The sequence below is a fragment of the Aptenodytes patagonicus genome, chromosome 6, assembly GCF_965638725.1.
Source record: "Aptenodytes patagonicus chromosome 6, bAptPat1.pri.cur, whole genome shotgun sequence".
In the NCBI taxonomy this organism is placed as follows: Eukaryota; Metazoa; Chordata; class Aves; order Sphenisciformes; family Spheniscidae; genus Aptenodytes; species Aptenodytes patagonicus.
Window position 1 is genome coordinate 2,732,175 of NC_134954.1, and position 72,089 is coordinate 2,804,263.

Sequence of the window (72,089 nt, forward strand, 5' to 3'; positions counted from 1 at the left end):
AGGAAATAAGTCAAAAGCTTCGGAAGCTTCCAAGTATGAAAGCTGAGCTTCTATCTGTTAAGCAGAGCACAGGTGAAACTGTTTCATGGAATCTGAAAGGAGAATGTTAAAATGCAATGTTAGGTCAGCCATTACCTGACTACAGAAAGGAGGGGTTTCAGGTTAAGATGTAATAAACGCACATCTTTGTACATTCAAGTATTTCTACAGTAGTAAAAAGTCATATAACAACTAGTTGGGAAATAAAGAATGTTCACTAAGCATAAAATTAAAAAAGAGAAAAATGAGAAAATGGAGAAGTTATTTTTGGTAAATATATCCACCAGAGAGAAAGTATACCAGTGGCAAGATTCCCATTTAATATGTGCTGGTCATCTAGTGACATGCATAGATATTGTATACTAAGAGACATTGATCACATATTTATGTCACAAATCACATGAATTTCCGCCCATGCACTCCGAATAGCTTTCCCGAGAGCAGCCTCCTGAAGAGCTGGCTAGCTGTTTTGTTTGAACTCTGACTGGTAAAGTAAAAAATTATAGCTGATTATTGATTTGTTTCTCTGAATTAAAGGTGTACTGGAATTAGAAATTGTCTGCAAAGAGTAAAACATTACTGTCCTGTAAATACTCATGCCTCTGTTGCAGAAAGGAAATAAACTATTTTCTGAACACCTTATTGCCTGTGAGATTTTTTATTCAAAGTGCAGTCATACTGTTCCCTATTTCCTCCATATTCATAATTGTAGTTCCTAATTATTTGGGGTCGTTATGTGTCTTCCATCTTCCAAAGGTCAAAGATACTAATTCTCTCCATGAATAATTTATTCAACAATTGATTGGGTAATGAGTGAAATAGCTGAATACGTTTTTCACTGGAAAGTATTAGACTATATAGGAATATAGTCATGAAATAAAAATATATGGAAGAACAAATGTTTGAAAAAAGTAGTTACAGCAAATAATTCAGTTAGCCATAAGACTGGGTATTTTCTTTTTCTACATGAAGTTCATCCTCAGAGTATACTTTAAATTCCTAAACTGTAATGCTATGTACATATTTCTGTAGTCAAATGGTAAGAAATTAGGTTTTATCTTTATTTGCATATGTAGTTCTTGGGTAAATGAACAGTTTGGAGAAATTCCTATCCCTTTTATATTTTCTCTTTGTTATTGAAGGTTTATTTATATCAGAAAGCCTCCTAACTCTGCCAAAGACTGTCACCTTGTTGTGCCAGACACCATATACATATCTGATGAAAGTCAGCTCTTGTCTAGATGATCTCAGTTTAAATAAGCAATATAAATAATGAACAGCAGAGGCGTAGGGAACTGCGATTACCTGCCTGAGTGACAGATTCTATAGTAGAAACCAGGAATCCTATTTTCTTCTTTACCACTTTACTCCAATGGACTATGCAGTGCTAATTGCCTAAACATTTACAGAAAATTAGGGTTAACATGGCTTGATTAGATGTTTTTTAAAAATCTAAAATTTTTAAAATAAGGAATCTCAAACTTTCAGTAAGATTTATTCAAAGGAATCTAGATTTCTGTTTAATTCCCATTGACGCACCAAACTCTTTAGATAAAGTCCTTAATTTCCAATAAATCCCGGTAACTGTTCCTTAACAATTTGTTTGCAAACACAGTGAAGAAAACCAATGCATACATTCCGTCCATCTTGAGTTTCAAATATAAAATATCAAGGGAGCAAAGAGTAAAGTAGATTCGAAAATAAAAAGTACATAGAGTTTGATAATTTTGAAAATCTTTTGGGTTTTGAAGGCTGTGTAGGGATGCTCAGGGAACTGAAAAAAGTAGAAGCGTTTGACAGTGATTTGATATCTGAATCATTTGTTTAGCACTGCAAAATATAGTCATGCTCCTTTGCACTTGCTTCATTTCTCTCATAGGAAGGAGCAGAGCCTGGAACAATGAGGATCTGCCAAACATATTATGACACTACAGATTGTTATTCTCCTTCCAGACCTAAAGGCAAATCTTTTACAGGAACAATCTGTGCCCGATGCCTGCTGTTACTGAATGCAGGCAAAAGGGCTGGTACAGAACAATTGCAGTCTCCTGGGGCTGATCATATCCAGAGGAAGAAACAATCTCTGGATAATTTGACTGAGGAGTTCTTTGGCTAACCTAAAAAAGGGGAAATCGACAGTGAACTTTGAGGGTTAAACTTAGGTTTGAAAGTCCATTAGCTGAACCTTGACAAATTAGAATCCCTTATATTTTCCCTGCAATTTCATGCTAATCTGTGCTTTTACAGTTTGCTGCTGGAATGTCATGGGTATATGTGCAACTACAAATATTTTTGTTTTTAAATTGAGTATAAATCTGAAAGATTTTTTTTAAATTGAAATGTGATTTTGGGGTTGGTTTTTTTTTTGCTTTAAGAATATAAAAACCATTCCTTTTGTTTCCCAAACAAAGCAGTTCCATTTCTTTTAGTTCTTTATTTGCCCAGTGAATAAAGTATTTGACTCAAATGTTCATGTATCTCTCATTCTGCTTAGGCACAGTTCTCTACCAATGCTCTAGTTTTCTGCTGTTTCAAAATTCCTACAGATACTATTATTTAATGCTCGTTTGTCCTTCCTTGTATCATGGCCATAATACTTTTAAATATGTGTTTATGTGATTTTATTTATGTACCTAGTTGAATCTTATTGAAATTATCCTCACACTCCATAGTTTTGTAGTATACTAGTTTAACACTGCAAATACCCTGCAGCTGTAGCAAACATCTTGCTCCTGTCTTCCAGCCATCCGTTAGCTAGTGTTGGGCAACTTATGTTCACAGTTTGAATTTCTTTTCTAGTTGTAAAAGATGAATAAATTTATTTTCCTTGTGCCACAGAGCATTTGAGAGTCTACTGAAGAAAGATAATAGACCTTGATAGGAAAAAAAACTCTCCACACATCCCTCTTCCCTGAAAAGTACGTGACATATTTATTTTCATCCCAAAACAGAGTTAAAAATAAAAACTGGAATTTCCATAGGAAAAAAAAATACTCTGAAAAGCATTAATGTAAAGCCATTATCAAATCCATATCAGTGGTCTGTTTCAACAACTGACCAAAAAAAGGTTAAATAGGTAACATTAAATAGAATCTAAACCAATAATTTTCTTGTTTGGAAAAAAAATAAATGAAAGGTTGTGGAGAAAACAACTTCTAATAAAGGTTATGTGTTTGATAATTTTTCCACTAATTATTATTATTATTTACTGGTTTTAATTGTAAGTTTCATTATAATTCAGTTAAGTGACTGTGAAAATATCAGGGGTTTTTTATCTTATTTTTTCTGGTTTCTTGAGATCATAATTCCAGAAGAAACTGCCAAAACACGACTAAGTGTGCCCCTATGACCACCAGTCCAGACTCTGGGGGGGTTTGTTTGTTTTTTTTAACATTTGGGCTACCCTATACTTGGCAATGCAGTTTAAAAAAAAAAATCACAAATATTTCTGCAGAGGTGAAATTGTTTGACCTGAGATATATGTGAGCCTTGTTGCCACCATCCTTTGTAATAATAATAATACTTAGCACAGCATATTTGCTGCGCATTGAGATTGCGCTATAAATAACATTTTTGACTCAGTAATGAAACACAGGTATAAAAATAAATTGCTCAATGAAAGGGTTAAAATAAAGACCTGGTAGGGTGTTTGGGAGAAGAGGAAGGTTTAAGAAATTCTTTCCCAAATACATGCGATAGTTAAATAGGCTGGTAAATCCATATGCTGTTGAGATAGTTTCCGGTTTAATTTACTAGTGGCACAGGAATGAATTCAGGCAATTTGTTGTAAGACTGAATCAAATTCAGTGCCTTAGCAGTTAGAGACATTTTAACATAAAAATTAACTACAATAATTCTTCTTTTCCTTACCTTTAACTGGAGGATATATGGAAATTTTCTAGAAGCCGTCTAGCAAAGTATAAATAATATCACTGAACACAGTAAGAATATGGAGTGTCTGTTTATTAGACCTATGCCTGTAATGTTTAGGTTTTATGCTTCTTGAAACATTTTTAAAATGCTGAGGTCACACTGTATTTAGAAAAAATACTACAAGCATTTTCTTGTCTCTGTTCTCTGGAAAACTTTTTGCCATTCCGCAGAAACAATCAGGCTGAAAGCAAACAGAAAACTGACTTTTACTTGGAGACCGTGCATGGAACAGCTTTATGCCATAATCAGGAGTATTAATGTTAAAGTTTAAGCCACAGGTTGCAGTACGAGTGGAGTATGGGGCTTAGCGTCGTGATCTTATCTCCATTAGCCAAATTTGTCTCTAATGTACATTAGTAAAAAACAAGTGGAAGAAAAGTTTTCTCATCCAGAGACTGAAAGGGGAAGTTCTCTGAAAATGATAGAAAAATGTAGGAGAACTAAGGCGGGGGGGGGATAACTTTGCTTATGAATAGAATGAATGGAGATAACTTTTTCTACGTATCATTTCTAGGAGAGGTGGCTGATGCCCGATGTTTTCCTAAGCCTGATCAGCCAGGGATCTGGCAGGTTCTGTTGGAAAAACAGGACATATTTTTAAGCATGGTCAGCATCTCATTTGGGACGCAGTCTTTCTTAAGCCTGCAGTTTGTATTGTGCTTGGCACCCAAGCTATTTCACAGGAAAATACAACAAACTTCTCATGTTTCAGCCAGATTATGTTTTGATTTGGGGGAGAAAAAAGTATTTAATAAAAAAACATGACCCAGGACTGTGAGCAGGTTTGGATAAAGTTGAAGTTGCTGGGATAAAACTGAACAAATATGTAAATTCTGTGCAACAGAAATATCTATCTGTGAAATATGTTAGTATATACTGTGAAAAGGTAGATCACATCAAGGCTATTAACAACATTCTTTTCCCAACTCCTACGAGATGTCTTGAAATGATGATCAGCCTAGGAAAAATTGTACCTCATTTTAATTACAGACTAGCAATTGAGGAGATGTCTTCTGCATACATGCACAATGGACATTGAATGCAAATCTTAATAATTGACTGTGAACAGGAGGAGGCAGCTGAAGCACTATGACAGTAAGTACAAATAGAAGCTGTCCGCATCTAAGGAGGCTGTTGGTCTTTTTGCAACACCAAAGTCAACAGCAGAGACTGGTGTCTTTTGTGTTATTGGCACTATCAAAACCAGAATGTCCCTGTCCTTAGGTAGGGAAGGAAGTCTGTCTTGTGCTCATAGTCTAAGGACAGAGTCCTTTCTATGAGAAACTTCTGTTAAGAAGGCAGACTGTGACTGACTTTTTTAACCAAAGGAAAATAACACCTATTTGCCTAAGAATATACTGATTTTTTTTTTTTTAATTAAAATAAGACTTCAGAAAAAGTTAAGAGAAAAATTCACAGGTATTAGTATCAGTGTTAGTGCCTGCCTGCTGTTTTTCTGTCCTTTTTCTCATTTATGGCAAAGTGCTGCAAAACTGAAATTCCAGATTCCATGCTGCAATATATTTTTCTGGTTTTGTCATTGGTTGTCAATATTTAGTAGTTCCAGCAGAGTCACTTAGACATTCAAAGAAAGTAATTGGAAGTCAACTCTGAACTAAACAATTAACTTGTAAATGACGACTGTGATTGTCAGGTCTGCTATAGGCAGAACAGAGTTAAGCCTCAACTTAAGGATTGTGGGCACAGGAAAATAGCCATCCTCCGTTACCAGTTTAAGGGTTACAATGTAAAGGAAGATGTCTCAGTACTAGTTAATATTTTGTTAAAAGGCCCCAAGATGACCGTTTGTATTGTGCATAAAATGGCTTTAAAAGGTATGGTGGATCATGTGGGGCTGCTTAAACAAAGAGAAACATCAGAGAAGTTGGATACTTTTAATTTAATGTGTTCACCTGGTTTCTGTCAAAAGTAGGGGTAATTAGTTAACAGGAAAATTTAGAAAAAAGTAAAACTACAGTTTCTTTTAACTTCAGTGTTCCATGAGATGTATTGGTTGCCTACCTCTTTCTCCACTGAATTTAAGGCTCATGTAAATCTACAGACTGTACATGAGTGGTGTCTAAGCTACCTCGAACATCATCCAGTGATTCCAAAATAGCTAGAAGTTACAGGGACTGGCTGAAGTTCTTTTCTGCACATGAGAGTTGTACAGCATTTTCAGAAAGCAGAAAAATTTCAGCTGCTTTACAGTCCACCTTCTAAAGCAAATGGCATTTTTGTACTTCCAGGATGCACAATGTGGTTAATGGAGAGACCAGGAGGAGAAGAAAAAGAATAGTGAGACAAATACCATTGGAAGAGATCTGGGCATAGGCAGTGGAAGACAGGAAATGGTAAGAACAATTCTAGAATCCACTCGGTGTTGTCTTTGATGCAAAAGTCAAATGGGGACTGACTTTTCATTCTGTACTTACGTAGTACATATCAACAAGATGGCCTGGTCCATGATAAGTACCTGTATCATAATATAACTAAGTAATATAACAATTAAATTGAAGGCACAGCTAAGTAAAGTAAGAATTACATACGGAAATGATGATTTATATAATTCTTCATCAATAGACCACTATGTACATAGTTAAATATCACTAACTCTATAGTAGGAGGTGCTGTGATGTGCTGAATGTGATCCAAACATTTAGTAGCAGAGTCTAAGGTATTCTATATTCATAGTGTGCTCTCCAACAGATTATCTTGAACTCCTAATAAAGAAGCGAAGAAATTCCATTCTCAAACTTGGGTTTAAATGTATTCTTGTTTTACTGTAGGTTTAATATGTAAGTTTTAATACAGACTCATTGAATTCACAAGAAAAAAATAACATAACAGTTAAAGCTTAAGTTCAATATTTGGAGAGCAAATCCTGTCCACCAACCTGTGTATCCCAGTGTCTATGATACATCTTACGACAAATACCATTGTGTGGTAGGTGAGCAAGGCTGGCGCTCAAAAGATTCTCAGATTTAGGAGGCTGTTTCATGTGACTAAATGCAGGAGGCTGAAGGCCACTGCTTCCTTCAAGAGAATAATATATTTTCTAGGTCTGAAATCTTCTCTCCAGTCTGAACTATATTTGTTTCTAGTCACTTCCATTAGTCACTTGTTCTGATACACAGGCTATAGAATTTGGGTTAATGCTTTACAAAGTGTGTATCATTCTCAGGTTAAATATCAATAAACAACAGCCCATTCCTATGCTAAAAAAACTTCTGCCAAGTTCTCAGCCATGGCAAATCCAATTTTTTTTGGTAACCTAATAGCTACTTGTTATGAAAGGTTATTTCACCTATAAACATCTGCTTTTAATCTGCCTTTGCACTATAATTGTTTAAAAGATACCATCGTATTTTGACTTACTGTATCTACTAGAGCTGTTCAGATTTTATCAAAATTGTTAATATTGCACTTTCTTTTTGCTACTAAGAAAAACAGTAATTTAGAGCAGTGATATAGAACACAATGAAATAACTTAAATCTCTATTTTATTGCCTCATTTTTGCGACTTGTTTTAGTTTACCTGTAAAATAATCAATGGCACCAAGTAATATAGGGAAGTCCAGGATGTGTTTGTTTGTTATTCTTTAAATTCTATCACTCACTAAACTGAAGGCTACATTATAGCCAAAAGCTCAGTTTTACTAAGAGTTGGTTGATATTGTATATCCAAATGATATGCTTTAATGGGTATCTCTTCCCCTAAATAGCTAGTAAAACGCTGCATTTGAAAGCTGGTATTTTTACTGGGAACATTATGTGATACAAAACTCTGTGTGCTACTTTCCACTGAGAGGGTTTTGCAGATTGTAACTGCTATTGCAAGGAATACGTATATGCTTACTATTATGCAAAGATTTGTGTCATTCTCAAGACAGTGTATTCCCAGAAATAATGATGTCGTTGTTGTTGGTTTTCTATTAATCTGAAGACAACAACCCCATTTGTAAGTGTGATGTAGAATATACATATGAATAGGTGATGGCAGTTAGAGATGACCTTTCTGATATGTGAGTTTCTGAATATGGATTAAGAAGGTCAGTCATTAATGCCATTCAGCTAACAAGTGAGCGATTTTATGGAATTCATTTTAGTCCCAGAGCACCAACAGCTGCATATATTAGTTTCAATTAGTTTCAATATGCAAAATCTATTATTGTTCATCATTTCCAGTCAGCTGCTGGGAAAAGAATTCTCCTACTATTCAATCATTCAATTCATGAAGAGCTTCTGCCTTCGTAGACTCTGGAATTTGTTAGACTAGTGGCTTGTGGAACCCTGCATACACAGGTTTGCCAGCCTCCTGTTTTTCACAGCTGCAAACACTCTTACTGTAAAGTTTGCATACTGAAGGCAAAATAACAAATTTAATTTGCTAATCTCCTTATGTTCCTTCTGTAAACAATGGAGAGAGAGAAAGAGAAAGGCTCCTTCAGAGAGCAGATCAGAACAGAAATTTATACAAATAAGTACCTTGGAGTAGATCACTCCTTTCCCTGTTAAAAGGGGGCCTAGACAGGCCAACTGGTCAACTTCATCACCTAAATTAGAGGGACAAGAAGATGACAAGATGAAGTGCTGAGGACAAGGCAAGTTACAAGGCCTCAGCTCTTCCAGACAGAATTTAAAGCTATAAAACCCCATACAGAGGTGACTGTGATGATTAAGACCTTACTTAAATACAAGTCAATGCAACAGCTAGATGCAATACAGTGACTGAAGCTTGGATTAAATCTTTTCCACTATCTTCTTGAGAGCAGATATATAGTCCCACCTTAAAGACTTTAACCTAAAGAAAATATGATGGTTCCAACACCATCTTCTTTTGCACCAGGTCCAATTTCAATCTAGTTTTCTGAGAATGCCTGGTGAGGCTGTGGATATGATCAAGGCTTCTCTCTATTTCCTTTTCTGCTGCAGTGTATGGGATTCAACCTGTTATGTCAGCCCTGCAGTCGAAGATATACCTATGAGGCTTACTCTAGAGAAGTGAAGGCAATTGATTTTTCATCTGTGAATTATGTACTTAAAGTTTTAGGAGAAGTCTAGTGTAGTTTTTAAGTTGTTGGGGTTTTTTTAAGAAAAAAAGCCCCTAAACGAACACTGCCTTTACTTGTCATGTCCTTTGCCTATAGGATGCAATCCTCGCACAGCTGAGTCCCTGCACAAAGGGGTCAGGTGAGTTCTTCTATTCCACTGAAGAGCAAAGACAGATGGATTAGTCCCCCGCTGATAAGGCTTAAGGAACTAAATTATGCTGAATAAACTTCATTCAGCTCTCAGTTTCTGTATCTTACAACCTAGTTTATTAATGATTACAGTTTAGATTGATGCATAACTGTAAATGGTTGTGACTCTCTACACAACATTGAAATACAGGAAATTCTATTTAAACATAAGAAAAACTTTTTTTACTGGAAGGGAGATTGAACACTAGAGAGGTTGTGGAGTCTCCATCCTTGGAGATACTCAAAACCCAACTGGACAAGGTGCTGAGCAACCTGGTCTAGGTGACCTTGCTTGAGCAGGGGGTTTGGATCAGATGACCTCCAGAGGTCCCTTCCAGCCTCAGCAATTCTGTGATTCGGTGAGATGTTTTCAGCTTCATAGAATCATAGAATAGTTTGGGTTGGAAGGGACCTTTAAAGGTCATCTAGTCCAACCCCCCTGCCATGGGCAGGGACATCGTCAACTAGATCAGGTTGCTCAGAGCCCCGTCCAACCTGACCTGGAATGTTTCCAGGGATGGGGCATCCACCACCTCTCTGGGCAACCTGGGCCAGTGTTTCACCACCCTCGGCATAAAAAATTTCTTCCTTACATCTAGTCTAAATCTACCCTCTTTAGTTGAAAGCCATTCCCCCTTGTCCTGTCGCAACAGGCCCTGATAAAAAGTTTGCTGCCATCTTTTCTATAAGCCCCCTTTAAGTACCGATGGGCTGCAATAAGGTCTCCCCGAAGCCTTCTCTTCTCTAGGCTGACCAACCCCAACTCTCTCAGCCTTTCTTCATAGCAGAGGTGTTCCATCCCCCTGATCATTTTCCTGGCCCTCCTCTGGACCCGCTCCAACAGGTCTGTGTCTTTCTTATGCTGAGGGCTCCAGAGCTGGACGCAGTGCTCCAGGTGGGGTCTCAGCAGAGCAGAGTAGAGGGGCAGAATCACCTCCCTCGACCTGCTGGCCACGCTTCCAAAAGAGGGACAGCATAGCATCATGATTCCTTCAGCTAAGTATGCCTCAAATGTGAATCAGATCCCTCATGTAAGGCTGCCTTTGCACTAAAAGAGGTTAAACATGTTCTCATTATCTGTGTGTAATTTTAGCCATGAGGGAAATGCACTCTTTCAGTTTTAAGTCATACTAGTGAATACCTGGGATAGGGGGAATGGCAGGTGTTTCCAAGGCAAATGTGCAATCATTCTTTTAGTCACCACTGAAAAGTTTAATTGAATACATATAAACAAAGCTATAAATACACAAAATCCTTCATTTTCTTTATGGCATAACATTTGTAAATATCACTGAAAAGATTGCATGTGTCCAACGACATTTGTAATTGAATTAAAAACTCAAGAAAATGAGATTGCTAAGGGAGAGGTGAGTGAGAAATTTACGTCTCTGGTTTAACACAGTGGTACCAGTTACAGATGAGTAAGGAATGTCTTATGAATACAGCAGGGATAACAAAAGCAGTAGCAAGTTGTTGCTAGAAAAAACACATATAGAAAAGTGTGTGACCAAAGATCAAGCAACAAAGGAGAGTGAAACTGAAAGATCAGCGTGACCTGGGGCTGCTGAACTCCCTGTTTTCAAACACAAAGCACATCCAAGCCCTGTTTGCTGTAAAGAACCCATGCCCACTTTCTACAGGAGGTTGTCTAATACTTAGCAAGAAGTGACCTTTAAACTACCTTGGCAGATAGCAGCTGACTAGAAAATTACAGTCATTAACAGGATATCTAGAGAGCATACTATTGTAAAAAATGATACTAAAAGGCAGATGTTAACAGTTTGCAACCCCAAAAGGCAGCTACAATAAAACCCTATATTTCTAGTGTTCTGAAAAATTGTTATTGAGATTCAGCATACACAAAAATAAATGGTGCATATATTTTTTCCCATCTCAAGAGCCAGGCTTTATGTGGACAAAGTGTAGAAAATATTCTGATTGATCAAACAAAAATTTGTTATAAAAATGCAGTTACTTGTGTTCACTAAAAATGAAGGTTCTAAATGAAATCAGTTTAGTCTTGTCCAGTCCAGGTATTTCTGTTAGTTGAAAAACCTATTAAGATTAGATATTTAATATCATCAATTCAAAACCGATGAAAAAAAAATCTAGAAACAATGCCTTTAGAATTTCTCTCTTTCTAGATGGTAGTTGACCCAAAGAACAAAACCAATTCATTTAAGCCTTTCTTTCTGAATTTCCATAGCAATACAAACATAATTTTCTTTATTAGTGAACACAGCCGAGGCTAAACTGTGGAGGCTTTTGCACTGTGCATCAACTCAGGGGAATTGTATCAGAATATATTTATATCAGTCCATTTATTGTCCAGAAAAGAAATCACGTGGGATCATTCAGTGGGGTTTTTAATATTAATTAATGTCACTTGATGGAGCACCTGGAAATACAAATCTAAGCAATACTGAAACATGTAATAATCTTGTTGGTCATTGCAAGCTCATGTCAAAATTATATCAAGTGACAAAGAGGTACATTTCAAATGGAATAGAAAATTTCAGAGGGCCAGTGAATTTCTCAGGGATCCATGGTCAGCAAGAATCACAGCATGGGATAGCACCATGTAGCTTCCTTTGCATGCCACCATACCTGGACTAATTCACGCTGTTTTGGCACTTTCCTGCCAAAAAGATAATAAAAATTTGGATGGAATTCAGAGGAGCACCAAGAAAGAGGAAATAAGAGTGACACATGGGAAGGAAACCTGATGGAAAGCAATAATGGAAAATTATAAGTATGCTAGGAAAAAATCACAAAACATAGCTATAGAATGTAGAGTATGGAATAATATTTCCCAAAAAAAGTAACAGAAGTCCTAAATTCTAAATTTAGCTTAGACAAGTGTATTTCAGTGAAAAAGAAAATCTGCATGCGCGGAGAATGAAATTTAGTGAACTAACTAGGTTTTTCCTGTTCTTAGATATGACTATTCAGTCATTTTGTTTCACAAGTTACTAAAAATACATATTAAAAGTCATAACTCCTCCTCAAATGTAGAACTTTATCAACACAGTTTGTGTTATGATTCTTGATATGAAGGACTTTGTTCAAGTCACAAAATTTGCTTTGTTAAAAAGTTTATTTTCATATAAATCAAAGCCATATTTTTTCTTTCTTTCTCATTTGAGGCATCCCATTGTCTGCAAATATCCTTGAGCAGAGGCCTCTCCTCTTCTCCAGATGTTTCAGGAATGTAGTCATTCTTTCTCTTTTTTTTTTTAATCACTAATTGCTCTATCTTTTAAGGTGGATTGTTAAAAGTTAAGTGTATGGGAGAATGTGACTGTAAGGCCATGTTAAAATAAGACCAGCAAGGGCGTAAGCGGGGACAATAACTCATGTATGTTTCTGATCACTGACCCCGAACTTGCCTTACAGTCTTTCACATAAATTATGACAGACTGAAAAGAATCACAATGAAATATTGTTTCAGGGAGTGGCAGCCTTCCCCTCCTGTCTTAACAGAGACCCTTGGAAGCAGTGTGTGTTGCCTTTGGATCCTCTCATTCTTCAAATACAAAGTTTGAAGCATTTTAATTTTGGGCTTCAGTCCCACTCGTCTCCTCATTCTTCTTAAGAGTTTCCTGAAGTTTCCTCTCCTCTCTATTACTGGATCAAGCAAACTGCAATTTACTGATTAGCTTATTACTTTGTCCCTGTCTTTTATAAAGCACGTGTTGACGAGATACTTGTCAAGATTTCATTTGCTTGGTTGGTGGACTTGAGGTTTCTTTAACCACGGCATCTTAGAGTTTTTCTCCAAAAGATCAGGTGACACCTTTGGTGGGGAACAATGGAAGGTTCTCCCTGACCCTGCTGCCACAGAAGCTTTGTTTATAATGATGTGTTTACATAAAGTTAAGCTATATGTCGTACTCCTAATAATGTCTGCAAACTACTGGATCAGTATATCAAGTATCAGTACTGACCAAGTGGAAAACAACAATAGACAGAAAACCTAAATGCAGTAATTTCTTCTTAGAGACTAAAGAGAAAACTTAGTGAAGGGATATAAAGACTAAAAGAGAGAATCTGTTGGTTTCACGCTAATTTACACTCTATTTCTGATCACTGCATGGACTGAGTGTTGGTATGAACTTCTTGGGCTGAAATAATTTGCTGTCAATTCCTGTTTTCACTGCCACTAGTCAGCCTTTTCTAATGAAGATGAAATTTTGCCAACTTTATTTCAGGCAACTTCCTGCCTTTCAATCAAAAGCAGGCTTACAGTCCTACATGAGCAAAAAGGGGAAAATATTGTACCTCCTTATTATCCACTGAGACCTATTAGGAGGCAATAATTGACGCAGACTTCTCCTGCCTTTGTTTAAAGTTGGGGAAAAGAATCTTGGTGGTTTTGTGAGTAACAGGCAGGCAAGAGAATGAGAACGGATTGAAGCAACCAGTTCTTTTTTTGAGGAGTGAAGTGTAGTTTTGAAGTGTTTCAATTGTCTTTTCTATTTTTAACATTATTTTTAACACTATTTTATCATGCCTCATAAACACTTTTGAATAGCAATTCATTCTGAGCCCTACATATACTTTTGACATTAAAAAAATTCAATGGTTCTTTTCAGTCTTTTCTATTTCTTGTTTCTTTTTTTTCTTTCTTTTTTCTTTCTTTCCCAAAATATTTTACACTGGAGACTCACTGAAACTGGCCTGGTAACAGGTTCTGTTTAAGAAATAATTATTTTTTGAAAAAAATTGCTTTCTACCCTGCAAGCAACGTTTTTATCAATTTTGTGTTCTTTTGATTCACTGTTGAATTGCTGCTATATTTTAAAAAAAACAGTAGACAAACAGAATATGACATTATATTCATAATGAATAAACATAGTTCAAAAACATAGAATCTGTGTAACCTAAGCATAAGATTCCTCATTCTTCAAAAATGACAAGGTCCTTTTTCTCATCCCATCCAAGGTGTATGAATAAGAGCCTTTAGGGAATATGAGATCTGCTTGAAACCGGTGGTTCTCCAGGTATTGGCTCATATGTATGTCAGCAATTCTCAGCCTGCAGGCCTGTCAATTTGCTTTTCATGTTTAAAAGTGTAAATGACAATCTGTAACTAAACAGGAAAACAGGTAGTAGGTTCCAACTGATTTTGGTCACTTGTGCAATTTTGTTGGGTGGGGTGGGTTTTTTTGCTTTTCATCTTTTCTTGGGCATGATCTAAGTGTGATTGAAGGTCAGAACAAAAAATGTTTAGGTGACTTAGAGCATGACTTGCATTTGAAAGCTAAAGGGACCTGTGCTCTTAAATCAGTTACATGTGTCTGGGAATCCCACTGAAGTCTATAAACAGTCCTCTAACTTCACTACGAATTAAATGTGACCTTAGTTCCAAAGATAAATTTCATGGTGTGAATTAATTCTACGGTCTTGTTTTGTCTTTAGCTGGGCTGACAGACTGGTAGAATGGCATTGGGACGTGTGAGTGTACTTTTTTGTATAGATTTATACCATTTCTATTCCCATAGCAACAGTGTAGCCCTCATTCATATTAATCAGCTCTTAATTTAGAAGCTTTGTGGCAATTTGAATGATAAAACATAAAACGCAATTAATTTGTTATTGTCTTTATCCATTATTTGTGAATTTCTCTAAAGGGATGTTTAAGTTTTGATTTGACCTGTCACGGAGGTAAAGAAGCTTTATATGAACATAAATTTACAATACTGTTATTGAGGAGTTTTTTTGTCTCAAGAGTACTTTTTGGGGAAATTGTCAGAGAAAAACTGGTATGAAAGTGTGGGGGGGACGGGGGCAGTTTCTCTTACCCTCCTATTTGTTTTTTCTAATAACCTGTTTTCAATTGCTACACCAACTTTACCAGACTCGGTAATTGTCTGAATGAGATATAGGGGCAGATTCTAAGAAAGCACACACAAAAAGAAACAAGGCTGAGGATATTCGATGCTGTGGTGAAACTGTGCGGACAACAAGTAATAGAGCATCTACCAAATCCTTCCATTTGATTCCTACATATAGAAAAGTCAAAAGGCAAATTTTTCCGCTGGAATGTGTTGAATCAGTTAACATTTATGATGGCAACCAGGCAGGCAGGCCACTCGGTTACCTTCCAGGCATACACAGTGGGCAACCTGCCCAGGCCAGCTAGCCACGCACTGAGAGCTTTGATCCTGGATTGGAAGACTCTACAGGTTTCCCATCCTGAATGCCTCAACTTCCAGGCTTGTGCCTGTGTTTTATTCCAGTCTGATAATTGATATTCTTACTGGTCACTTGGAATGGGCTGAATAATGGATAAAGTCTATTATTGTAAAACTCTACATAAGTATATAAAGTTTTATTTTATGAAATCCCTGTAGAAATATATGTAATGGAAACAGGAAGCTTTTTGTTACGTACAGCGTGTGTATATCTAGACATTATGCTAAATATATAATTTTATGTATATAAATGTTATGTTTATGTTTACATACATAAAACATCTATATTTAATCGATAAATTACCAAAACTAGACATTCCAATTACCAGGCAGGTCACCTAATCGACTGTTTCATGATACATACAAAACCAAATTGAATGCCAGTTGTTATGTTAACAGTGAGCAATAAGAATACAATTTACTCATTAGAATATGAATTTCAGAAACATTCAGCAAATAATGAATAAAACAAAATAAAAATATGAAAAGACTGAAAATATAAATCTACATTATAATTATAAAATTGAAAACCAAATCATATCGTGTAATTAAAACATTAAAGTCCAAGTTGATAAAGTTAAAAGGAAACAATTTAACCATGCTAGAATGACACAGTTAAACTGATTGTGCCTGAAAAATGATATTTCCAGGTTCTGAAAAGTCCAACAATAGATCAGCACATGGCATACAGGTCTATCAATGCACAGCTCCTCTACAAAAATGCTTTGCAAAATGGCTATATTTAAATTTATTTGTATGTGTTTTAATATCTGTTCTGCCTTCTGTACGTACCCTATCAAGAAATGAAATCTAATTATGCCTTTACAAAACATACAGGGTTTTTCAATATAGTGAGAATTTTCAGTGTTATTATGCATACAATTGATTGGATTTAAAGAAATATGCAGTTCCACACAAATTACTCAGACACAAAAGGGTATTATTTTGAAGGAAATAAAGTATAACTTGTTGCAAGGACTTAAAGCTGAATTCCACATCCCTACCAGAGTGGGAAGATATGAAAGCACTGAAGATTTATGACATGGCTCTCAGTGCTATGCAGTGGTAAATTTATTGTAGACTTACATGTTTGAATGCTTGTTGATCCATAAATATCTTCCATTTGGATTTTGGTCATAAATGGAGGGTTTTAAAAATCGGGGGTCTGTGAGAAAGACAGAAAATGATAGAGCCAGAGCCCTAAACAATGTCTAGGGAAACTTGGAATGTCAGACCTGTCTAATTCCATGGGCTATGCTAAAACCGCAGAAGATACACAAATTGCAAATTTAACAGCATCTATTGCAACAGTGAAAGTGCATTCTTGTCTTAAATTCATAGTTAGTCTAGCAAGTTGGCCTATGTGCTAACTTCCTCAGCGCCTAGGCTTTTAGGCTTTTTTTATTATTTCCTTTTGAAATGTGAGAAAATATAACAAGCTTTAAAATGAATAAATTGTATTGCTCATGCTAATTGCAGCAACAGAATTACTGTCTCTGGGTGAGCAAGGGCTAATCTCTATTGCCTACCTAGTATTGTTTCTACTTAACATTCAAAGGAAGGGGAGACCCATAATGCCCACAGATGTGTGTGGGAAAAGCAAAAACTCCTACCAGAACCATGAGTCCATCCCCGCCTGTACCCCAAATTAAACAGGTTTTTTTCCTGAAGATTGGCAGTGGTGAACTTTTTTCCAGGTTACTAGCTGCTGTTCACCATCCAGGCAAGGCACTTACGCCACTTTAAATAAATCATCTGACCTGTCTGCACTTCAATTCATTGAAACTAATAAAATACTTTATTTCTCACTGCATCTTTGTGCCAAAGATCAGGGGTCTTAATTCAGGTTTGTAGGCTGCCTGCAAAAGAAGTATGATATAGATAGCCAATAACGGTGCATTTGATTATGGTTAGAAATTAACTTTGCTGAACAACCTTACTTAAAAAGGACAGAAAAAGACTGGTTTTTGAATTAAGTGAAACAAATCTGTTCTTAACGCATAAACTGCTCAAAGTTGCCTATATTCCTACGTACTCAATCGGGATGCTCAAGAGAACCAGGAAATGTCACTGTTTTCCTTACTGAATATTCCAGAAGTTTCCATAGTATACTAAAGTAAGTTATCTCTCTCTCTCTTAGCTCACCGTTTCCTCCTCCTCCTCGTCCTGACATGAAGCCACATATCAGTTCACTGCCATGGCACAATAGAGTTGGGGGAGCCTTCTTTCACCCTCTCCTAGATAGTTTTATTTTCCTATGTAGTGCTGTTTACCTTGTGTTTTTACAACTTGATGGTGTTCAGCTTTTACGGAAATTAATCTTTAACTAAATGAGGCATGAAAATAAATATTTAAAAGAAAATAAATATTATCTACTTAATTAGAATTCTGGTTAAATGCAACTACCTCAGAGAAAATCTGTCTGTACAAAGGCCCTGTCCAAAAAAGAAACAATTTTAAAAATCCTTGACATGATAAAATCTCTGAGGGTAATTCCGTTTAATTGAGTATTAAACCTTTTCTAATCTGAAGATTAGAACAAGAAGCAGTGAAACTTAAAATGCTGTACTGGGCTAGGAGTCAGGAGACTTAAGGTAAATTTTTGCTGTTCAGAACCTTTCTAGGAATTTCTGAGCATTTTCTAGGAGTTCCTCGATCTAGAACCTTCTAGTTATTGGTGATTTCCAAGAATTTCTCTCTGTTTTCTGGGAATTCTATCTAGTATTTGTCTAGGTATTTCCCAGTCCTTTTCAGGAATTTCTCATTCCACAACATTTCTAGGAAATGCGCCTTGCTTTCTTTGAATTTCCAGGTACTTTTGAGTAAGTTTTCTGTCCATAACCTTTCTAGAAATTTCCCACTGCTTTCTAGCAATTCCAAATTGTAGAACATTTCTAAAAAACTTTGAATGGTTTCGAGGAAGTTCACTGTGCTTTCTGAAATTTCACTAATCTAGAAATTTTACAGGACATTCAATGAGCATTCTAGGAATTTCAGTGCACTTTTGAGGAATTTCCCATTGCATTTGAGGATTTTAAAACTGCTTTCTAGGACTTTTTCTGTACAGAACCATTCTAAGAGTTCCCTAGTGCTTTCTAAGGTTTGGGTTTTTTTTCCATGTTCTCCAAGAATCCCTTGATCTAGGGCCTTTCTAGGAAAATTCCGATGATTTCTAGGTATTTGCCCATCATGTTCCTTTCCGGGAATTCTTCTGTTTAGAATCTTCCTAGGGATTTTGCAGTCTAGAACCATTCTAGGATTTTTCAGTGTAAAGGCAGAAGGAACTGAAAAATGGTCTGCACAGTTATATTTACAAAATAATGTGTGGCTGGGTAGAAAGAACCAAGCTTAAAAAAAAAAAAAGCTGGAATTACAGTGGCTTACAGTAGCAATTTAGGTCATGGAACTTTCACCTGCACTAGTTATAAAATGTACCTGCCAAATACATACTGCTTGGAGCCAAGTTTCGGTATCAGACTGATTAAATTAACACCTCAGCACAACAGGGCCATATGATGCCAGACTTTGTAACAGTGCAAGATGATTTATGGTTGACTCAATTTTAATGATCAGACTCAGGATCGCTGTTCTTGAATAAGTTTCATGTCTGCCACGGCAGAGAGACCTACAGCCATTTAATTCTCCTGCTGGCTGTAAATTAATTAAATAGGCTGTATATAAATAAAATAACATTAATTTATTTCCTGGCTATTTTTTATCTTGCTCATAGCCTATAATTACCATATCATGGTCCTGTCAGATATATTTTAGGACATATTTAGGAAGAAGTGATTTCACCATCTTTCATCATCCTTTATCTTGTGCCCATAGAGAGTTTCTGGATTTATAGACAGAGGCATAAACTTTGTCAAGTAATAGTCTACCTCCTTAAGCCAAATACCATTCCTTTCAAAATTTAGCAGAAATAATTCCTTGTTGCAAAGACTACTTTGCATTTCCAGAGAATTCGTTACCTGCAGAATCCGCAAGCGCTTTATAAATGATGGCTTTGAAAATCCAAAGTACTGAACATCTCTGGGATATCACCCCACGCTTCCTCCTTCAGTGAGTAGTTTTTTATGTAGCTGTGTAAACACAAGCAACCACGCACATGAATGCGCTCATGTAGGATCCAACGCCGATTCCTATCAAGGCTCTTGTAGCAGAGATTCAGCACCTCCGAGGACTGAGTATGCTCAGTGTCGTATCTCTTGTGAAAAGGGTTAGAAACATTCTCTTGTGCCTCGAGGGACAAATACCTAGGCATTAAGGAAGTGCTAGTAAATCTGAAAAGGTCATGTAAAAAGCAGAGTACAACTGAAGGAGAAATGTCCTAGATCTTAGTTTCATTGCTTTGTAAATAAACAGGCATTTAGAAAGGCAGAAGACTGATTTCCCCAATTATTTCAGCAAAACTTTATGTAGGGGCTACAGAAGAAGGTAATAAGTATTCCTCATAGAGAACTCTCAGTAAAGAGTTTGCTATAAGGGACTTCAGCCATGAAGTGAGCCTTGAATCTGCTGACTTAGTTGTGTACATAGAGATTCGTGAAACAGTTGAGAGGTGATTCTACCTATCTGTACAGCCTCTTGGATCGGTTCATTCCCAGTCCAATTGCTGAGTGTTTGGCAGAAAATATTACCTAACAGCACAAACCACCACTATTTTTTGTGTGTAGCATATTGATTTGTCTCCATTTGAACAGGTCAGAGCAACAGTCAAGGTCTTTCAATGTTAGCAGCTTTGTCCCAGTCAACTAGAAACAATCACCATCATATATTCCTCTGAAATATCTTTTTAGAAATCAAATAAAATAATGATATTACTTGAAACTAAAATGGCTTTAAAGTAGCAGTCCTTTAAAACACAATAGTTCAAACTCGTCTAAAATTTCATGGGTTCTGTAATGATGCAGCTGTTTTCCTCAGGGTGTTCTCACAAATTCATAAAAAAATGTATTTGTTATGAGCATTCTGAAAATCAAGGAAAGCAGCTGTGTTTTTGACAAACTGGGCCACATTTTCAACACCTCTAGCAAAAGAGACATTTATAGAGGAATTCTATGCCTTATATATCCATGAGCAACATATTTTTTTAACAGTAACAACATATAGTGCTCTTAGCAGAAGTTTAAGCAGCAAAGCAGCCAAACCGAACATTGAGTTGAGCCACAATATGAAATTAAAAACCTGACCTCCAGCAGAAGATTTGCCCTAAACTTAAAATATGCCACCCAGAGTGAACTTAAAGACCACTAGGGAAATCACTGAATGATACAGACATGTTAGACATGAACTTTTCAGAGGTTTTTTTAATCCCTTTCCTTTTTTCTTTGCTTTTAATGCATTCCTGAAACTATAAAAATGTAAAGACTGAGTGACGTTACTAGGGGATCTTGGTGAACACGCTTACTAGACTATTAATGAAATATAAAGTCTGGACAAGATAGGAACTTTCTTGATTCCTGTATAACCCGTTCCTGCAAGGGATTATTTTCTTATTTTTATCTGTCAGACCAAAAGTGATTATAGACCCAAATTGTATCCTTTTTGCTGCTTTCAATTTTGCACAAGTTTCACAGATGTTTTAGTCTGTACATATTTTTATACCATATCATTTTTTTCTGCATCTGCTCAACCATATTCAGTCCTTCCTGTTTTGTGAAACTTTTCATTTCTTTCCTTTAGTATGACATGCTTTACAGACCCATTCTTTATGCATTAAAACCATCTTTCTTGAGTATTTTTCAACAGTATATGTTTTATGATGAGTTTCCCTATCATTTTTTAAAGTTTAATTTTTCAGTTTTGAAATTAAGTTTCCCACTCAGACAACTCAGCTGAAGTGTCTTTAATTCACTGACTTCCTCAGTCTACTGTTCCACTCCATATTTTAATATTAGCATGGAAGTTACTCAGATAAACATATTGTCATTTCCTCTTGAAATATCTTTACCTCTAGATGTCACTAAATTTTCCAGCTGAGCTGTGGGTAATCCATTTCCTTTTAATGTCATCCTTTTAATGCCTCATTCTTTGATCCTAGTCCCTCAAGATATGTTTCTCCTTGTCCTTTTCTTTGATCTTTATCTCTTTATTTCTTTTATTGTTCTCAGCTTTCTGAGTTACATCTGAGTTACATCTCCTTTTTGCTCTCCTTCACCTCGCACTTGCCACTCCATTGTAGGGCTTCATCCATCAACTATATGCATCAGCTACCTTTTTTTTTTTGGCCTTTCAGGACAACACTTATCTGGTGGGTCTTTTGATCCCAGTTTATAGGCTGTTTAATTTCATTTCATAGTTCATTCTTCTTTTCTCAGAGATGTCTTAGTTTTCCATGCAACTTAATTGTATTCTTCCCTGATATCTAGCTCTTCTGTTTTCATTTTTTTGTTTCCTCTCAGCCTCAGTCATCTTGGTGTCAGCACAAGCTTAGGTTCTGTCCTCACACTCCTGATTGAAATGAATTAAATGAACCACAATCTGATTTTTCTCATCAGATGATAAATAAGTCCAATTCCTTTACATTTGCTCAAAAGGCATGATCATTATCACTAAATCATTCCCTAAGCAGGAATCTGTTTTTTGCCCATTTTCATTTTCACTGTAAGAACAGTGTTTCCAAATATTTTAATGCTCATAGAATTAAAATTTAGTTTCTATTCCTGTTTATTAAGCTCCCTGATTCCTGAATTTAGAATATATGTATGAAAATTAAAAATTAAGACTTTTTGTAACTTAATGAAAGAATATGAACAATAGATGGGTGGTCTGCTGAGAGTGAGATTCTTACTAGCTGTGTATCAGCGAGCAGAATGCTAGAAGGCGGCACAAGGAGCCTGCCGCTTCCAGTTCTAAGCACAGGTCAGAAGTCTGTAACTGTTAACTGCATGTAAATTGACATTTTTAGAGGTATTTTGTCTATGTCAGGTGAATGCCAGGAAGTATTGCCATTGTTCTGTCTTCATCCTTCCACGTGATAAATATTAGAAGACATTATGGACCAGTTATCAGAAAGAGCATCTTCTGAGAAGTTAGAAAAATCTGAAACATGCACACATTTTGGAACACCATTCTTTCATTTTTTTTATTGACAGATGCATGGAAGTCAACGGCCAGACTGATGAGAGAGACCTTAACTGGTCTAAACTGGTGCGTCTCTGTTGAAGTCAATAAATTTACAGTAACATAAAATATCCTAAAATTTGGTCCAGTAAACATAGTCCTGTTTTTTGAATCAATTCTACTGAAGAACAATTAAAATGATGTTTTCTCTTAATCAGCCTCCATTGATTCAGCAGGAATTAAATTTAAAGAATGAGAAGAGAATGTATTTCTTAAATTTACATTTGTAAATACAGTCAAATGCTCTTAAATGGCAGACCCTTGTGTAAATAAAAATATGGAAATTAAGTGAACATCCTAATTACAGGTTTAAAGCATAAGTTTCACCAGTTTACGTCTAGTTTTATGTCATCAAGTTCTTTAAAAGGAGAAGAGTAGGAATATTAAAACTTTAGGGTCAGATACAGTAAATTAGTGAGCTGTGTGAATGGCTTAATGCAAAGCCTGATAATAGTGGAGAGACTCCCATTAACTTCGGTAGGGTTTGGATCAGGCTTGAAGTGTGCTAAAGACTACACAGCAGAAAATGTTTGCAAGTAAAATCAATGTAGTCTTGTTAAGTATTGTGAACGTGCTTGCAGTTTACTCCTGTTAGTCTTGCCAGTAGTCTTCAAAATCAGTTTCTCTAATTCACTTAATGTTGTACAATACGGGTTTACAACTTCTCAGCTACAACTAATGTCATTTTGGTATTTTAATATTTGTCTAGGCCAGGAATCTCTCCACGAGGTAAAGATAGTAGTAAATGGTAAGATAGTAAATGAAAAGTAAGACTGGAAAAAAACAAGTGTTTATGGAAAGCTACACCCTTTTTTTTATTTTTGGGAGTGTCTTTTTCCTGTCGCCCCCCCACCCCTATTGTAAGAAATGGGCAGGAGACATAATCTGGAGAGAGAAATAAAAGTGACTTCCTGACAGAACCCACTCACACTTTCATCCTTATTTGTAGATTAAGATTATTCACATTAAGAAGGAAGTGTAGCTCTGTCAGGGGAACTAGTATGCCGGTGGGGGACTATATAGTAGAGGAAATCTAGGGGCATTTCCAAGATATGGCTTGGCAGCATTCGGTCCCTTCCTCACTTCTCTAAAGGAATTACTACAGAGAAGAAACCCTCTCAGGATTTCTTCTAAAAGGTGAAAAAAAGAAAGAAAGAAAAAAAAAAAAAGGGAGGGAGGGGGGAAGCATTATTAACGATGAGTAGTCTTTGCTTCCTGAAAGTGAACTGTGTTCCTGAAGGTCTTTTCTTTTCCTTTTTGTTAAATTTTGTGATTGCAAAGCCAACCATGTTGTTCAACAAGATTTAGAATGCCTGCAGTCCTCTTCCATCCACCTCCAGCTGTTTTAGTGTCAAACAGGAAACAGCCTATTCTTTAGGAAGCAGTGTAGACTTAAATACTGTAGTATTTAACTCCAAAGAGCCACCAATAAGATTCCCCTAAACTGTGTCAACTGTCACATTTACACTGTCCAAGGAGCTCTTCCATAGACCATCTCAATAATTTAAAATATCCCTCCATTAAAAACTATTTTGTTTTTAATGGGAAACACTTAAACAGTGTTTTAGTGGGTAGTGAAAAGTAAGTGCAATCTTTATTTGCTTGTCAGAGTGCTACATTCCACTTAAAATGCATGTAATATCATGCTCTGATGCTTACAGTTATATAGATATATGTTTTATTACATCATTCAGTAGATTTTACAATACTAAAAATTGGTGCAAGAAAACTGGAAGATGACCTACAGTGGATGTCTCTTATAAATGAAATATCAGACAATTAAATAGTGAGGATGAGAGGAGGAGGAAAAGAAATTAGTGTTCACATTATCTGTTGAATATTGAGTCTATTCTGTGAATTGACTTAAGTAGTGCAAGAAAAGACAGGAGGTGATCATGAAATCCAAGAATATTTCATATTGTGTCTGTAGAGGAAGACAGTATTCACTTTCCTAACTTTTACTGACTCATTTTGTATCCTTAATAAGGATTTTCTAACACGTTAAAGTGTCAGGGATTTTACAGAGTTACTGGCATTACTGTTTGCAATCACGTTATGATGCCAGGCATCATAGATATTTCATACTTATATTATCTCTGTGGAGAGTGTGATCTTTTGAGGCAAACGTATCAAAGTGGAAAGCACTTTATGACCCCCGCAAATTCTTACTCACTAGGAAATTAATCAGGAAAAGCTTGCAAGACTCGGGATTTTGTTGGTGGAAATCAGGGTTTTGCAGGTCGTATCTGCACTTGGATATCAAGAAAGAAAAGAGGGAGGTGATCTGTCACACAGCTGAGCCCCTGGTCAGCCTGTGACAGGGCTGTGCGCCTGCGATGCCCGCCCTGTGGGGACGAGAGCGGTGTGTGCTCAGGTCTTTTCCCCAGGTTGAGTTCAGCTGGAGCGTCTGTGGAGCTGTATGCATCAACCCGGACACTGGCAAACCGTCCCACTTTCTGTAACACTAAGGGAGTTGCAACGAACCAAAGCAGGCTGCAAAGGACAGCATGACTGCCAGGTTCCCAGTAGTTTTGGTCGGGAAGTCAGGTCATGGATCAGGCTTAAGTGACTGCCCATACGTACACTGGCCCTGTGACTACACAACAAACAAACTCATAACGAGTCATGGCTTTCCCAAAATTTAACCTTCCAGACAGGAATGGGCACACAGGACACGCAGGCATATTAAATGGGAAATCTCCTGCCCTCAGTAGGCACGGTATTAATAATTAGCTGTGCTGATGGGATTCAGTGGATTTTCTGCACAGTGCCTGTTGAGTCAGGATGGGCTTGCTGAGGTGGTTGACTTCCCCACGTGCTTCTTCCACGTCTTGTGTCTTCTGCTGCTTTTGAAGGAGCTATGCTAGTGCGGCAAGTTGACCCTGATATATGTAAGTGTATATACATAGCATGATACTGGTGAGGTGTCACTGGGTGTCACCGTATGTCAGGAAAAAGCTGCTCTTTTGTTCACACAGGCCAAAGCCTTTTAATCTTGACACTTAGAGATATGTAAGTCATATGCAGTCCTATGCACCTTCAGCGTCATCCTTTCTCTTGGAGTTACTGCCTTATTAAAAACAGGGCACATTTGGTAAAAAACTGAGGAATCCACTGTGCATGGACATGTGTCAAAGCTTGGAACAAATGCCAAAAAGAAAACAATAATAACAATAATAAAAATCTCCTTGTTTTGCAGCACGTGCTCCAGCAGTGTGAGTGAGCGTATGGACAGGATGTTTCCTAAACCATTCAGTTACTAGTAAAGGATGGTAGTTGTCTCTGATTTAACACATAATTTTTAGAAAAGTTATTCAGAGAAAGGTAGCTGATATCTTGTCTTTCTGAGCTGCTTAATTCCTTTCCTAATGAACGTATTGTTTCACAGTACAACTGAAAAGTGCAGTCCTTTTGTGTTAGAACAGCCTTCATAGTATGATGGTTGTATTTTTTTAGGAACATATGTAGAGAATGTGTATCAACGTGTGCATGCATATTTTTATGACAGATGACTGGGGAATAGCTAATTTGATTTTAGTAGTATTTTTCCAAAACTGTAAAATTACCTTGAAAGGACAGTCGTTTTTGTGTTCCTCTTTGAAACCCATAATACGGATGTTTCAAGGACAGTGTAAATAATTCAAAACAAATTCCAGCACTCAGATTTAGGATTATACTCATGCTTTTCACAATAATTAAACATGCAAACTTATCATGTTTTGTTTATGGAATAAATTTTTAATTTACATTAAATACAATCTGTTTCATCTCCGTAAATATATACCGTTTTAAAACATTAATTTCCACTTTGTTTATACCAATACCTTTCATTATTTAATAGACCATTTTTGTCTGCAAAAGAATTGAAGTCAAACAGCAAGCAATTTCCATTTCAGATTTACAGCACTGGACGATATGGGGCAGCACCTTTCTTTTCATACTTCAAAGAGTAAAAAGTTTTCTTGATTTACATATTGATCAGTTAAATGGAGTTTGATAGAATAAATTCTGTAACATTCTCCAGGAGAAACTATTAAGTTAAAAACCTGTAGTCAACGAAGTTGTGCTTTACCAGCTATGAATTAAATAATGAGCTTTTTCCATTTAAACATTCATTTTAATTAAACAATTGTTTCCTCCTTCAAATAAATCAGTTACCCAGTCCAGCAATATTATTAAGACTAGTTTATAAATATTCATGCATACGGAATCATAGATTGTATTTCAACACCAGAAAACCATTTCATTTGCATTCTGCAATTTTGGCAGAAACCTCACACTAAAGCTGTAACTTTGTGACTCCCAGTTCCAGTCGTATCTTGTAAACCTTTGACCAGCTCTATAGATATGCCCATCCGTACCAAAGTATACCAAAAGGTACTGGGAAAATTGCATGGCGTAGAGATTGAACCATATCCCATTCTGGTTTAGAACTGGAAGAAATGGGCTCTGTTTTCCATCATCGTTTTAGGACATCCACTGTGGTAGAGTCCAGAAGGCAGCATCTGGTAATTAATGAACTGGTGACTTTCAAATTACTTACAACGAGCAGTGGCTGCGTGTGACGTCATCATACTTCCGACAATATAAGACACAAGGTTAGTTACTGAATGAGTGTGGTGATTAAACTACTTTTTCTGTCCTACAAGTAGTTTCTCCTCAAATGTGGGTGACCTTTAAAATGCCTCTAAGTTGTACTGGGTCATTTAGTAGCATTCATATCAACAGCTTTGGCATATGTCACTAGTCCTAAATACGTTGCTCTTCTCTTCAAGTGACTGGAGTGAACTACTCAAAATGGGCTTTAGATGCTTTAACTTGTGATGTGTCCTTTTTAATATTATATCCATCTGATAGTTTCGTAGGAATTGCATGGGACATATCATTTGCAATTCCAGATGAACAGTAAACACAGGGTTTTTTCCTTTTCCAGGAAACAATGCTTAAATCATTTAGGTTCGTATCAGGTTATTTGATCCCTTCAGTTATATATTAAAATGACTACTGGCTGAATTATTTTCTTCTTTTCTTAAGATGTCTTCTATGCTCACTTAAAAAGATCTCCAATAGAACAGTTTTTCACAGAACTTTTAAAAAACTGGAAAGGCTTTCCAAAGGGGGCTATGAGCAAAAGTAGGGTGTGGAAACTGGACAAGTTAAAAAGAAAACCAGAGTGGCTTCTGCAGATGGAAAAGCTTCTGTTGAGCTCCAGGAAGTCTAACAGTTTCATAACACTTTTTTCTGTAATTCGCTATCTGACCAGTTACTGCATCATAATCTTTACCAACTTATCTGATACTTAAATCAGATTTTCTAGGAAGTATCATGAATCTTTCATTCATTTAAAGGTCAGAAAGAAGATTATAAAGATCATGGGTTTCAGAGCAGTTACTGATAGCAAAAAGGTGCAGTGCTACCAATATGTGTCATAATGTAGAAGAAGAAGGAGAAAAATGGACAGACTTCTATTTATAATAAGACATTCACTTTCCTAAGTCTAAACCTGGAAATACTAAATAATTTTAAAAATGCAAAATCTGAAAGAGATGACCATCTCTTACTATTCAGACCTGGATATTTTGTTAGTCTTCCATGTAGTATTTTTATAATAATCAGGACTATTTTGTTAGATTTGCTTGTCTTATAAGAACAATAGATATATTAAAACAATAACTTTGTGCTTATGTGGGCATGTATATATTCCTACATCAGTTCTAGAAAGTTCTGAAACGTTACTTTTATGAACAATGGCTATGAAATAAGGCTTTAATGCTAGTCCTACAAAGGCTTGGCCTGTGTGCCTTGTGCTCTGAATAATACAATTTTTTTCAGGTTAGTGGTCTAAATAATGTTATATTGGGAAGGAAGGGCGGAAGAAAAAGTCTTAAGGAAAAGTAAGGACAATTGACAATAGAAATAGACCTTCAGGACTTTTTTTATAATATATTCAGAAAACTTCTGTTTAAAGTAGGAGAACTGTCTTGCAGTGACATGTCAATTTCAGGCGACATCTTTAAATACTGAATCCAGTTTCCTCTTTTTTTAAAAAAAAAGGCATTTAGAGTGCTCAGCCTGGCATGATTGACTTCACTAAACATCATCTTTTCTCACAATTGTAACCTTTTATTCTGCATTCAGATCTGAGGTTGTGATTATTTTTGTGTGGTGAAACACATCAAAATATCAATATAGAGCTCACCAAGAGAATATGGAAGAGTAAGCAGGTTTTGAGGATCCTGGTATGTGACATCAAATTATTGATGGTTTATATATCATCTATGCTTCTATAATTAACCTGGATTCTTTAAGAGGAGAAATAAATGTGAAGTTAAGCACTCCTAAGCTGGCTTTAGATCATCAGGTGTGGACCAGAGAGAAATAGGCATTGTGCTGGGGAAAAGAAAATGCATCCTAAATCTGGGAAGAGATGCTGGAAAAAAATTTGTGGGGGGAACAAGTGTAGCAAGGCTAGATCAGTCCTCCCTATCGGACTTGTGAGCTTTGTTCTGCTGCCTATCTCTGTGGCCCTTGCACCCTTGTATCCAGAGGAGAGCTACGAACTCTCATGCTCCAATCTTAGCGCACCAGCTGCTTTCATCTGACAATCTGAGACACTCGTCTCCTCTGAGATTTTATTGAGCTTTTTATGTATTAGACAGAGTAACAAATACAAGCATTTAGAGAAATATTTTACTAAGTTCTGCTACCTCAGCAGTTTCCGCCACTGTTTTTAGCATTATATCTTCTAGCAGTTTGACCTTTAAGCGTATCTGCCAGCATGAACCAATAAAAGAAAAAAAATTGTAATTATATAACCCAGTATATTTGTTTTCAGAAGTGCATGTATGCACAAACACACATAGGTGTGTGCACACACACTGATAAAAGAATTACACATAACTCTGAAGGAAACTAATAGGAAACTAATATCTGTTTTAGAGTCCGTTAGAGTAACTAAAACCAAAAGGATACGTGCACTTCATAATGAAGAATTTTCCTCCATTTTTTCTGGCAGAATTAACTTCTCACTCATACAAACAGCTTTTCCCTTGCTATAAGATCTCCATTAAATGGCTACATTCACTATGCTACTACCAAAGCACCTCCACCTAGATATGATTTTTTGCTTCTCTTTGGTTTGTGCTTTACTCCTGCCCAGCTCTCTCTCAGTTCACTGATCCCTTCAACTGCCTAAAGAGTTTCACAGTACGCAGGAGTTTACAAACGCAGATGTAGCAAAGAAATTCAGCAACTGTCCTCTGCCTTCTTAAACCACTCACCCTCCTCATCATTGCTATATCTGGAGAAAAATATTTTGACAGTAGACAGTAGTTTGTTTATGAGTGATATCTCTACAGTATCAACAGAAAAACAAATAGGACTTAAATAAATAGTTGTATGGAATACTAATGTATCTGTTCCATAAATAATTTCTCTTATTCCTTAAAGAAAATATCCAGCTGAAACCTCAAGAGCCTTACAAGGACAGAGTCACTCTTTGAACTCTTCTATAAGTAAATATGCTCATAAAGGGATTGAGGTTTTACTGTTTCCAGGGTTTATTTTATGGTACAAAAGATGAAATCCTATGCAAGTAGAACATGGGTGATTTGTGCTCCCTGGTGTGTGGGAGTAGTCCATTGGCCCTGACAAGAGAGCCTGTGGTTTCAGTAGTCACAGTGAGGTGGTATAAAACACTACTCTCAAAAAGAAATATACGTAAATTAAAAGGATTTGTATGCCTCACACTCCAATTTCATACCTCTGAATTTCATTTCTGATTTTAAAAATTTCTCAAGCAGCTGTTATTTGCGTTTGTGATTACTAGATGTGACTAAAAAGTAAAAAACCAAAGAAAACCCCACCACCCCACCCCATACATGTTTATAAATGTGTTTACACTGTAAAGCAATACAATTCAAACTTGAGTTAGTTATAAAAATATCATACACTCACAATATGTTTATTGCAATAACTTGGACGTCAGTCATGATAGTGTTCTTCCTCAGCAGTATTCGTAGTGGTCCCAAAAATAATTCCTAGGTGAGTTTAAATTTGCATTAGCTTTAATAGAATTACGTCAATTTACATCAGGTTGAAAGCTGAAGCAGAGATTTCAGCTGAATAGCAACTTGGCTGCTATACTGACTGGGAGGGACTCTGTCAGTTGAAAATAATCATGTTGTGATCCAAAATGTAATCTTGGTCATTATCCAGAGTCCATTCTCCTTAGGGCTCACTGAATGTTGAGTGTAGTTAACAGAAGCGCCCATGTTTACTTCAGTAGGTTTTTGGTGAGGCTGTCAGAGCTAGGAGATAGGGACGGTCACAAAACCATTCCACTGAATACATCTGGGATTGTTTTAGAGATATACTTTCTTTTTTGAACACTTTTAACTGATACTTGAGTTAACAGAGGAAACTGCAGGAATATGTAAGCACAGCTGAATCAGAGCACTCTGTGAAATCTCGCATGAGACAAAAATACAAGTGAATGATTCCAGAACTTTCATGAAACAAGGAAATCTATTTAGTATTGGTAGTTTATGTTTTTAAAACCAGCAGTCTGCCTAGTGTTAAGAAGTGCAGTCATTAGAAATGTATTAACATAGCAGCATCTTCCCAGACAACAACAAGTTAGCACAACAAATAAAAAACCAACAACAATGTGCAATGTTTGAATTCAATACGATCTGGTTAGTTTTATGTGCCCAATGAGCTTTAGGTATCCAATTAACTCTAGAAATCTAGCCCCAGATTTCTAAACTCAAAAGAAGAGAAACAAAACACGGGCAGAGTTCCAGTACGAAGCATATATTAATTATTGTCTAAGAATGTGTGTGTACATCCTAAACAAGACAGTATTTTATAATATTTATTTATTAGATGCAAACCTAGTAAGATAATATACAGGCTTAAGGTATGGCCTTATTAATTTTGACTGGTACTAGCCCAGGTCTCAAGAAAGCCAAGAGAAATGGCCAAAATATACATAAAAAAGAAGAGCTTGTCCAATAAATCAAGAGTAGGTAATTATATGGTTGTTCAGTGCAAGTTTTCTCATTCTGTATTTTGAACAGTCTGATATAGGCCAAAGGTGACTGAATAAAAAAAGAAGAGTAACACCCATCAAGGCATTTTTATACCCTAGTTGCATTTACACCAGGCAATGGCATATTTCCCGCTAGAGAGTTAAGGTGTGATAAATCCGAGATGGTTGGCTGATGTCTAAACAATCTCTTTTCATCCACTTTGTGCAATTTTCCCATCCTGTGCTGCTTTGACCCTCAGTCATGTTACGTATTGATAATCTGTGACGAAATTCAGATATCTCACGACTGTTGATGTTTAATGATAGGTTTACTACCCGCTTTCAGTTTTTCATGGAACTCCTTTAACATAACACAACAAAGTCTACTGTATGTAGGAGAAAAGGTCAGTAAAAGTGTGTACTTTATACCTGAGATGTTGATACATAAATGGAGGTTAGAAGATTGTTCGGAGTGATTCTAAGTAGAGCACTGTTATACCTGGGGTTTTATAGCTTTGTAGTTATTTTGTTATTTCTTAACCCACAAAATTGAAAATTTTATTTGAATTATTAATAATAATGGGATTGTTATTTCTTACTAAGAGATTGAAAGCTGGTGATGAGTTTACACTACTGCAAATTTTTTCACTAAAATAAGTAAAATAGAGAAGATTCTGATTACTTGTCATCATAAAAAGGAGAGGTAAAAGAGATAAATTAATGATTTGCTAATACCAAGCAAGTTATTTTTCATGCTGAAAAAAATCAGGACCAAATTCTGACCACTGCCCCCTTTGGCAAAACCTCTCTAAAATGAAGAGGAATTAGCAATTAGTCCGAACTTCAGAATTTAGCTCAAAGTTCCTAAAAGATGAACAAGTGTTTTTACAACAGAACGGGTCTTTGCTGAAGAAATGCTTGCTCGTAGAAAGAACAGTTATTAAACCCTGCTTCTCAGAAACATTATTCTTTAGCCTTATTTAAATTCATAGAATTTTTGACTAGGTGGCTTGGCATGTGGCTCAGTGTTTTGCATGAATAGGGACTAAATGAAAATATATTAGTGTATCAAGCAGCTCAGAAATATGGCTGCTCTACAGAAAATAGATTGTCTGGTTGGGTTGATACTAGAAAAGGAAAATTTTGAATTAGTAATCCCAGTCATGCTGTTTTGGCAGTGTTATAGACTAGCTTGAGAACTAGGGAAGAAATCAGACAACTGCTGAATTAGATCTTTATAAGAAATATTGCCCCTGTAAAAAATTAAAGAAAAAATTACAACAAGCTACTAATTATCTCAAGAAAGTTAATAACTTCATTAGTCTGGTTTTATTTCAAAAGGTATGAAAGTGTCAATAAAACAAAAAAAAATAGCATATCAACTGAATCAGAAATACTGAGAGTGAGTAATTTCAATTATCTTTTAGGTACTCAATGACTTTTTTGCCTCGGTCTTCACCGGCAAGTGCTCGAGCCTCACTGCCCAAGCCACAGACGGCAAAGGTGGGGACTGGGAGAATGAAGAGCCGCCCACTGTGGGAGAAGATCAGGTTCAAGACCATCCAAGGCACCTGAAGGTGCACAAGTCCATGGGACCCAATGAGATCCATCCACAGGTCCTGAAGGAACCAGCAGATGAAGTTGCTAAGCCACTATCCATTGTATTTGAGAAGTCATGGCAGTCCGGGGAAGTTCCCACTGACTGGAAAAGGGGAAACATCACCCCCATTTTTAAAAAGGGAAAAAAGGAAGACCCGGGGAACTACAGGCCAGTCAGTCTCACCTCTGTGCCTGGGAAGATCATGGAACAGATCCTCCTGGAAGCTATGCTAAGGCACATGGAGGAGAGGGAGGTGATTCAAGACAGCCAACATGGCTTCACCAAGGGCAAGTCCCGCCTGACTAACCTAGTGGCCTTCTGTGATGGAGTGACTACCTCAGTGGACATGGGAAGGGCTACAGATGTCGTCTATCTAGACCTCTGTAAGGCCTTTGACACGGTCCCCCACAACATCCTTCTCTCTACACTGGAGAGATATGGATTTGATGGGTGGACTGTCTGGTGGGTGAGGAATTGGTTAGATGGTTGCATCCAGAGGGTAGTGGTCAATGGCTCAATGTCCAGATGGAGACTGGTGACGAGTGGTGTCCCGCAGGGGTCCGTATTGGGACCGGTACTGTTTAATATCTTCATCAATGACATGGACAGTGGGATCGAGTGCACCCTCAGCAAGTTTGCAGATGACACCAAGCTGAGTGGTGCGGTTGACATGTCAGAGGGACGGGATGCCATCCAGAGGGACCTGGACAAGCTGGAGAAGTGGGCCCATGTGAACCTCATGAGGTTCAACAAGGCCAAGTGCAAGGTCCTGCACCTGGGTCAGGGCAACCCCCGGTATCCATACAGGCTGGGGGACGAAGGGATTGAGAGCCGCCCTGCCGAGAAGGACTTGGGGGGACTGGTGGATGAAAGGCTGGACATGAGCCAGCAATGTGCGCTCGCAGCCCAGAAGGCCAATCGTCTCCTGGGCTGCATCCAAAGCAGCGTGGCCAGCAGGTCGAGGGAGGGGATTCTGCCCCTCTACTCTGCTCTGGTGAGACCCCACCTGGAGCACTGCGTCCAGCTCCGGAGCCCTCAGCATAAGAAAGACACAGACCTGTTGGAGCGGGTCCAGAGGAGGGCCAGGAAAATGATCAGGGGGGTGGAACACCTCTGCTATGAAGAAAGGCTGAGAGAGTTGGGGTTGTTCAGCCTAGGGAAGAGAAGGCTTCGGGGAGACCTTATTGCAGCCCATCGGTACTTAAAGGGGGCTTATAGAAAAGATGGCAGCAAACTTTTTATCAGGGCCTGTTGTGACAGGACAAGGGGGAATGGCTTTAAACTAAAGAGGGTAGATTTAGACAAGATATAAGGGAGACATTTTTTATGATGAGGGTGGTGAGACACTGGCCCAGGTTGCCCAGAGAGGTGGTGGATGCCCCATCCCTGGAAACATTCCAGGTCAGGTTGGACGGGGCTCTGAGCAACCTGCTCTAGTTGAAGATGTCCCTGCCCACGGCAGGGGGGTTGGACTAGATGACCTTTAGAGGTCCCTTCCAACCCAAACTATTCTGTGATTCTGTGATCTAACAAGCTAGATCGCTTTAGACTGATAAATCAGGCAAAATGTTTATATGCAGGTGAGGAGAAGAATGCTATACACAAATATGTAAGCATCAGGCAAAGCTGTAAAGCTACCAAAATCATGAAATAGTTGTGGCTGAATAGTAAGATGGGTCTTTAATTTTTAGGGAAGTAATATTTTTAAAGAAACTTAATGTAGATAGGACTGGCTAAATAAGGCAAAGAACAATTCACAAATATTTTCAGGATTGATATCCAAATACTGTCTTTGCAGTTATATGCTTTCTTATTTGTTGTTAGCTAGTAGATGAGCGACTGATGCATGTTTATGAAAGTGTTTTGAATCTCCAAAGCTCCATAAACGTAGCTGTGAATCATTCTGGCTCAAATCCATCTTGAAAGTACAGTGTGTGTCATTTGCTGCTGCGCTTGCATTCATTTCCTGCTCCAGTCCAACAGTGAGAAAGTAAGGCCATGACATGTGATTTAGCTGATCATCATGAAGAACAAACATTCAAAGTAATAAAATTAGTGTCTGGACATTGTTGCCATAAAATATTAGAGAATAGCCTCACTGATAACTATCTAACCTAAGCAGTTTGACTGGTTCATCAAAAATTACAAAACCAAAATTACAATAGGTCTTTCCTATTTTGCGTTAACAATACTGTTCAAAAGGGCAGCTGCATTTTTCAGAGTAAAAGAGAGTAGCTAGGAGTGGATTGTGGCAGAAGACAACCTATCTCTGGTCACTCTCTTTCCCAGTTGTTCCTAAGTCTTAGGGGAGACGTTCATTTTGACCATCAGTTGAATGCACTCGCAGTACAGTTAATTTGAGCAGGCATAGTAACACCAGTACTGCCACTGAGCGTCATACCAATGGGGCAGGAATTCGTATTTGCTTTGGGGCTTTTGGTTGTCATGGCAAAAACCTACATATTCTGCCCAGCAGGAACGATGGGAAACACTGCTCTAAGTTAGAGATGAGAGATGATCATTCATAAACAGTGAACAGTAAATAACCAGTAGAAAAAAACCCTTTTTATCTGAAGATTTCAAGCACATTACAAAAGTAGCTTGACACAATAATCCCTTATTGTTTGCTGCAATTTATACACACAGAAGTTAATAGCGAAGAAGGCAGTGCCACAGTTTTCACGTTTTCCATTACTATTACTATATGCTGATATTTTATACCATGTAATTGAAAGGTTCTGTCATGTTTCAGATATGTGGGAATGCAGCTTGACACACACCATAAACCTTTAGGATTTCGGTGGTATGATCTCTGCCTATGAAATCTTGTTATATTTAAAACACATGAAATGTTATATTCTGCTTTATGACATCATTGTCTGCTTTGCAGAAGAAATACATAGGATACATTTAACTGTATTCTGTGGCAGATCTATAACAGCTTAAGATCTTTGATAGATTTTAAGGCTTTAAAAAACATTCACTGTGCTGAACGAGGATGCCAATGCCAAGCTGGATAGAGTATGCTTCTGTACTGTCACAACAGTGATAAATAGAAGCTAACCAGGTGCGTTGACTCTATCTGAGAGTTGCCTGAGTGAGGAGATATAATGCCAAAAACCAAACCCACAATGCCACATGATCTGGGATGTGTCTGTTGAAGCTGATACAGCGAGAAACTGTGTCCCTCCATAAGCTGCCACTGCCATTACTAGGCTTATAGGAACTTCATTTGCCTTAGACATTACAGTTCATTCTGAAAAAATGACAGAACTGCCACCTCTTTGACTTACACCGACGATGCCACCTCTTCGCAGGGAGCTCAAGCCTGAAAGTCTATTTGTAGTGGTTCTAAAGGATTGCTAATGTCACAACAACATAGGAACAGGTAGTGCCAAAACCCCTCTTGCAGATGCTTCTAATGTGCCCAAACTATTCTCCCTTTCACATTTCCACACATGGAAGAGAAGCCAAGTTTTTCGCTGTTGTATCCAAGCAGACTATTGGAAAGTGTCACCTCTTTCTTGATAATAAATGTGCCTGGGAAGGAGATATATAGACATTATTAAGAATCATAAGTTTCAGTTTTAGGAACACACTGCAGTTGAGAACATTGACGTGCATTGCTGTCTGTGATGTCCTCACAGTGGGTATCAGTACAATGGGTATCATTTTTAGCCTTGAGCATTACTCATCTGGAGCTCTCAAGAAAACCTGCAAAGGCAGATGTTGCTGATACGTGACAGAGAATCCATCATTGACTGAACCAGTTTCATGAGTAAATGTGTGCTTGAGATATAAGTAGACAACTGCCCACTTTCTCCCTAATGTTTCTTGCTTCCATTTACTACTTTTTGATTCAGAATTTTCGTTTTTTTCACAGCAGTTTTTCAAGGCCACACAAATTCCACTGTGGTTTGTTAGGAAGAGGGGGAGGGAGTGGCAGGGATAGAGCAGCTGCAAGTTTTCAAGATATTTTTAAAAGGGGACCCAGACTCCATCTTTTGTACTCTTACTGGTTGTAGCAGTTAACTCTATTTTCTATGGACAACTACTGGAAAAGAACATAATATTCTGCAGTATTAGGACATATGAGTTTTTTCTATAAATTGTCTACCCAGTGCTTCTTCTGCAACAAGCTCAGCTGGTATTTCATCCTCTGTCAAACTTAATCTGACAAGTACTTCCTGTGAGTTTCAAGGGAATTCCAAAATGAGCATGTTCACACATGAAAATTAAACTGTTCCTCTAATGGCTTTTATGGAGCCATTGGATGCCCAAATGATATCTGACTGATGACATTTCAGCATTTTTAATTCCTAACCATTCTGCTAAGTTTGTTCATGGAGCATACCACAAACATCCAATGTGCTGTAGCCAGTTCCTTCTAAACTGACAGCAATTCATTTTCACAGTATCATAATAACTAAATACCAAATAATTCATCATGAACTCAGGCAGTCAAAAGTGGATATAGAGTTAGGATTTTGTATTGTTAATTAAGCACTGTCAGATGACAAATAGCCTGTGTACAGCAGGTGTGATAACGATTGGCACATAACAATTACACACCGTGGCAATTAAATCTAATGCAGCAGAACTGTGAGGGTCAGTGAGGTCACAACAGTAAGTTGTAAATGACTGATCAGGAACCATATCAATCAAAGGTATTTTTTTCATCTGCAAATATAAAACTTCCTATCGTGTCTCCAGTGCTATGTTAGCTGCTTTGTTAATAACACTGATGTTATTAATACATACAGGCCTCCCTCAGGTCAGAAAGATAGTTGCCTACTTAGCTGAAATTGAATGAATTCAATTAAATACCGCAGCCTTGGGCTAGTGTTCTAAAATAATATTCATTTTGAGCCTCTCTTACAGCCTTGGAATTTTTCCTTCATCGTATTGAACATCCTCAGGGTCCACATATGTGAGAAAGGGAGGTTCAGGGTCTGAAACAAGCCATCTTTTCAGATTCACCACCAGATGTGTTTGTTTAAGATAAGACCAAATACATCCAAATCTGACAGAGCAGAAAGAGGGATAATAATTACTGGCACTGGAAAAGTAACATTTCCTGAGCTACATCCTCAGCTACTGGAAACTGAGAAAGCAGTCTGATGTTAGCCGAGTTACATACATGTTCAGCAGCGTATCTGGTCCTCTACTCTGAAGGGTATTTCTGTTTATCTTTTGTTTCTATACCTAAAAAACAATGCAAGCAGGAAGAAAGAAGTAACAACAATCTGCATTTTGTTCTGCATCCAGTGCAGAAAATACTGAGAGATGAATGCTTATCAGCAACGAATTTCAAGAAATCTTTCATTGGTAGCTTTTATTATTTCAAGAACTATTCACCTTCTTAAAATTTTCTTCCAAGTATTTGTAGAAAAATATTTGCAAAAGAAAAACACAGAAAAATGAAAGATTTCAGAAACTTTAAAGATTCATGGTGGTTCATTTTTCTTTTGTTTGAGCAAATGATGATTTTCACTGAGAAATTCTAGAACTCTTGCAGTCAATTGAGACAAGCATGAGAAACATGATACTTCAGAGCCTTGAATTCCTTCCATCCAAATTCATTACAATCCACAAATTAGTGGTTAAAACCCAAATTTTCCATACGCTACATGTAATTAAGTTTGTTTCTCCTTAAAAGCTTTAAACCTAGAACAAAGATAATGCTTATGAATTAAGGCCTGAAGGCATAGCATGGAAAATAATAAAAGATAATTCTTAAATGCTAAAATGTCTTTTGTTTTACAAAGACTATGCAGTGGCTATAGAAACCAGAACTAATTCTTTAGCTTTAGAAAATCAGTTAAAAGTTCATATACTTGTTTTCCCCAAGACTTACCAGCATTCCAGGAGATTTGGTGGAAGGAAAACAATGTAGTCTCCTAATAACCTAGCATTAAAGTACTCCTGTGACTGCAAGTGAATATTGCCACCTTAAAGTACTCAGTAAAATGTAAGATCTGATTGCAAAGAGATACTTTCATAGCGTCTCACAAACATCAGCAATTGGTTAGATGGCATATCTAGAAAGCTAAGCTTAAATATAGCAAAGATGGGCATATGGGCAAAGAGATAACATCAAGTGTTCCCCTTGACCTGATGGCAAAATGAAGGTTCAAATAAAGTCACTTACACAACCAAAGGAAAGGTAATGTTGTCTATATGACTCACTAGATTAAGAAAATTTATGATCTACTTAATCAGAAAGATGCAGTCATTCTATTTTGAGTGCTATTATTTTGTGCAACATGATCTGTTGTTGTTTAATGTAAAAAAACTTATAACATTAATAAAAGTTAAGATAATAGTACAGCTGGTGTGTTTCTATAGCCAGGACACAAATTCTCAAGCTTGAAACAGTACTGTACTTTTATACTTTTTCAGTGACTTTGTCTTCATGGGTCAGATTCTCAGCTGATGCAAGTTATCTTTTGTTCATTGAAATCAGCAGAGTAATGATAATTTACACTAGCTAAAGATGTGGCTTACTGTTTCAACTAAAATGTTCAGTTGCTGAATTTATGAGGATATAATTGAGATACTAAAAAAAAAAAAAAAAGCTTTAATTTTCTCATTTATAATGGAGGTGTAGGGTGGGAAAAAAGAAGGACCATGAAATGATTAGACAGCTTGTGTGACTAATAGGAATACTGTCCCTAAAGGGAAAAAGAACATCTTACCAATACAAGTGCACTCAATTAGAGTTTTAAATTAGAGTGTAATTATTTTTTTTAAGGCAGAAAAAAGAAGAAAGCTTTTAATCTTCGAGGTGGCCTCATTTTAGTGAAAAGACAAATTTAGGAAGTGTTTTGGCTAAGATGATGCTCTGCATCTTTCATAAATTTGGACTAAATCCAGCCCCTGAAGGGCTGGAAACAGTTGTATTAGCTTTCTTGTACCTGACTTTATAAAGAAAGGAAAAAACACCCCACCAAAAAACAGCACAACAGCCCATCTACTCACGTTCTTACTTATTTACTTATATCTTATTTTTGGAAAATGAAAGGGTTGTTTACTTCAATTACTTACATCAAATATAATGAAACATTCTAGATCTTTGCTTAGAGGTGAGTTGTGTCTGAGGAAAAACAACAGAAAAACAATAAATAGGCAAGCCCGAATGTGCAGATCCAAATGGCCGGTCCACCTGTTTTCAGGTATTACACAGGCCACGTTGCGTGTCTTGGGTCTTGAGTCCCGCCCAAACAGTGGAGCTTTGACTATTTCAGTATCTCGGAGCTAGTGTGGTAACATAACGTAGCTTGTGTTAGCTTAACCTAAATCCTATAAGAATGAGTTCCAGAGGAAAGCATATTGTGGCTGTCTGAAACCTTATTTATTACCGTCTGCTGGGATCTTGTCAGTTCGCACAAGCTAAACTCGGTTAGTACTTGGACGCGAGACCTCCGTAGTGCTCCTTGGTGCAATGGGCAGTGGCGCTAGCAGCTCAGCAGGTGGCATTGAATGCAGCGGTGCGGCAGCGTACAGTGTGAGACTAGAGCTGGGAGAATGATGGATATGTTGTGTTTGTGCCTGAACTGAAAAAGCAGAAAGAAAAAAAACCCAGAGTGTTCCACTGAAAACATAATGTTTTCTCCAGCCTGGTGGCTGATTTTGAGTGGGAGTTATTTAATCTTTTCAGTGCAGGTTTTTTCTTGTATTTTTCCCACCAAGAAAGATTTTAGATACAAAATGCAATCTCAAAATTCGAAGTGAAAAAATTCTGCCTTCAGAGTTTCAAATCACAATGTTTTGATGTTTCTGAGAAAGGCATCAGGATGCAAAAAATAAGTGTTTAAGCGACAGGAGCAGAAAGCAAATAACAAGTGATTAAACTACAATCCACTTGACCAAAATCCAACAGAAATACTAGGATTAAATAAGCAAACGAAATTTATTGTTTTCATTGGTGTGAATTCCAGGCAGTTATCCTTTAATATAAGGTTAATTAATAGCTGGGAATATTTGTGATGGGAAGAAGAAGGAATAACCATTATGGTCTGGACTAGCCCTTACCAACAAGAGCTGCAGGCAACACCTGAAAGAAACTTCAGCGTAAGCTGAGCCATATTTTCAAATGTATTTAGGTGCTTAAAGAAGCAAATAAGCTAATGATGAGCTTTTCTTAAAATGTAAATCTTTCAAGATACATAGGCATCTAAGAGTTCCTAAAACTTTCAGGCCTTAGGGTTTCAGTCTGTCCAATTGACGCTCAGCTGCCAACTGAGATTGGTTCCCACCCAAGTTACCACCAGGAAAACTTCCCAAGTACACATATTTTTGCCACTGGGCTCAAACATCCAGTCATTAAATCCTAAGCAGCCTTCGTTACAGACTGCCCGCTTCAGAAATTCATAAAGAAGATAGCACAGCAAGAAGATGCTGGAGTTGTAGCCACTGTCCTAACCTGATAACCAACTTACTAAATAGTTGTCAAATATCATCTCTCTCTGATTTCAGATAAGTATATAAACCTGATCTCCCGCTTCGCCAGGCAGCACTCCCACTGAACTCCTGCAGGATCTTGAACAGTCTGTGCCTCTTCCTTCTCCTGAAGCCATTAGCATTCGCAGGGAAAAGAGACCTCAGGTATCATTCTGTAACCCTTTAGTTAGTGGGTAACTAACTAAATGTTAGTTTAGATGGTTCCTCCATCTGCCAGAGGAACCTGGAGGTAGTTTCTTTCCCAGTGACAAATGGGGAACTGAAAAGAGAGGTACTGCATCTTCTAGCGCTTGTGATATACGCAATGAAACAAAGGGAACCTCCTTGCACAGATATACAATGCAAGTTCTAACTAGTCTAAGATGAAACAACATTTTGCTACTCACCTTTCATTTGTTGAAAATAAATTAGCATATCTTTAAAGTAAAAATAGTAACGAGTTTATACTTGCAGGGGGCACTGTAGAAATAAAAAGTTGAAGTCAAAACAAAAGCTTGCCCAATTATATGTTTATCAGATTTTAATAAGAATCAGGGGGAATACAGATCCCTGAATGCAAAGAGGAAGCTGGCAGTATAATGGAGACAGGATATGCACCACTCCGCTGTGATCTCTGTTCTATTTCAGAGTATCACTTGGCTGCTTCTTATTTGCGCCTCCTGTATGCCAGCATACAAATGGAATGCTAGCACCTAAGGCATGAAGGCATTTGTAGCTTTCTTACGGTAAGTACAGTCAAAATTGATTGACTGTATCCAATGTATTAGAGCAGATAACAAAGTAGATAATTGCGTATATTTTTAACAACCATTGGACTGGAAAACTGTAAAAGTAAAAAGAGAAGGTAGAAGCAGGGAGTGAAATGTCCTTTGGTGATTAGCTGGGAGGATTATTAGACTGGATTTTTTCTTGAGATTGTACAAGAAAAGGAAATTTTCACCCATGTAATCTGAATACAATGAAGCCCTTATTTCAATTCTTTCATTTACTGTTCTGTCTTTTTTGTTTGTAGTAGATTTGACACCTGCTGTTTTTACTTCATGCTTTCATGTAATATCAACATTTCTCTCAGCATAAAAGCATTATCTTTTTACAATAATACCTTTGGAATTGCTTTCCCAGTTATGGCCTAAGTATTTTTTATCAAAACAATATAATCTAAGCAATAACCAGGACGATCTTGAAAAGGCATTCATGCTTCCCTATTCCTTTCAGAATACTTTATACCAGTAAGCCTTGGAATCTCTAATTTGTGTTCCAAAACACCCACATATAATCAGAGAAACAAGGGACCTGTAACCTGAAATAGTCCAGGCTCACGTCATACAACGATTTTGTGGGTCTGCTGCAAACATTCCTATCTTCATGTAGCACTGCTCCATGGCAGGAAGCAATGTATTGACATCAGTTGACATCAGACAAATATCTGGCTCTGTTCTCTGTCTTTCTGTATTCTTTAGTGATTTCTAATTGTGACTATGAATCACACAATTGGAAGACAATTGGAAGAATAGTACAGCAAGGTATAACATAAATCCTATGGTATTTCTATTGTTGCTGCAAATGAATTGCCTGCCTTCTCACAAGTCAGTCAGGATTCTGGGGTTTGAAGCAGCTTTAGGCCCTAATTGGTAATAATTTATCTGTGGTAAAACTTAATGACTCCAACAAGACTGTTCTTGCGCAGGAAGTTAAGCGTTAGTTCCTTATGTTGCTCAGAACATTTTCAAAATGGCTTGTAAAATTCCAGGGTGTGAGCAAGCCTCACTCCTGGTAATAGTCTTATGGCTTCCTGCTTAAATTTTTCATCAGTGACTCTGTATGCCCTTCAAAAGCAACCCCTCTGGCTTCAGCACTTTAGAAGAGTATTTTAAGAATGGAAAATAAGAGCATGCTACCAGTTCTATAAGACTGGATCATACTCGCGGTTGGTTGCTGAGAACTATTCTGCTCTGCTTCACTGCCCGTACCCTAACAACACAGTCTCATGCTTATTCAGTGTTACGTGTTTAATTCTGCCATAAACAGAGGCGGCCTTTCACAGGGCGCAAGCAGGTCCCTCTATGCACTGTTGCTCTAAGGCTAGAGCAAATCATGAGGCACAGAACACTGTATGCGGATCATTGTAGTAGTCTATATGAACTCCAAGGAAAAAGCTGGATTGTGGTCTGACTGGTCTGCAGAAATACAGCAGAGAAAGCCGTCTGAGTGCCAGCACACATCTATTAGTTCAGCTGGCGTTTTTCAGATACATGGCACAATTCAGATAGTGTGAAGAGAGAGGATGGTGCTTGGCCACGTCCACTGGCATTATCTGGAATAATAATTATTTTCTGTAATGGGATCAGGGAGCCAATAAGCCACATTGCCATCTCAGCCTTTTAGCTCTGAGTCACAAAAGATTTCTTTCTCCTTCCCTGCAACTGGATGGCAGATTGTTTAGGGTGACATTATCTGGGTCCAGATGGTCCCACCTACTGCAAAATCTGTAGTTCTTGTTATTTTGTCATGGTTCTATGCCTTGATCTTTTAACAGCTCTCCGGAGAAGGGGGGGGAAGGGTTAGTAGGCTCAGCATATTGGTCTTCTGTGCCACCAGTGAATGGTGTTCCCCCATATTTTCTTTTCATTTCAGTTTGTGACTGAGTTGTTTTCCAGAGAAGAGATTAGGATTTTATTGAAAGCAGATGATTATTGAAATTGCCTAATGATCTGCTTCCTATTAGGGGTGGGGACACAGGGAAACTATACTTATGGAAAGGACAGCACCTCCTTGAAGTGCGACTCTACTTCAAAAAGTAAATCTGAAGGTGTTACTGGCAAGTGAATATTTACCATTTCTCAGGGATCCCATGGTAAACCTGCTTAGACTCACAAGAGTAGTTCAGGTGGGAAAGGACCTCTCAGGAGATCTCTGTCAACCTCTGGCTCAAAGTAGGGTCAGCTACGAGGCCTATGGGTTACTTGGGACTGTATCCAATCTGCAGCTCTGCAAATTAAGTTTGTAATCTGAGAATGATCTTGGCTTTTGGTTTGGTTTGGTTTTTAATTCTGGTTTTGCACCCACAGATTTTGATAGCCATATTAGGCCCCAGGGACAAGGGCATATTTACAGTAAAATTTGCATGACACCTTCACCTTGAGGCACTCACAGGGAGTAGAGATCATGATTTTGCAAGTGCAATCCTATGGACTATCCTGAAGATATGCCTGAGCATACTAAACAGTTGAATATGCAATTTACCAAACATCAGCTAGCTTACTGCAGTTCCTGACAGGCTGTCAAAGTGAGGGCCCCGTGTGGGTAGGAGATGATCAGATTTGGAAGTTCATATGGAAGCTACCCATGCATGTGTGCTGCTTTTAGAGAAGACATTTTGATAATTATCGCCAAATTAGGTCCTCATTGAAGCTAATTAGAGCACAGTGCGGCAGTCTCTGAACCCACACTGGCCTCAACAGGTGCACCAAAACATTGCAGAGATACTAACTCTGGCCTTGGCGATGTTTTAGTTACAATACCACAAAACTGTACCTCAGAGAGCAACCTGAATCAGGTCACTCAAGATAAACCTGTGTCTATGATTTTCACGTATGTTAGCAGGTTGAGGTAAGTCTAGATGTTATCACAGTCTGAATTCCATCTTCATGTGAAGACTACAAAGTGCCTGGTCCTTGCACAGAAACAAACACCTTTTCTCCTACCAAAAGTAAGGCCACTAATCACTAGATCCCTGAGTTGTCCTCAGGCTAGTGGTCAGGACGCCCTCTTGAGAAATGGAAACCGTGGGTTAAGCTCTCTGAGGCTTGCAAGAGGCTAATATACATATCCACCACTTTGTCAGCGAATTATACCATAGAAGGGTACCAGTAATTCCTCTGTTAGCATTTTAGAATGGAACTCTGCTGACTTCTGTGTTTTCTGTATTCAGAATTTCAATATATTAAGACACACTAGGCCTGCTGAGCCAGGCCCTTGAGGAGATAAGCAGATGTTCCTGAACTCTAGGTGACAGCAGTGTGTAGGCAAGAGAGAGAAGACTCGCTTCTTAAAATAAGGTGCTCTAAATCAAGCTTGGTCCAGATCTTTTGTTTAGAGAACAGGTAACATACAGGAGAGCTCAGGTATTGTCGGTTAAGATGACTGCACCTCCTGTATTACACAACACTGGAGAGAAGGCTTTCTGGGCTGGTCACGTCCATTCTGCATGAAGTCCCAATCTAGGCAGCAATTAGACAGCTGACCCATATCCAGAGCTCAGAATTATGACACTTCTGACCTAGTTTCCACCCTTAACAAGCCTGCCTATATCTCAAACCCCAATAATCTACCCTTTGCTGTGAGAAGCCAAGCACATGAAGAATTCAAGGCGTCAGTGCCATTCTTTCAACAGCTTCAAGGCTGTCATGTGAGAAAAAGTCTTCGTTTCACCTCTTAAATCAATTATTCATCCTTTTCCATATTTGTTCAGTATTTATAATGAAACCTTGGAATGAATGTTTCTTCCCTTCTAGCTTTTTTGCCGCAAATATGAGCTCTGTGTAAAGAACTCAGCCCACAACATGTTAAAGTTACAGTAATTGACTCTTTGAGTGCCAGCTGATTATGTAAAAGTGTGGTAACAAAAGCTGAGATACTCTCTTTCCTCCTAAATTTTCCTAAACGTGATGAAGAACTTAAAGCATCAGTTCTGCTTCACAGGGAAACTCTCCCCACAGTTCCAGAACAGCGCTGAGATTCTTAGCAGTCTTGCACACCGCCTAACCATGTAACTTAGCAAGGGAGTCATGATCAAGATGTCACAAAAATATCTGGTGTACACCAAATTCTTACTCTTGCCAAAACTGACCTGATAATTTATTAAGGGCTTAAAAAAAAAAAAAAAAAGGCTATCAAATTACTACTGCTCTTAAGGAGCAAACAGCAACTGAAGAGTGAACACTACCCACTACCCTGCCTTTCTGGGTGTCCATAAGAAGGTTCAGTCCCCAGTAGAATTAGTGTAGATTCTGTATGCCAGGTGAGGCATATAATTCTGCTCCCCGACCCAGCATTAAAGGAAGCAAGAGTCTTGAAGGACTAGCCAGCATATATCCGGGGCTATGTAGTATCACAAACCATTCTTATGCACATTCTTACGTGCTCTGTCCAAATGCACTCTGATAACATTTACCTTTGCATTCTCTGTGGATTAAAAAAAAAAAAAGTTTGTAACACAGAATTTTTAGTAAAGGCTAGTTAAATGATGCTAAATCCAAACGAAAGTTTTTTTCTGAAAAAAGGAAAGGTTAACTAAACTGTACAAGGTACAGCAAATGCCATGAAAAAATTTAGTATGGTCTAGCAGTCATTATTATATTTATACCTTTAGCATAACCTTTTTTTGAAGGATCAAATATGTGTGCTTTGTTTTAAGAAGTTTTTTTAAAATACAACACACGTAGTAATGTTTGAGTCTTGCAGACTTGAAAGGCAACAGCTACCAGTTGCCGAAGGGGCTTTCCCAACAAGAAGGTAGGGATATCTAGACCTTAATCTCTGAGTTAATATTTCATAGGGTAAAAATAGCAAAAAGAAGAAAATGCCCATTTCCCCATACTATTTGTAAGATTCTCTGTAAACTATACACAGATGAAGCAGCTGCGATATGTCTCCATCAGCTGAAATATTTTGCATAGCCCATTTGTCCTTTTATCAAAACCAAAGAAAATAATCCCTAAACCTCTTGCTGCCGATGATCCCCTTGCTTACGTAAATCACTGTTGTATGCGCTCCTGCATCATCACAGCTCTTTTGTTGGAATGACGGTAGAGATGATCAGACCTTGACAGATATAAAGATTTTGAGTACTTTATGGGTGTGTCAAAACCCGTTGCTTTTATATAAATGATCTCAACCTTTATGAAACTCTCGCAAGGCTCACTCCAACTCTCTTTACGTATGCCTTTTCCATTCTGTCTTCCCCAGCATCTGCTTGTGGTTAGAAATGCAAGAGAGTCATCAGGAAACCTAATTCAGTGGTAAAGCAGCTCGCTCCAGAAATTCATCTGGTAGATATTTCTAACATTTTTCAGATATTCTCAACGGTTGTCTCCAACATGGTCTCCTCTATTCCCGTGTAAAAGTCCCTCCTTCTTGTGGGATCATCAAGGTAAATGTATAGATAGTTGTCAGGTTCCACACAGTTCAGATTCCTGCATACTGTGAATGTGAATTGTTTCCATTATCTTGTTCAGTCAGTAAATGTCTCTGCTTTAACAAATTCCAAATAAGTGTGGTAAGCAACACAAAAAAAAGCCTGAAATGCCAGTTCTGTTTGTGCCAGCACTTGTTGCTGGTTCCCTCAGTAGCTGCTTCCAGATTCTGCACCTCATGGCAGTTACAAGAGCACATAATAAAAGGTAGGTGTGGGTGGGATATCTCACTTCTTCAGCTCTTGCCAGCAAAGCATTCTAATCTTGTCTAAAGGGAGTTTACCTTTTTCTTAGTCCTGGTGTCTTGACTCACCCTATGCTCAAAATGTTAAAGAAGTTCTTGTGCAGCCTCATGCAGATCATTGGGAAATTAGGAGTCACAGGAGTGACTGATGATGACAATGAATGCATTCGAAAGCATTCAAAAGCACTTATGTGATTTAGGAGCACAGGTCTACTGGCTTGCAAGGAGAATCAAACTCTTTTGGATGCCATTAGCTTTGTAACTGTATTTGAAGGGAAAAGAATATTTTGAACAATCATAGAATAGAATCATAGAATCATTGAGGTTGGAAAAGACCTCTAAGATCATCGAGTCCAACCATCGACCCAACACCACCACCCACTAAACCATGTCCCTAAGTGCCTCATCTACTTGTCTCTTAAATACCTCCAGGGATGGGGACTCCACCACTTCCCTGGGCAGCCTGTTCCAACGTTTAACCACTCTTTCAGTACAGAAATTTTTCCTAATATCCAATCTAAACCTCCCCTGGCGCAACTTGAGGCCGTTTCCTCTCATCCTATCGCTTGTTACTTGGGAGAAGAGACCGACCCCCACCTCGCTACAACCTCCTTTCAGGGAGTTGTAGAGAGCGATGAGGTCTCCCCTCAGCCTCCTTTTCTCCAGGCTAAACAACCCCAGTTCCCTCAGCCTCAATTTTCAGGCCTTTTTTTTTTTTTCTTTTAAACTGCAGTTATGTTATTGCTCTGAAATCTGCAGTCAGAATTTTCTACTTCCCAAAGCTCACACAAAACATATTGGGCTTTCTTTCCTCTTCCTCCCCTTCCCTGTTAAGTATCAGTAGTTCCCAATACCGCAGTGCCCTGGGGTTAAAATTTGCTGCAATGAAACATAGTATCAGACAAGCTAATGTAAAATCACAGATAATACCTGGACAGCTGATCAATACTCTTTTAAATGCTTATAGGAAAGAATTGTTAAGTAGTTCCTATTATTGCCTTGCTGCTATCTGCATTAATGGTAAACATTCTAAAGTGGGTTTGAGTTTCTATTATTAATCTATCAAAATACTTAGAATCTTGGCTTCATCAATTAGCATTTATTTCACCATCATTAAGATCATCTCATTTTGCATGTGGAAGTGAAATTATTATTATTATTACTTACCTCACCCTCTTTTCCAGATGATTTGGACAGGCTTTACATTTCTGCTTCTTAAAAATTAGAATATTTTGAAGTTTGATCCAATTTAGCAGCTTTCTCTCCTTTAATGGTAAATATACAGTCATGCGCACATGTATATCAGCAACGTTTTCACATCAATGATTACTAGACTGGCGTTTCACTGGGACCTGTATCTTCACCATTTTGACCTTTCAGAGAGTACAACACATCCTGCGTGGAATGCTTATTTGATAAAATAGGTGTTTTTACAACAAGGTAACACCTGCTGGAGTATCCATGAAGTAGCAGCGAATGGAAAAGGTGCGGCAGATCTCCCTTTGATTGGAATAACTTGATCTGTTGTCCTTTATAGAGTATGAAAGCAGTACTGGTTGGTTTTGGTCTAAACTGACAACCTTAATTTGCATCCATTACTCTTCCTTTTGTAATCGAATGCTGAAGAAGTGCTACAGTCCTGAAGGTCATCATTTGACATTTAATGACATCATCTCATCTAAAGGACATTGGCATGCCGCAGCAAGTCCACAAAACCTGAAAATACGTATCGGTATTTTCGTTTAGGATTTATTTGGGAACAATAGAGGATTATTATTACAGGACGTTAGATATGCACAGTCACGTATTTTGCATAGCATAGTGACCCTGATATGAGACTTTTCCTCTCCAGCGGGAGAAGGGAGAGTAGGCACGGAATATTGCCTCTCTGTCTCCTTCACTATAAATAAAAAAAGAAGGAAAGCAAGACGAAGATAGATGCTCGCTTCATAGGTTTTCAAGATTCTATCGAACACTTGTCCAGAAAGTTAAATAATAGGAGTATATTTTATATTACTCTATTTTATAATAATAATATTGAATAATATATACATTATTGATGACACTATCAGTATCGTGAAATACTCAAATAATCTGTCTCTAGCACATCTAAAACCCCCTTCATTTTCACATATATGCCAAATCTCAAAGAGTTTTTTTAAATATTCAGGCCACTGGTTAATTATCTCTTTTTTCAGTCTCCATAATTCCAGTTCTATCCCTCTGCTATCTTCTGGTATTTCACTGGTATCAGTGATATAAGTGCATAACTTTTTAGATGAATGTAGCCTTTCAACACTGTACTCAGGAAAATAAAATGAAATTTCAAAAAATATCGAACTAGTATCAGGAAGAACAGATTTCTCTGGAAATGTAAGGATGAATCAAGTATCTGTTTCCCTTCCCGGTTTGCCGTTTACAACCATTACAAAGATGCTTCCCTCAAACGGCGGCACAATCTTTCCCACGTTACACAAGCCAAAGAGCAGAGTGTAATTGTGGCCCTATATATCTTCTCATAATGCCGTATCTGTTTTACTTTCCTTTGGCTTTTTCAAATCCTTGCAGTCTGCCCTCCACCCAGTCTGGGTGAACTGCTAAAACTAATTTTCACCCTGGGATGAGGTGACAACTGATGAACAGTGGGTGTGTATAACTGATTTCTTTTTAAGCCAATGACTCTTTTATGTCCAAGGAGAAAGAAAACGCTCTTCTCTATTGGAGACACAAAGCATTTTTGGCATGAGTTAAAATAACCTCCTCCATGACTGACATGACAGTACTCTCACTATTTCCTCTATGATTATACGATCTCTGCCATATCTGGGATGGAAAATCCATGTGCCATGCCAGTTATACAGTACATTCTAGTAAGGGGTCATTTCATAGGGCAGTATTAAATTAGTTTCCAAGACAATGACGAACTACAAAGTGGCCAGTTTCGCTGGCTGGCTGGAGACACTAATGAAATCGAGGAAATGCAGTTGTCATTTGCAGTGGGACTTGATTCTTGTCAGTAAAGACCACTTCTGAGAATCACAGGTTTGACAGAGAAAATGTGACAGTGAGAAGAATGCAACTGGAAAATCATTCATAAGCTTTTCCTGGTCTATTACTGTATCTCACTTAATGGAACTAAAGTGCTCTTGAAAGCACAGTCCTTTGTACCGTATCAGTTGACCTCATCCCCTGCAAATGGAGGTATTAATTTTGCTTTAGAAAACTATACCTCAAAGTAGGGAACCAGAAAACATTGCTTATAAAATTTACAGTTTAATGAGTCCTTAATATGTGAACAAGCTGGCAAGAGGTAAGCCAAACTATCTATGGGCTAAGTGGCTTGGCTGGAGAAGAGGTTTCAGGGCAGACCTGAATATTGACTTTGGTATGGCAGGGGCAGAGCAAGGCTATTGTTGACTTTGGGCTTCTGAGTACGGTCTTAAGCACTAGATAGGATCTCCCAACCTCCTGCACTGTCACGTCTTGAAATCTCACACACATCATTGCTTCAGTCTTCGTGAAAGTGAGGCTGGTCGTTTCCTTTAGACTGGCGCAAAAATAGTCACCTATGTATCCCTGAAACAAACAAAGGAGAAAAGAGAGCATTAATCTGAAGGAATCCCCAGTAAATCGTCACTGAAAACTGCAAACAGCACCGGCTGATTGCCTTCACTGCCTCCACATAAAAACACACATTTGGAAAGAACCCAACCATTGTAACAGTAAGAGTAGTTTGCCCTTCAGTAAACCCATGCTACCAAGAATCTCACTTTTAGAGTTTATCTGCACTGTCGTTACTCTTATCTAGCAGGTAAGGAAACTGAAATTCTCTGTATAAGGTAGTTTTGTGGAATAAGAGGAGGGAAAATGCTTTTCTTCTTTACGCTACACAGTTTTGCAAAGTTGTTTGCCTCCTTTCCTTATCAAGCCTATGAATTGTCAGCTGTTGGAGAAATGCCAATTTATATAGTTCTATTAAAACATGGAGAGTTTTAACAATAGGTCAGTGGATAGTCCCTTTAGGAAGCATCACCAGTTTGTCTATTTATGGAAGCAGACTTTAGGAATTTTGTAAAAATGTAGCTACTTTGAAGATAAAACAAAGCGATCAAAACCACCCAAAGTCAGCTGAATAATTTTTAAAGACTGAGCCTAAGATAAGAGGGTGGATTGGAAGGGATTTAGGTTTGGTATCCTACTAACAAATCCATCAGTGTTTTTCTATTTCCTCTGAAAACCTTTAAATTAGATTAATAGAGTTGATCTGGTTTATGTCTAACCCAGTCTTCAACTCACTCTCCCTCTGACAAAGCCATTAACTTGGATAAGACTTACAGTACGTGTAATCCTGATTTTTCCTACATCTGTCTTGCAGGTTCGCATGTTTGACCTGTATCTGTACTAATTGGTTGAAATATCTGTAAAGTCTATCTTCTTTTGCAAGGCTAGCAAGCACAAGATTTACGGATTTGCATACATATTAAAATAACACAAGTTGTTAAAAGTCTTTCCCTGCACAAGCTCTATTACATTCTAGAAACTAGGCATTTAATTCTGGTTCCTGCAAACAAAATATATTTATTCATTAAAAAAGAATAGTAAGAGCATTTGCTGTTTGAAACTCATTTCAGAAAGAATAACATTGATTGGGATCCTTTTAAAAACAAAGGTCTGTGTTGGAAATACACTATTGTAATAGAAAGTATGATTAATTTTGCTTAGTATTTGATCAGCTATGATCAGCTGATTCATCATTTCTAATATGACAGCATATTTTGCTACTTTTAAAAAAAAGGGAGAGGCCAAATAGCTGATCCTACAACCTGCTACCTCCAACAACGGCGATACCGCCAGGCTGTCAGCTGAGTATTTCCCTTATTTTCCATATTGCTTAATATCTGATGTACAGCTCAAGTTTAATGGCTTGGGATTGCTTGGCAAGTATTATATCTAAAAATGGAAGCATCATAAAACCTGCTACAGTTGCTGAACCTCATTGAACTCAGTGTTTCTCATAAGATTCCTGTGTCACCCATGATTTACCTATGGAGCTAAATTTGAGCATTGATTTTAATGGCCGAATATCAAGCGTGCAGATCCAGGTGGGCTTTATGTAGTCTCATCTGGAACGGGCAGTGCTGGGGAATATAATGCAGAGGCACTCATGCATTCATACATACATGCTTCACTCATACATATTTTTTCCTGAAGCAGATTGCTTTCCTCTGACCACTCTCTCCAATCTACTAAGCTCTGTCTATAGTTATTAGCTCAAGTACAGCTTAAGTGCAAGAAGATCTATTGCTTCCAACATCTGAATTCCTTCCAATACTTTTTCTTGAGTACAGAAGATTTATTGCTTCCAACTGGCCCATCTGTATGAGACTGTGCTGTGTGCATGAAGCTGGCTTGGTACAGCAGTAACTCGGGGATCTCTACATCATGCTGATGGTTAGGGGAAGCGAAGAGGACTCTTGACAAGCAGGCAGTCGGTGTGACTGGGAGAATTTAAAGGTAAGACAGAACACAAGCAACACATGGATACACACACATCGCTCTTCTTACTTCAACCAACTTCTTTTGGTTGACTTAAAGTCAAACCAACTTCTAGGATGGATCTCTTTTTGATCAGTCCTAACAATACAAACCCTGTAAAATACATAAAAAGTCATTTCTCACAAAGCACATAGGGGGGCGTGACCGTGGTATCAATTTCAGCAGAAATATATGGATATAAAGTGCTGTTTTCATGCAGAAAAGGGAATTACAGTATGCTTCCAAGCTTGCTTCAGCATCAGCATTATAAAACTTCTGTCCAAATCCTCAAATTTGTATCAACAATCTTTGATTATATTTACCTTGAAGAGTTTTATTTTCCATAGGTTTGAAATGCATAAATTAAATGTTTCATGTTGGGCTCCAAAAGGTTTTAATCAAGTGCTCATTATCAATTGAGCATATTCATCAGTCAGCATTCTTAAACCTTAACTTTCTCACTATTGAAAATTAACTATTGATGCTATTTTAAGATCCAACAGTAGCAGAATATCTTCATGTGCTGATACCTGTGTTACAGAAGCAGCAACAAAAATGTTCTAAATAGTCCTAGTAATGCCAAAAATAAAAATCTTAGTAACTTGTGTCCTTTTTTGTTTGTCCCCTGTGAAAATGTGTGTATATTCTTTCAACTGACTACAGTATGATACAAATGGCATGAAATATGTCTGCAAAGTAAAAACTGGCAACATCTCTGCTTTAGCTTACTTTGCACACAGAGACAAAACAAAGCGATTTCTTTATCACATATGCATTAGAAATAAAATTTCACTCCTGTTGACATCAATGGCAAATTCTGAACAGCTTCAGTTGAGCTAAGATTAAATTTCAGAAGTTTGTTATATGCCAGATAACAACTTCTCCGTCTAAATCACATGTTCTATAAAGCACTGAGGTAGTTTCTGGTTTTTGTCAAAGGTACTAGCTATCTGGCTGGATCAAAGCTATCCTTGCCATTGCCATAATTATTAATTAGGTATTAGTTATTATTAATAAGGTATTATTCCTTAAATCCATATTTTGCTTGAACTTGGCATCATACTGCCTCAGAGAAATATTTTACCATCTCTGGTTTCCACATTAAAGTTTGGTAAAAATTTTTTGCACCTCAGAAGGTGACTTAAAAAGTCATTCGAAATGAGAAGAGATTTTCTTAATTGTTCATTTTCTGGTATTGGGGATGTTCATACTGTTTTCTTTAAGGCATTTAACCAAAGTGCCTAAATATAGAACTTTGGTTCCCTGTGTAATCATTGTTTAGAAATAGGCTTCTGCATAGGTGCTTTGACTCATTCCTTGGAGGATGTTAACTGCATAGGGTGCTTTCCTCCTAATTAAATCATTTAAATTAGAGGCTTAAAGTTCGACTGTGAAAACATCCTATTGTGGCCAGTACGGCTTTAAATGCTCTGAACAGCAGACTCCCATAATTTTGTTGGGGATGTCTCTCCACAGGTCACTTTACCATGGGACTGACAGTTTTGCCTGATATTTAATGATAATTCATTTTCTTTATTCTGTCAGATTACACTTGGCTGTGAAGGTTTGTTAATTTATGTCTTCAAGGAGCTGTAAGGCAAGTGTACTGGGAGGGTAAGCATGAGTGGTAAATGGTGAAGACTTAAAAAAACTCTTTGTAACAAGCCATATGCATGCACATACGTATTTATTTTATATATATAGACATACATGCAGTATGTCTGTATATACATGTACATATAACAGTTACAAAGTTAATCTTTAACACCTATTCCACTCCCAGGCCAGCTTTGGGATTTTTTTTCTAATCACTTTTTAAGATCATTCAGTACACAATCTGCTGTGTGACAATCATATAAAACTGTGTCAGACTCAGCCAGTGACTTTAATTGCATCACAAATGTAACGTGACGCGAACAATGCACCCTGGTGTTCCAAGGAATAACAGAATGTGTCACAGTGGCAATGTGTAAATTAGGCTTCTCAGCACCATTGTTATGGAAACTGTGGCCTTCAGATGAAGCTCTTGCACAGGGGTGCAGGAATCTGAGCGCAGGAGTGAGCCCCGTCCTGTGATTCGGTTATGCCTGCACTGAATTCTTTCCTGCGATCTGTAAATAATTTAAAAATGCTTCTAACTATCCCGGATAGACTTCAAAAGATTTTTATCATGTGTTTATTCTGAAGGCATTTAAACGTGTTGAAAATTTACAAGATTGCAGATACCTTTTTTCTAACTGAGAAGGTGTACTTAATCTGCCGGAGAGTAAACTGGTTCTGTGCTTTCAGCATTTATCAGTTTTCCTTTTTCTTACTCCCCACATCTGTAAGTATGCCTATGCATAAAAGCATTTTAGCTATTGTGTGTATACCACATGTATATATTTTACTTTGAATTCAAAGTTCTATAAATCAGGTGTTCCCCAATATTTCTAGATATTCATTTAACATTTTGAAAGAAGCAGTAATTGGATGTCTCTTGCCTTATAGCATGGAACATTTAAATTACACCCATCTCTAAGTATATTTCAAAGACTAATCCTTCGGTCTACATGATAGTTTTAGACTGTCTACAGTCAGGTGGTTTTTTTTGTTTTTGTTTATTAAAACGAGATTTTGATATGTGCTTGGTGTGCTTGGTCAGCAAAGCTAACAAGCTTCCACTGTCTATAGTCCATAATTAAATGATATTCAGTGGATTGTGGTCTTTGTACGAGACAGTCATTTAGGTCTGGGGAGCACTGTACTCACAGAACTTGGTTAAATGTTAGTACAATTCAGGTTCATTAATTTTTCTAATTAATCTGATGATTGATTAAAAAGTAGTCGTGAAGCCCAAATGGAAAATCAGAGCAACAAAGTTGTTGAAAAATCAGCTAACTGTGGAAAAGGATCTGGAAACATGCTACTCTAAAAGACAACAACAAAAAGAAAGAGCCCTGCACCACAGTCACAAACCTGGACTTGTTAGAATGTTTAGTCTCCGCTGCCTGGAGCTAAACCATCCCTAATGGTCTTAGTTCCAGCTCGCTTATTTAAGTCAATTACCTAATGTCTTTTTTCTGGTCTGGCTTTCCATTCTTTTGCTTTTGAACGTCAAATATATTTCAACTGTTAGCATATTGTAGGTGAGAGCTGAAGTGACCAGTTTAATGTAAAATTCAGAAAGGGGCCTGAGCCCAGCAATCTTGGCCAAAACCAGCGAGAGTATTTAAGGGCTAGCAGCCAACTCCACATGGCCCTAACAGTTTCAAAAGCCTTCTCTTGCCAGTACTATGCACATGATAACGGTGCTAAAGACCCAACACCCACACTTACGTATTCCGGTGGTTTGACTGTATTAATTACAGTCTAGTCCTGTGGCCTGAATACCCATTAGTAACTGGAGCACATTGGTGCATTCCTGCACCACATCTCCTGGTTTAGTTTAATGTGAAAGGAATCCAGTTTGTGTACTCCCAAAGAGTAAGCCACGGAGTGTAAATGGAGATAATTGGAAGCTTCTCTTTAAAGAACAGTCCTATTCCAAACGAGAGCATCAAGGCAGACTTATCCATAGCGTCTCCTTTCAGACCTCACTCTGTTGAACTGAACCAATCTGGCTCATATGCTTTCTGTTCTCTAGGTCATTATGTCATGGTGATTAATATTTTCTGATAACTACTACCACATATGTCTTTCCCATGGCTGCATCGCTGTAGTGGGGCATAGTCATCCTTTGTGAATTGGAGTTTCCATCCAGGTCATACGTTTGGAGTGTCTGTTTTCTTTCTTTACCATGTCCAATTAACGGGCCTCTTTTATATTCTTGTCATGAGCCCACGTGCACTTTACCACGCTGGAGAGATTCATAATGGCAACTTGTTAATATCCATTCTCTGTTTTCAAAATATAATGTCCTTGTAAAAATTAGAGCCACTACTGAATTCTGTAATGCCACTCTAGTTTCAGAATATTCTTTGAGGCTCTGGATGGTTCCACCAGTGTTCCCAGTGAGCAGAATCTCCACATGAATGCCCACAAGCTCCACACAAACCAGCATTCAGGGCTTGATTTCCGAGCTCTGTGTTTCTGCATTCTAAATGGGATGGACAAGTCATGAACTCTGTATGCAGTCTGGCTCTGCCAGCTAGTCTGGACTTCAGAGTGAATGTCTGGGCCCACTGAAGATAGAAATGTATCAAAAGTCTATCTATGTTCTACCATCACAATTAGACTCTCCAGACTCTGTTGAAGTGGTGATTATTGAGCTCCTCAGACGTATTGAAAGAACCCAGAATTACCCCTTGCACCAGAGGTTTTCATTTAATTAATACTATCAAATAGGCTGTAGTGTCCTATTGCAGAATAATCCGATTTCAATTATACTTCAGGCAGGGCCCCACAAGACCACGTAACATCCCTATTTCTGCAGATTACACTGTTATGATATTTTGAATATTTCAATTTGTCCTTTTGTGTGGGTTTATGTCAGAGAAGCAAGTTAGATTTTTTTTTTTCCCCACAAGGTGACTCTTTGAATGAATTATTCAGATAGTAGCCAGGTCTGAAGTATGCTAAAAGGTTTCTAGAACCTTCATTTCAGCAATTGACACTCACTGTTAATGTCAGCCCCCTCTGTCAAGCAAATCATCCAGCCTTGAAGCGGCATTCTTTGTGCCAGGATGCTGTCTTCATCAAAAAGTAGATGTTCATGCTTCATGTTCCACAACAGCAGCATACAGAACTTAGGGAGATTACCTAATCGCAATGAATTAAAAAATATTAACCACTAACATACCGTAGAAAACATTAATAATATGTATGGGCTTCCTTGGTATGATTTGCACTGATATAACATGCAGAGAAAATATAATTCTAGCAATGATCTTATGCTGGCAAAACTTGTTGACTCCAAGAAAAGCAGGGTCACATACTAGAGCAGATACAGGAATGCCTGTGGTAAGGCTAAATGCCAGGGTGGTTGTGAACAATGAGGTGGCTTGTACGTCCAGGAGTGACCGCATTCTTGGGTACCAAGACATTTTGTTTAATTAGGTCATATATACTCCATCAAAAGCTAAAGTAAATTTTTGATTAATTTTGTTTTGTAGTTTCCATTGGAATCAAGCCTGTTTCCTACAAATACTAAAAAAAAAAAAGGGCCACATATGGCCTTATCCATACCAAGAATCTATTTAAATAAGTTAGACTTAGGTGTATGCCTTCCCTAAAAAAGATGATATTTCACCGAGGCTGTCCAAAGGTCGGGGAAATATTTTTCTGAGATCTTATTTAGCCTGTAGTATAAGGATATACTTAACTTGTCACTTAAGGTGATAGAGTAATCTAGCTATTTTTTTCTGCAGATACTTTATAAAAAACATGTTTTTTCCCCATAAGTTTAGTTCAATTATGCAGCAGAAATCCAAGAGGTACAAGTACAGTGCAAATAGCAAGTTGAATAGAGCAAAACTGCATTTCGCTATTCTTTCTTAGGTCTCTCCATAATTCGTTTGCTGCTTCGCTATCTGTCTTTCACCCCAGCCAAACAACGCTTCTAGTCTAAACTTGAGCTCCAAGTCAAATGACAATCTGATGTTGTGGCTTTAACAATTATTAACTTATATTTTTTTCATTGAAAGAGTAATACCAGAGGAAAATATACTGAATTACTGGCTGCTACACCTTATTATACTGCAAGGATAGATAGTAACTCTGATTATATCTAAAGTGTAAGTCCCAGGAATGTGTCCCAGATCTTGGGAGTAGGAGACTAGCCTCTCAAGCTGGCTCAGAAACGTTTAAAAAGGAACAACAAATAAAAAAATTATATGATGATCCACTTCTCGAATGACTGACTGAACATGCCTACCTCTGAACTGCTGAGACTAACTTTGCCAAATCATTGGAAAAAAAACCTGTAATAAAACACTTTCTGCTATTGTCATTAGGATGCTCAGTAATTTTGTACCCTTTCCTCATTATGATCCTGCCCATGATTTTTTTTTTCTGGATTAGTGTTTTTTCTCACAAACATTCCTCAAAGTAAGAGAATTCAGTTTCAGACTGAATTCTTAAGTTTAAGACTGAATTCTCATGCTCATTTTTTATCTACGCTAGAGCAAAGCTTGTCACTGAATTACTATCCTTTTATGACGGACTCTAACCAGAAAAAGATGTGACATATTTTGCTTTTTGTAATGCTTATGATAATTTCAGAATTGTAATGAGAACAAGAATCAATGGAAGTTTAATGTGATTTTAAGTTTTTAAAAAAAGAAGAAAAGTTTAACGATTTTCTCTACATCTAACCTTTCCCATTGGTGGCACGCACAAGCAGCAGTTAGTATCTACCACTCTTCTCCGACAGGCCTCTGAGACTGAATGCTGAACCATCTGAAAGCCCTGAAAGCTTTTCTGCGGTCTTCCAAAAACTTTGAATCAGACTCTTATCTGGACGTCTGACTTGTTTTTCTTCTCTAGCCGAGTTTAACATTAAGAATTATTTATGTATTAAGAGCAGCAGGGCTATTACTATCCTAAATACAACGTACATAAGGTAGCACTGTAGTTGATCTTGATCTTTCATTGTTATGGCTGAAGAGCAAGACTCATATTTGGAAGACTCATCATTAGATTATGATGTCATAATAACATCATAGGAACAAGAGTAAAAGATGAAATTAATTTGATGGTCTCCACTGGTCTCAAATAAACATTCCAAAGTGATTTGAACGGCTTGCATTGTAACAACTGTTAGTAAATATAGGAGATAAAGACTAATTAAAATACATCAAAAGTTACTGGCAAATGAAAAATTTTACTAACACAAATGCTACATACAGCTAATGCTTGTAGAATATAATCATATTGTTTCACAATTCAGGCATAAGAGGGAAATTCAGTTCCATTTTAATACTCTAGTGTGAAATGTGACAGCTAAAATTGCTTCAGTGACCCCCATCCAACAGAGGACATGGGTCTGAATGTTCGGGAAGTGATTCTTATGCAAGTTTTTGTATTACTAGATCCACCTGATATACTCCCTTCATTTCATAAATACTGTATCTATCTTCTCTGCTATTTTTCAAATCAGTTTCTTCTTATCTTATTCATTTTGCTGACAACTGTTGTCTGTAGAATACAGCAATAAGAGCATAGAGAAAATGTAATGACAAAGTTCAATGACAAGTGTGCATATTGTAGGGTGGTAAACAGTCCAAATAAAAGCCAAAAAAATAAAGAAAAAATAAAGAAGGACATTCTTTTAAATGCCATATAGAAGAAAAATAAAGAACCTAGGCAAGCCTTTCTTCTGCATTTAAAATAAGGAAATTGGGGCAGGTGTTTTACACCAAAAAAAACAAAAAAGCAAAGTGAAACAAAATGTTAGATACTAAGATCATAAGCAAGCCATACAGCTACAAAATGGGATTGACATTCCTCATGAACAGGTCTCAGTAACGAAGGCACTAGTTCGGCCTTTGTACATTTGAAGATCATATTTTACCCTCTTTAGCTCACATACAGGGAGTTTTTCTGCTTGGCTATGAATCCTCCGACTCCAGGAAGACACAGGAAAAATGAATAACCGCAGAAACATTTGGAAGGGTTCGTAGTTGCTGCAGGAGTACAGCACAGTTGTACAGAACGAAAGGGCACCGACAGTCATGAGTTTGACTTTGCTAGTCCAGATAGCCTCCTTGCTTAAGAAATTCCTTTCCCCCTCACCCCTATACCTCCATAAGTGGAAAATCCGATCACTAGCTGCTGCATGAAGGTGATTAAAATCTCAGAACATGCCATAGTGTACATGGAAATTCACCAGCAGAAGGGAGCGCACAAAGAGTTGAAATGGCAAAGCAACTGCAACATCCATCCCACCAGGACTAGGTGAATAATTTTTCATGAATAATTTAGTCACTGAATGTCAGCGTTGTTTGTGTTCAGAAATAAGGTCCGAATAAACTCCAGCTGTCTGTCGTCCGTATGCTGTTTGAAAGTAGGCTCTGTATAATTTTTTGCAAACGTTGCTCTGATCCTCTGGTAGTTCATGAGCATTTCTTTGTGACTTCCAGTATTCGAGTTTGCCATCTTTTTAAGAAATATGCATAACAGTTTCTGTTACATTAAGCAATTAGAAAATATCTGTCCTCTGGTTTTTAATAAATAACCACAATTATGCATTAACTAGCATAATTATCTACTAATAGGTAATGTCTACCTACTATTCTACTAAATAACCTACTAATCTACCTACTAACCTACTACGACCTACTAGTAGGTATTAATCACATACCCGAGGCACTGCAGGATAGACACCTTAGGCTATATACTTTCCAGAGCATGTTACTGTGAATACTGGTCACTAACATAAATGTGACAACACATTTCAGATAAATTGTGGCTCCAGACTGGTCATCTCCATTCCATCCCAGCTTCTGAACCTTCTTTACTGGGAGGAGCAACAGACTTGGTCCAGTTTTCCTCCTGTTTCCCCCAAACAACAGTGACAACTTCAGCATGAACGCAGGGGCTGTGCTCCTTTCACTCATTTTGTCTCACTCGGAGATAATTTCATCATCACTGCTACTCTGTGAGAGAGAGAACAACAGCGGCCATGCTGGGTTACACCAGGTTTCACATCCCTGTAATCCCATCTGCCCAGGAACTGCCAGCTTTCCTTCCCCACTAGTCTCCCCAGTATCGTCCCAGCACCATCAACGCCAATATCGTGCCGGTACTTCCCCTTATTACCACACCATAGTATTGCACCCTGGTATCACCCTTGAATCCACTGCGCTCCTCAGCCCCAATATCTTCAGCATCCTTCTGGTCTCCAAAGCCTTCAGCAATAACTGCTTCAGGCAGGGGGGCCTGGTGACATCTGTATCCTCCCTGCCCATCTTACCGTGTCTCTTTCAACCAACGTAATTTTAGTTAAATCCAAGGTCGTCTCCACACAGATCTCATCCTCAGGATTTTGCAGACACTGCAATCATGTGCTAACCTAAATATTTACCATCACACATCCCCAGTGACTATCCCACAACCACACCCTCAACCCAGTATCGTTCCAGCTCGCAGACGATCCCACGACACCACACAGTCATCTCCTCCCACCCTCTCGCTCTGAAGGGCTATGTGAGGAAAGGCAAGCGTTAACTCACACTAACAAGGAAACCGTGATTAATATTTTCTCTATATTTAATCTAGTCAGCTCACTCACTGGGTGACATAATTAATGAATATATAGATTCATATTCCTACATGGTTCTTTGTTCTGAGGGAAAAATAGCCTCTGTTCAGTGTAACAAGTATGTAAATACCTTGCTCGTGGGTGCCTAGCTATCGACTTACCTGTGAGGCAGGAAACATGAGAATTTTCTCAAGAATTGCTCAGCTACGGAAAAACTGGGAAACACCGCTGTTGGTATTTCCAGGCACACACTTGGCAATTGTACTTCTCCCAGTCCCAGTTAAAAGAATTTGAAGGCTAGATGCTTTAATAGAGGCGTAACTCACCTCCTTGGCTCAGAATCGTGAATGAAAACGCATTAGCTTGTGGCTAAGTGGCTGCTGGATGTGATAGTAATGTCTCCTCCTGTGCTTAAGTCACCGCAGCAGTATGGCCAAGCTGAGAGAGAGACAAAGGTGTTGAGAGAGAAAGGAAAAAAAGCACCTGTTGCACAGAAAAAGGAAAATAAGGCAACGTTTGGACAAAAATCTGCCTCGCCTAAGTGCTTATACTCTCCCTCATGAGTCTGATTTGCTTTTGCTGTTTTGACACAACTGAATCAATCATTAAGTTACTTTTAGAGAAAAAACAGCCAAACAGTAGAAATGGTGGAGGAAAATGGTTTTAACAAAAAAGTCTATCCTGATCATAACGTTCTTTGTAGGATTCATCCAACTCACAGCAAAGAACTAAAATCTTACAACAAACCTCAGGGAATATGGGATATATATTCCCCCACTGATGTCATCCACATTTTTTCCCCCCCTTTTTCTTTTGGCAGCCATGCTCTCTTCACCTTAAAAAGAAGTTCATGAAATTAAATGCCTCTATGGAAAGTCCACGTCTGGGTCACAGTTTAAAGGCTGTCTTTTTTGTGCTGTTAAGATGATACCTTGTCAGCCACATGAATGAGTAGACACATGTGCAAGCAACCAGGCACATTCAGGCAAGACATACTTGTCAGCTACTGAGTCTTTGCAGTGATTTATTTGAATTTAGGGTTCACTCCTGCTTTCTGTGCAGATTTCAAAGGAAATTGCAAACATACATATTCATCAACCTCTGTTAATGGAGGGACAGAATCAGGAACTAAATAAGAAATGAAGCTTATTCAGAATTACAAAACAAATGGCGTAGTCTAATAAATACAGTGGTTTTTATAAATTATGATGTTCCATGAACTTTGCACACTGACTGATAACACTGTGGGGTTTTTATTTTGTTATCCCATAGAGGCACATTTTTGATCCCAAGCACACTTTCTTTAGAGTAAAATATACCAATATTTAAATCACTTTTATTTTCCATTCAGACAGATCAAAAATCAACTGTATGACTGTGTTAGCTGTAGATTGTCCCCGGGGGTATGATACTCATGTTTGAAGTTCATTTGTTTGAGTAAGGAATCTATGTTTCAAGCCCCTCTAAAGGTTCTTCATGCTATAGTTTATCAGGTTCAAAGGACAAAATGGGAACCACACTGTATTATTTACTGCTGAGCACTCCTTGAAGTACTATGGACTTCAGTTATGGTAATCACCATTTGCCTGACCTACTCATGTGGCCTGATTAACTGTAGGATCTAAACATCTCACAATTTCAGATTTATTCATCCTCACAACACCTAACAGAGCATTATTTTCCTGTTCTTACAGTTGAGAAACTGAAGTATTTGAGGAAAAAAAAAATTGTAAATGACCAAATAACTTTTAATATTAGAGTGGAAACTGTTGCACTGTTTTCCAGATCAAGAGAAATAATTTAAGTGCCCAACTGCCTTTCATTTTAAGGGAAAGCAAGATACTGAATGGGGCACAGTTCAGTTTACAGCACTATTCACTTTGCATTAATGGATATGGCTTAGAGGAACAAAACTTTTCTTAATAAAACTCCACATAATGTAGTATGAGCAATATCTTACATATTATTATGTGTCCAGGTTTTGTATATGTAAAGCTTAGATGAAGGGAGGCAGGCAAAGGTTAAAAGTGTAGACTGGGGCCCACCAAAGAACGGCAAGTGCAGTTTACCTGTCAGCGTTCTGTCTCTTCTTCTTCTTTCCTGGACGGTGAAAGGATTGCTTTACAGACAGGGTCAAGAAATGAAAACAGAATATATAACTTGCATTTGTAAATGTCAGCTCTGACTCTCCATACATCACTGAACATCCAGCAGTTCAAACACTCCCTTTAGCTTACACATCATGTTTCAACGTCATTCTCATTTACTTGCATTGTAGCCTCACGTGCGCTTTATGTACACAACAAACAGTCGGCGCGCTCTCCCTGTCTCCACAGTCTTTGCGCACTTGTGCATTTGTGTAAACACACAAACACACATTTTTCATGGAGGTGTAACCAGCTGGAATGATTAATGGTGAATTTTAGCGCATCTCCCCTACTTCCCTTGTTCTTTCAGGCATTATGATTACCTTGCAGTCTTTAGTTTCATATTACCTTTCATCCTGAGAGATCATTCTGTATGTACACAGAGGAGCTTAAATACAGCCACTTCAAAGTGCAAAGAAAGCACTAAGTTGTAGAAAGGGCAGCTGAGGAGATAGCCTTCAGATTCTGACCCACCGATTTTGCATCTTTCATGCCTACACAGAGAAAAAGGGTTTCGTTTTTAAAGCTTGCTCCTGCAGAAGTACCATGTGTGGAGGATGGTATGGGTTGCATAAGCAACACAGTGGTGAAGCCTGGTTTCCTCAGATGTGTGTTTCTGGTGTCTAGGAAAGTGAGCCCAGACCAAAGCTTTTCACAGGCTGCAGGAGTTGCAGCATTGCTGTGCTTTGCATCTAGTATCTAGCAATCCATGAAACCGTGCTGCAGGTTATTAGGGGCTCTAACAGGGTTTCTGTCTATTTTTCTGAATTTCTTATTTTCAGTCCGCCCAACCTACTTGTCCAGTTGGTTGAAAAGTTGCTTGAAACTGCTTCAAAATTTGCAAGGAGGACTGGACGGGCAAACTGACACTTGCAGCATAGACGTGGATTGCACAATTTTTAAGGAAACAGTTTCAAAACACATATAAATTGTATGTCGCACGTTCTATGACCTGCTTACTCACGACGGCCCAAGAGAGGAAGCACTGGCTAAGGGGACACATGGGCCCTCTGTGTCACAGTTTCCTTCAGGGTGGTTCTGCATCTTCTCATCTCCCCATCATATGTTCTAGCCCTGTGTCCTGGCATAGAGAGGACTCTCTGCCACTGCTCCTAAACCTAGTGTTAAGGGATATCGGTGGAGGTCTGTCCATTCTTCTCCTATTTTGTCTTAAGTGTTTGGACAGGTAGCTCAATAGCATCCTTTCTGCTTTAATTTGGCACTTTTCTTCCCCTCTACATCCACAGAAGGTGAAAGGAGTCTAATTCAATTGCATAAAGAATCTGTGTAGAATTTACAGTTGTGAAAGTTTCTTCAGAGAAATCTTTGAAATGTTGTGCATCTTTATTACTGTAGTCCCATTACCTTTGGTAGCGTATATGTAAGTAATCAGAAGTCTAATAAATAATGCGGTGTAAAGTAGGAAACGGCGTTGAAAGCCAAGCGCTACCCAAATTGAGGAATGAGTAATGATGAGTAATTTCTATTTACTTCACTAGGGTTTGGATCAAGTCTTTATGGCAGAGAGTAAAGAATTGGATTCATCTCTTTTCTAATACATAGTAAAATTGCCACTCAGTGGCAATGGGCACACAAAGAGTGCTCCATCATTATAATTGTTTTTATCTTACCGAAAAAACAGTTATCTCCAAACAATTCCATAAACAATGTAGATATAAATCTATATGAAAACATGTGACAAATGTAACCAGAATCATACTTCAATGTTCAAGTTTTCTTAAGTAAAAACTGCTTTATACCCACAGTGTATTACATAGAGCATCCGTGTTATCTGATTATTTTTAAAAGAACGCACATGCAATATTACATTTTGGCACTACGTAAACCTTCATAAACTCACAATGAAAAGAAGCAAGCATTATTTATCTTTAAAATCCAGACACTAAACTTGAATTTCCTCCTGGAAATTTTAATTAGCAATTTGAAAAATGCTAAGGCAAAGTATCTGCTCCCAGTTGTCTGTTTAGGTTAAATTAAATTATTTTTGAAAGTAATATAATTAAAATCCTTTTAGTTCTTAATCAATATTTTATTTACATTTATTTTCCTTGTAGTACTTGATTAGTTCTTTTGAAAAGGGTGGGGTAGCTTATTTCCCGTTTATTATGTACTCAAATGTGTCTGCGCTTTCACTAATAGAAAAACCTCTTGCCTACAGAAACACTGTAGAAATCATAAAATTATATGTTTTTTCAGGTGGGAGATTGGAATTCTACCATGTCTCAACAGGAATTACGTTAATAAGTTTTCAGCTGATCTAAGTTCCTACATGAAAATATCCTTCGCTGGAGATCATGTAAATTATACATTACACAAAGGGCCTGATTCACATAGTTTCACTTAAGCTTCTGCAAAATTAAGTGAATAGGGAGAGTAAAAATTATCATTCTTATTTAGTTACACTTTTCACTCCAGCAGACCCAAAGTAAAGACCTAAGCCTGGGGTGAGCCAAGCCCTACACCTACTAGAGTTCCACTGATACTAAGGCCTCCGCATAATTGTCCCCCAACAAACATGCTTAATGACTAACCACACAACACAGAACATCATATCCCTAATATATAAAGAAGCTGTTGGCGTAGAAACCATAACAACAGTGATTAAAAAGGCAAACATTCTCTTTTATCTCTGCTAGGTTTCTGAAGATTTTGGTTGGTCTCTTCTCCATTTTCATCATGACATCATTTAAATCAACCTTAGACTGTGTTCTGCAAAATGTTGTGAACACTAGTTCCAGTTAGATTTAAATCGCTTAGTACATGATTCATTCAGACTGATGGAGGGACAGAGGGATATGTTATATATTATAATATACTTCAGAAAGGTTTTTCAATTGTACTAGCTAATCATTATTTCTCTACCAAGTGAGATTCTGTAGAGTTCTTGGGGGCTATTGGTGCATTGTCTTGGGGACAGGAGATGTGGTGATCTCTAACCATCTTTATGCACCTTTTTAACCCAGCACATGAGGTTCCCAGTGTCACAAGAGTTTGGCAGATGACCACAGCCAAAGAGCCAGCTCTCCATAGCTGATGTGAGGAGCTGTGCCCAGCATGCATGGTCTTGGAGCAGGAGGAAGGCAGGGTCTTCCCAGCAGTGTGAGTCGAAGACATCAGAAGCAGGGGAAAGTCAGGCAAAGTGCCTCAGGTTTTATGCACAGTGCTTAAGACTTGACAGGTCTGTTAAGATCTATATGCTGGCAGACATGTTGTGTTTACATCTGAGGTTTGATATATTTATGTATACAGTGTGTATATGCCTAAGCAATGAAAATTAGTGAGTCCAGCGTTTCACCAGAACTGAAACCCAAGCAGAAATTTTGCGATGCAAAACAAATCCTTTACATTTATTCTAGACTTTCATTTGCTTTTTTTCTCTCCTGAGCTGAAACTGAAGTACAAATACCAAAATGCTAACTGAAGAACATGTTCTTCTGAGATCTTTGCACCTATTTTGTATAACCTCAGCCTGGTTGGCATAACCAAGAGAGTAATTCATCTATTTCAGATAAACATCCAAGCTGACACTGTCAACCTTGAGTGCTTATAATTAAGTAGTTGAGTCAGTATTTAACAGTGATACAAAAGTGACTTGATTTTTTTTCAGTATTCATAAAGATGTACATGTACTGTTGAAAATTATGGCAAGTGCAAGCTCTCTAGCACCTGTTTTATATCTTTCCTTTACCCGCATATCAGATACAGGTTTCCATAGCCTAAAGTGACTTTCTAAACTAAACTTTAGACCTCAACCTTTAGGTTATGGTTTGAAAAAGTTCTGAAAATAGTTTAAGTTTGTACAAAGGGAAAAATGTAAAATGATCCTGGTTTTGGGGCACAGTGTATCCTCAGCAAGTATGCAGAGGACACAGGTATGTGCACCCACATGCCTGGGAGGCATGGCTGGTACACCAGAAGGTCATGCTGCCGTCCAGAGAGACCTCAACAAGCTGAAGAAATGGGCTGACCTCTGGAACCTCATGAAGTTCAACGAGGGGAAGTGCCAAGTTCTGCACCTGGGAAGGAACATCCCCAAGCACCAGTATATGATGGGGCCACCTGATTGGAAAGCAGCTTTGCAGAAAAGGACCCAGGGGTCCTGGTGAACAGCAAGTTGACCATGAGACAGCAATTTGGCCTTGCAATAAAGAAAGCTAATGGTATCCTGGGCTGCACTAGGAGGAGTATTGCCAGCAGGTTGAGGGAGATGATCCTTCTCCTCTACTCAGCACTGGTGAGGCCATACCTGGAGTACTGTGTCTAATTCTGGGCTCCCCAGTACAAGAGAGAGATGGACATACCGGAGAGAGTTTAATGAGGGGCCACAAAGATGATTAAGGGACTGGAGTATCTCTCCCATGAGGAAAGGCTGAGAGAGCTGGGACTGTTTAGCCTGGAGAAGAAAAGGGTTGGGGGGATCTTAGCAAAGCATACAAGTATGGGAAGGGAGCGTGTAAAGAAGATGGTGCCCAGTGACAGGGCGATTAGCAATGGGCAAAAACTGAAACACAGGAGGTTCCAGCTCATACAAGCCTCTTGTATAAGCCCTGACGGTAGCATAGGTGCTCAAAGTCAGTCTCCAGAACAGTATAAACCTACACTGTGTATACACCGGAGTACTCCCCTCAAGAACTCCATAGCACAGTTACGCTGGCAGGTTTTTTCCTGTCTAAATGAAGGGATCTTCTCTTCATATATTCTGTACCAGAATTGTGTAATAATCTGAAAACTTTTCAGCCCTCCTTCTGACTGTGTCACCTCTCTGTCCAGTCTTTTCCACACTGACATGTTCTAGATCCTCATCACTAGCGGACACTAACTCATTCTGTTTCCCCCAGTGAGGTAAAATGTAAGTCTGAGCAGAACGGGCCTGTTTACATCTGCTTGTAGAGTTCTCCTCTAGCAGAGCTTTCCTGCACTGTTCTGTCAAGACAGAATTTCAACTACTCAACGTAACGTGCACTCTCCTCCTGGGGATGGGCTGCTCCTTGCTGGCTGGACAGGAACCGTAATGGCTCTTTTCACTGGATCCCCCCCTACTAGCTGCTTTCATTTGTACACCTCTAACTCATCCTGAGGTCCTTTCCAGTAGCAACAAAATGGAATGACCCCAATCTGAATCTTTCTGAGACCAGAATTTCTTCCATGTAGGAAGCAAATGATAGATTATCTAAGTCTAAACCTAATTTTGCAGTGAATTAGTTAAAATGCATTAGACTTCTCTGTGGATAAACCATTTTATTCACATTTTAAGTGAACATAAGTAGTTTAATGTTGCTTTGGGAACAAAGTAAGCTAAATCAAATTAAAGCAGCTTTAATTCTAGATAAGACATAGAGTTGTATTGTATGCAGTTTAACGTAACCAATTTTAAAACTATTTTTTCAATTATTGAGCAACAACTCTTCCAGCATCCCTGTGTGAATAAATTTTCAATAGCATCTTTATTTGCCTTCTATTTCTGGTACTGCTTTTCTCACCATATACCTGAGCAGTCTGATTTTGGCTTACTTTTTGAACAGGCAATATTTCTGGTGGCTGTTTGGAAGGACCATCTGCCTTTTGGAAGTCCTTCCAGACAAAGAGTAGTAGCCGTCAGTGGCCTTCTCTGCTAGTCAAATAAAGGTTGTCTCCTTTGGCTTCAATAATATTCTAACAGCATGGCCCTTGAGAGAGCAAGAGAATTGCAGTCCATTAGAAAATGCCATTAGAAAATGGCATCTATTATCCTTATATAGAAGATTTTTCAGCATAGTGAGTAGTTTTAGAAACCAACATTTTAAAAGATGTCTAAGAAACAAGAAATGTGCTTGGCAAGTTTGAAAGAACAGGTCTACATAGGAAGTCGTTCTCTGACAGTGTATGCTGCATAGATAAACAGTGTTGCAATATAGCTTTCAAAACACAATTTTGCCTCACAGGAGACTAGTTTCAAAAGCATGGAAAGCAAAGACATACACTGAGTTTGGAGTAAAGAGTTCCTGTCAGCTCCTTCCAATTTCTTCAGGCCATCTTATTTCTGTGCGTTTTCCATAGCACCATCATATGCCATCCTGGTCATGCAGGAGAGAAATACCACCTAAAGACTGTAAGTCTTCAGATAGATGGAGAGACAGGATCTGACAGACAGAATAAATGTGTGGGCACACACACACACACACACACACACACACGTGAAACAGAGCAAAACTATAGAAGAAATTACATATGAATACAACGGTAACTGTCTGGGAAACACCCGTTATTTCTTCACATGGCCTGACTGAGATTCAGAAGACGACTACTTTTACATGAGATAGCAGAATGTCATGGTTTAATCTCAGTCGGCAACTGAGCACCACGCAGCCGCTCACTCACTCCCCCCCACCCGCTGGGATGGGGGAGAGAATTGGAAGAGCACAAGTGAGAAAAAACTCATGGGTTGAGATAAAAAACAGTTTAATAATTGAAATAAAATGATGATAATAATAATAATATGATGATAATAATAATACACAAAGCAAGTGATGCACAGTGCAATTGCTCACCACCCGCCAACCGATGCCCAGCCAGTCCCCGAGCAGCGGCCCCCCCGGCCAGCTTTCCCCAGTTTCTGTACTGAGCATGACGTCCCATGGTATGGAATGTCCCTTTGGCCAGTTTGGGTCAGCTGTCCTGGCTGTGCCCCCTCCCAGCTTCTTGTGCACCTCCAGCCTTCTCAGTCGGCAGAGCATGGGGAGCTGGAAAGTCCTTGACTAGTGTAAGCACTGCTCAGCAACAACTAAAACATCGGTGTGTTATCAACTTTGTTCTCATCCTAAATCCAAAACACTGTACCAGCTACTAGAAAGGAAATTAACTCTATCCCTGCCGAAACCAGGACACAGAAAAATCAGATAAAGTACAAAAACCTCAAAAAGGTCCAATTTTAATTTCATTTATATATGGTTTACCATGAATACAGTATAATTATATTAATTGAAACTGTTTCTGATTACAATAACATTAGAGGGTTAGGAATGGTGACCCCTAAAGCCTTGTCTTAAACTATTTTTAGGTCCTCATGTGTTGCTCAAAAGCTAATATTACTATCAACAGAAAATTAATTCATTTGATAAATAATAGTGTTATGGTTTCAAATAAAAAAGTGTGTC